This window comes from Diorhabda sublineata, chromosome 10 (genome assembly GCF_026230105.1).
Source record: "Diorhabda sublineata isolate icDioSubl1.1 chromosome 10, icDioSubl1.1, whole genome shotgun sequence".
Classification (NCBI taxonomy): Eukaryota; Metazoa; Arthropoda; class Insecta; order Coleoptera; family Chrysomelidae; genus Diorhabda; species Diorhabda sublineata.
In genome coordinates, this window is record NC_079483.1 from 6,189,864 (window position 1) to 6,255,461 (window position 65,598).

The 65,598-nt window shown below is 31.9% G+C and overlaps 2 protein-coding genes across 2 annotated transcripts; both read right to left on the reverse strand.

The window, feature by feature from the left end:
• Positions 1-390: 390 nt before the first annotated feature.
• Positions 391-9,053, reverse strand: LOC130449305 (germ cell nuclear acidic protein-like). Its single transcript, XM_056787037.1, has 9 exons — positions 8,639-9,053; positions 8,441-8,584; positions 8,028-8,374; positions 7,752-7,971; positions 7,451-7,595; positions 6,787-7,394; positions 4,708-5,074; positions 4,301-4,408; positions 391-1,920 (listed from the first exon to the last, which is right to left on the reverse strand). The coding sequence occupies exons 1-9, from the start codon at positions 8,721-8,723 to the stop codon at positions 1,665-1,667; spliced, it is 2,280 nt and encodes a 759-aa protein (XP_056643015.1). The 5' UTR covers positions 8,724-9,053; the 3' UTR covers positions 391-1,664.
• A 1,240-nt stretch (positions 9,054-10,293) lies between these two features.
• LOC130449229 (plexin domain-containing protein 2) lies at positions 10,294-32,523 on the reverse strand. Its single transcript, XM_056786913.1, has 8 exons — positions 31,886-32,523; positions 23,031-23,218; positions 21,220-21,561; positions 18,987-19,118; positions 14,404-14,806; positions 14,197-14,348; positions 13,793-14,137; positions 10,294-11,696 (listed from the first exon to the last, which is right to left on the reverse strand). The coding sequence occupies exons 1-8, from the start codon at positions 31,965-31,967 to the stop codon at positions 11,628-11,630; spliced, it is 1,713 nt and encodes a 570-aa protein (XP_056642891.1). The 5' UTR covers positions 31,968-32,523; the 3' UTR covers positions 10,294-11,627.
• Between the last annotated feature and the right edge of the window lie 33,075 nt (positions 32,524-65,598).

Here is a 65,598-nt window from a genome sequence, read left to right on the forward strand (position 1 = left end):
CGAATTTTAGAGTGAATTATGGTTTTTTAAAATTTTAATAATCATCCCTTAAGCTGTAGCCACCGAAATTTTGTAAATACCAGTAACAGAAAAATTTACAGTAACCATATGTATCTTAAATGAAAAGATCTTCAATTTTGATTATTTTTTTTCTAACTTTCCACCCGTTTTCCCAAAATTAAAAAAAAATACTTTTCATTAGCATTTTTCACATCGACCTTTGGTAAAATTCCAAAAAATTCCTAATTAATCTAAATTTTCTGTTTAGTATATGTTTTTATAGTGTTTTGATTTTTATTTTAGGGTGCCAAAAAAAAACTTTGTCAACTTACATATATTTTTTATTAAAATTTTTATACATAAATATAAAAAATAAATAAATTTTTGTTGTAAAATGTTTACAATAATTGTCAATGAAAAAAATTAAGAGCTATAATATATATATATATATATACAGTTCTGGATCGCCCTGTACATTTTTTCCATGTCAATAATGAAATTTTGGAAACTATGCGAAACAACATTTAACTTAAGAAAAAAATTCGTATTTAGCGGATTTTTTTTATTTTCAATTTTTAACTGAATATTAACCATTTTTTTTTACATTTACATACAGGATTTTTCATATATTATGATTATCAGACGATGAAAATTTTTCTGAATTCAGGGAAAGCTATTTTTTGCTACAAACTGATATTTTTTTAAATAAATATGAAAATAGTATACAGGAAAATCCCAAACTATGGTAAATTTGAAAATGTAAATGTTTATGAAGCTGAATTTTGAAATTATATGGGGCGTTATTTATAAGATATTCAAATAATTAACTTCATGGCTAGTGCTTATAGAAATATAAATAGAAATAAAAATTTGAAGCTTTTAGTAATTTATTCGTTCCGATTAGATGTATTTCCAATAAAGTATATTAAGAAATGCGAAATTATGTAATATGCAGTAATATTTAGCAAATAAAAGAGTTGTATACAGGGAAATCCGGAACTATGGACGATTATAAGATGTCATTAAACTTAAAACTTAATTTTCTAATTATTAAGGGCGTCATTTGAACTACAAATGAATATTTAACTTTTTTCCTTCACCTGTAATATTTATTGAACGTACCAAATAGAAATTACATACAGGGTAATTCGTAAATTGTTATTGCGAAACAAATAAAGTTTCATGATGAAAAATCTTTTGGTTTTCTTCAAATTTACGAAGATTTTTATTCACTATATTTTGCTACTAATAGATATTTTGAGTTTTTAGTAAATATGAGAATTGTATACAGGGAAATCCGGAACTACGGACGATTATAAAACGTTAATAAACGTAAAACTGAATTATCTAATTATTAAGGGCGTCATTTGAACTATAAATGAATATTTAATTTTTTTGCTTTACCTGTAATAATTATTGAGTGTAACAAATAGAATTTACATACAGGGTAATTCGTAAATTATAACAAAAAATATGATGATAAATAAATAACCAAATTTTGGACGCTTTTTATTTGTCATTTTGTCGCGAATCTCGGATGATATGTGCTGTTATCAAAAACTAAAATGACATACAAGAAAACCTGAAAATATCTACGATGCACTCTTATTTATACGAAATAATCGCATTTTTTAATTCAATGTTTTTTTTAGATATTTTTCTATTTATTTAACTTTCATAGTTTGAAATTTTTGACCGAGCATCTTCATGACGTCGGCGTGTTTTCGTTCGGGCGTTTTATAAGAACTGTAATTCTCTTTAACGAAAAGAGCAAAACCTGTTGGTTCTTTTTTAGGAGTCGCCGCTACCGCCTTAATTTCTCCCTTTTTATTAGTTTTGTTTATCAAAACTTCGAATTTTCCGAGGCAGTAACCGCAACGTTTCCTTTCAATATCCAACGATTTCGAATGGCGTCCGATACTAAACAAAAAATAAGAATATAACAGAGAAAATATACAAAAATCAAGTTGTTACTAAAGTTTTGAGATAGACAAATAAATATAGGTTAAGGTACATCCAAAACATGTGATTTTAACGCATCAACAGCTTCTTCAGATGTAGAAAAACCTTAATTTTTAATTTGGGAAAAGAAGAAGAAATAATCGGGTGCCAAATAACGGCGGATGACGGCTGGACACTGAAAGTTAACACCACGAACAGATTTGAGGCATTTGAGATGCGGATCTATCGAAGAATAGACTAAAAACCAACTAAAAAATCCATCCAGCATACGCTGGTGGTAGTTTAAGTGTTTAAAAGATTGTTGGATTTTTTTCTATAATTACATCGGACCTTTCCGTCTCCTGGGACTTACAAGCAGCTACAACTTCCATGTCAGAATCTATTTTGATAGTTTTAATCTAATTAAATAAGTTTCCTCGTGGATTATTACTTCATATTATCCATTCCGAAATGTCCACTGGAAGACGCAGTACTTCGATCTCGCGGCTCTAAGTTTGATTGTTTTAAAGGCGAGTTGGGAATGTCTATTTTGGTACCAGGAAGGCACATCATCATCACCATCAAATCTTTCAATCCTTTGGATTATGGCTATCAGTTTTAGCGCTCCTTGATTGAGGTAGATTACTCATCGTTTTCTATTTTTGTTTTCTTTATAGTTTATCGTTTGTCTTGGCTGCTTTTGTTATTATTTTCCATTCCTTTAGTTTCCGGTATTTTACCCTCAAGTTCTCTATATTAACTGCCCTTATGTCTTCCTCAATTTCGTTTCTCCAAGTCTTTCTCGACCTGCCTCTTCTCCTTGGCCACAATGGGGTTTATTTTACCTTTTTCTTTTGATCATTTCCGTTTGGTTTTGGACTTAACTTGTCCTTCTGCTAAATCCATTGCTAAAACTTCTGATTCTGGTTTTCTGGATCCATTGATAACAACTTTGTTTTTATTGGTTGCTATCTTAGACCACACAATGATTTACCCATCCAAGATTTATTCAAAAATTGGCCAAAATCAAAAGTGGCAGATTTTCAATTTTTTCCATGAAGCCTTTGATGTCTTTCCCTGGTTCTTGGACATCCGGCTAGAATTTTGACTATACTGTGATTTGTAAACGCTCAGAGATGTAATGTTGATTTAACTCATGTTTCGGATCATCATTAAGTTTTTACTGAAAACAAATAAAATGTTGAAATGTCCTTTAGAGTATTGCATGCTTATTCTGTTAAAGACCACGTTACATACGAAGAGCTGTTCTAATCTCTCCATATTGGTACCATTTTTCGGATTGAATTGTTCAATGTTTCAACTTTGACTAAGGACTAATAGAATTCCATTGATTTTTTTATCAAACTTTGAAATTGACGATTTCTGACAAGCCCAATTTTTACGATTGGCTTGATTATGACTAAATATGGACAAGTTGGCATTAAGAGAGTCCAAAAGTACAAAAAAGATTAAGACTTTGCAAGTAGAATAGACACTGGAGAAAGGATAAAATGGTGATTGATGGCAAACATCCATCAATGGATACCAAAAGAGATAGGTTAGGTCTTTATTTAAGATTTTGCAAGTAGAATAGTTATAATACAGAAAAATTTGGTTCAAACCACCGGAGACAGGATAAAATGGTGAAAAGTGATGGCAAACATCCATCAATGGATACCAAAAAAGATAGGTTAGGTTAAGTTAGGTTAGGTTAGGTCTTTATTTAAGATTTCGCAAGTAGAATAGTTATAATACAAAAAAATTTGGTTCAAACCACCGGAGTCAGGATAAAATGGTGAAAAGTGATGGCAAACATCCATCAATGGATACGAAAAGAGGAAAAAACTCATACAGTCGATTGTTGTTTCATATCACGATGTTATAGACATCCTTTGAAGCGCCGCGAATGAATTTTTTCAGCTTTTCTTTGCACCAATGGACACGAGCATTTCTTTGAACCGTATCCAATGCGAATAATCCTTTTTGACAGCCAAATGTCATACAATCTTGAATGTATACGAGGGGAACAGACAATTTCGGACGACTTTCACAAAATTAAACCTGAAGCGAAGTGCGACGACGATTGAATTCGGAACAATGGTGGATCGAGGTGGTGCTTAATCACCAGAAGTCGAAGCGAGTTAATCGACACGCTTCTGTTGATCATAACACGAAAATGTTCGAGATTAAATTCCGTTTTATAACCAAAATGAAGGTTTCAAGTATCAAACAGCACACGTTCTGATTACGTTCACAATTAAAAATGTCGAACTTTATGATGGCGTAGTCAGTGTTGCCATATCTCAAAACTTGTGTAGCTACCCTCGTAAACAGTGAAAAATTTGTAGGGTATAAATACCTGTAACCACATGATGTACACCGATATGTATATTTAGTTGAAATAACGTAATTATGACACCTCTTGATAATAGGTAATTCTGGAAATGTTTCCATCGCTTTAAAAGCCCTAAAAAAAGATCACATTTAATAATAGTATACGAGGTAAAACGAAATAATGAACGATTATCAAATAAAATCGTGTATGAAGTAATTTTAATATTATACAGGGTGTTATTTAGAGGATATATTTTTTGTTTCATCCTTAATGTTCAATGAACGTACCGAATATATTATATACAGGGTGTAATATGCGAATTTTGATTATGTAACGAAATATTTCAAGATTTTTTTTTAATTTGATAATAGTATACGGGGTAACGCGAAGCTATTGACGAAAATAAAAAAAGTAATAAAACAGTAAATTACCATGATTTCCAATGATCACCATGGCCATCTGAAATACAATTCGATATCCACGTAACGGCGTGACACATCTCGTGAATCAACGTATCCCTCAATCTGTCGGCTCTATCTAATACCTTCGAAGACAAAACGATTCTCGCAGACCTTTCGATTTTTCCGTTACGTCTAGTGACCTTTTTGCAATAACAAAAACCCGCCGAACTTCTCATCCTATCGTTCCATTCTATCGGCATATCTTCCGGTAATATATTATCGAATACTTTATCGTTATAAAGTTTAAACAATTTTTTCGATAATTCGTTTTTGAATTTTTTAAAATTATTTCTGAAAATTCGAGCCGACATGTCACATTTCGAAATCGGCACATTTTCTGAAATAAAAAACGCAACCTTAATACCAAAAATAAACATATGTAGTATACAGGATGTCCTATCTACGTAATAATTACTATAGAATTCAATAAGTTTGAAACTTGGCGCATAGATGGCGGTAGAAAATTTTTTTTCGTTAGTATCGAGATCAAAAAAGTGGATTAATACCCTTCTGAGTGAAAAACAGACAAAACTGGTAACAAAACTCAAATTTTAGGTAATGGTACGACATATGTGGGATGTACTTGGTATTTAATATAAAATTAGTCATGGGGGATTATTATTTAGTGTTATTAGATAGATTGGGTGAAGAAATAGAGAAAAAACAACTCAAATTTGGCAAAAATGAAAACCGTGGCCACGTATTTTCCAAATCTGACCACCAGTGATTACTGAATAAATGTTTCTGGGAAATAAATTCGGAAATATACAACAGAAAAGTTGGAGGAATTTTGAATAATATTCATATCATTCTGTTTACACGAATAAAAAGAGATTGTTGAAAAAAAAATGTATGTTATTCAGTTAAATCTGACTTTTATCTACTTGAGAGCTTTTACAATTTTCAACACACTGTACCTCATCGAAGATTATGAAACATCCTTTATTTTGCATCAAATTTGAATTTATTTCCATAAAAACGCGTTATTGTAATATATTATACAGGGTATTTGAAAAATCGTTAACAATTATCAATGAAAATAATACTTTATGTGGAACCCTGTATAATTGAAAAGTTGTACAAGTTAAACGATCAATTGTCGCGTTAATTCCTCTCTTTTTACAACAATGTGTAATTGTAATATGTTATACAGGGTATTCGAAAAATCGTCAACAATGATTAATGAAGAAAGTAGTATTTTATGTACATCCCTGTATAATTAGAAACTTATATTAAATAAATGATCGTTTGTGGCGTTAATGACTTTCATGATTGTCTAAATTTATGTAAAAAAATTGTTCGTTAATATTCTTCAAATCTAATACAGAGTGTTGCTAAATAAAACAAGAAGAGTAGATTGAAAAGTTGCTGAAGAAAAGAAGAGTAGATCGAAATGTTACTAAAAAAGAAGAAAAGTAGTAGTTTGATATTAACTAAAAACGAAGAAAACTAGTACATTGAAAAGTAGTTAAAAAAGGAAGAATAGATTTGAAAGTTGGTAAAAAAGAAAAACAGTAGTGGTTTTAAATGTTGCTGAAAAAGAAATAAAATTAGATTGAAATGTTGCTAAAAAATAAGAAAACTAATATATTGAAAAGTAACTAAAAAGAAGAAAAGTAGTAAATTGAAAAGTGGCTAAAGAAACGAAGAAGAGTAGATTCAAATGTTGCTATGAAAGAAGAGGAGTATATTGGAATGTTGCTAAATAAGAAGAGTAGATTGAAATGTTATTACAAAAAATTCATTTGCAGATTGCTAAAATAAAAAAAAAGTAATAGATTGAAATGTTGCTAAGAAAGAAGGAGAGTAGATGAAATGTAGCTGAAACGAAGAAAAGTAGTAAATAGAAAAGTTGCTGAAAAAGGAGAGTGATTGAAACGTTGCTACAAAAAGAAGTAGAGTGAAATGAAAAGTTGCTGAAAAAGGAAAAAGAGTAGATTGAAAAGTCAGTAAAAACGAAGAAAAGTAGTGTATTGCAAAGTTGCTGAAAAAGAAATAGTTATTGAGAGTTAAATATTAGTTTTGGTCGAGATAATTAATAAAACTTACCTGATAAAGAAGCTAAAAAGCTAAAATAACCATCTTTTACATCGAGTTTCCTTTCAATTTTACTAACTTCCGCGTCCCATTCATTATCACTGGAACTAACATCAATAATTTTCTTCGTAGATGATGTAATCTTCTTTGTTATCTTTGTATTATCAGGTTTTGTTGAATGACATATATCGCTGTTACTAGTAGAAGATCTGTTTCTTTTACTATCAGCCGACTTGCCACTATTTGATTCAATGGAAATGTCACTTTTAATCCGATGTTGTTTTTTCTTCTCAGGTTTCCTTTTAGTGACATTTTCATCATTTTTCTCGTTTTCTTTATTTTCATTACTTCTAGTTTTGTTTTGGAAGTATTTCGATGTTGTTTTTGTAGTTTCGTCCTCGCTAGATTCGTCGTCGAATTTTAATTTCGTATGCGTGATTTTCCTCGGTGAATTTTCTGAATCTGTATCGGGATCACATAGATTTTTCAATTTTTCCAACCATGGTGATCGAACGTTTTGTTCTAATCTAGATTTTTGAGTTGTTTTGCTTATCAACTGAGTTTTCGATTTCTCTCTATCCAAATAAGGATTTTTGTATAAAAGAGATCGTTTCGATTTCCTGAAAATAAAAAAATTTAATCAAATTTTGGGCAAAAGGAAAATTAATATCTCTACCTGTCCGAAGTAATATTTTTGATACTAATGAGTTTAGTTTTCTTTCGGGGTTCAGTTTTTGATAAAATTAGATCTTTATTTACCCTCCAAGAGTTGCCGTAAAGTTCGTCTAAAACCCCCAATGCTCCAGTTATACCCACGTTATCTAAAAAGACAAGATTAAATAATAATTTTGTCCTATCTCAGCCCCCTCTTTTTTTTGACCTGGCAAAAAATTTATCTTCCGGCATGACAACAATCCCAAGCATTCCTAAAAAACCCAAAAACCAAAAAACGAGGGTACACGATATTATTAAATTACCTGTTTCTTTTTCATTTTCATCTTGATTATCTATTGAAACCAAATCTCTTTCAGGTTCGTCATTCAATGTAGTCCCTGCATTTCTATTTACAACATCCTTAACTGCTTCTAAGCGACTTTTTAAACTTCGATTTTGAATTTCGAATGAGTCTTCTATAATCAAATCTTTTAATGAATTTTCTATTATATCATCTACATCTGTACTATCAGTTTCATCTATCTAAATGAATAACAACTAAAAAATCGTCAATTTCTTATTACAAAATATCAACTTACCTTCGGTTTGTTATTCTTAACGAATAACTCGTTAAATTTCTTATCACAACCTTGATGAAAAGTAGAATTAACAGCAGTACCTTTATTACTAGCAAGAAAGTTATTTTCATTAACACTATTGTAAATAGTTGATAATTCTGTATATTCTGAACAACTTGTTTCATTTTCTTGATTAACTTTTGCTACCCAATTTGATATGGCGTTAAACTTATCTTTAGTTAATGAAGCTGTTGGTTTAGTGTTTGCATCTTCAATATCAACTGAACTAGAATCAGTTGAGCTATCAGAAATTTCAATAATCGATTTATTTTTATCTTCTTCGTGAACAACTTTTACAGATTGAAATCCTGGTTAAAAAAGAATTTTTTTTAAAATTACGAAATTATAACAATTCAATAAAAAAATTTGTTTACCATTGTTACTAGAAGATTCATAAGATTTGGTGCTATAATTTTCGACTATATTAATATCCTGATTACTTTCTGTAGCTATATATTTATCGTAAATAGAATTTCTTCTAATATTTTTCTTTAATGCTAATATTGACGCACCTCGAACTACAAGTTTTTATAACACTTAAACAAATAATTTTTGAAAAAAGTAAAAATTACCTTTTCTAAATTTGTTTTCCCCTGCTTTTAATTTAACTTTTATTTTCGGTGACATCGTACTTAGAAGATTAAATGAATCATCCATTATTTATATTTACTAATAAGTATTTTAAAATTTAAAACACCATTAGATTAACTGTCAAAGACCATAACCTCACTAGCTTTTAAATTTAAAAAGTGATATTTAAAACACAGACTTATAATTCGTAGATTGTGCAAATATTTAAGAAAAAAGAGAGGATTGCTCAACCAATAAAATTCTAATATTATTCCTCCTGATAACGTATTAAAATCAATAGAATTTTATTATAATAATATCAAATAAATTCATTTATGAAGTTATTATTAATTATTAACCATTTTATACATATTCGTTTTAACAACACGTATTCTGTCTCTGTGTGCCGTCAATGTCAAAAACTTGGTTAGACAGATCACCTATCAGCTGATAGCAGTTGTTCGCGAAATGTCTGCTAGTTGTTGGAATATTATCTGAGTTCAAATTAGATTTGACAAGGACAAAATAAAACACTATTTGTTTATAATTTATATAATTGTCAATCATAATATACGTCAAAAGTGCTGTGTAAAACCATCTTAGATTTGACCAATCAGGAATCTACAGAAATACAAAATTAAATTCAAATTAATCCTCCTAGTTTAAAAACGATTTCTATAATGTAACGAAAGAAAATCGAATGCGTCGTCTAATGCTGTTGTGTCTATGGTTACAAATTAATATTGACGTATGTCAATGCTGACATTGACATAATTATTTATAATTATTTTGGATAATTAAAGTTATTAAATAAAATTTTGAATTAGAATTGTAGAATATTATGGTTACTAAATTCGATTTATTTTTAACTATTGCAACTGCTGGTAAAATTTTCAATTTTGTTATCGCTGTTACCACTGTAATAACTCTTGATTTCTGTGATGATAAATCTATGTAATACATTGTGGTTCGCCACTACTGAGATAATTCTGTGAACTACTGTATTAAACAAGTCAATTGCTTCTTTATATAGAAATGCAGCTGCTGTCACCAGTACAGAAAATGTATAAAAGTCAGATAGTTTCTGCTAATGAAGAAGAGTGGGCGATCTCTATTTTCCAAATTGAGATTCTCCGTCGGAGGTGTACCTAGGGTTAAAGGGGAATTCGGCAGGGTTCATAATAGCATTGTGGGCGACCAAGGGGCCTTCAGATAGGCCCACTTGACTTTACCAAAGACTGATGTTTATCTTTTATAGGTTCATGTTTATCACAATATTTATTTCTATTGCTTAATTTGATTCACATCTTGTATTACAATTAACATCTTGTATTACAATAATTAGTTTATGGTTTAGTCACTTTTTTCTGAATAATACTGAGATCTCATTCAACCTCACATTGTTAAAAGACTTCGTCATATCTACAATTCACAAGTATGCAGGTAGATTTTTTTTTGATAATGAGTATTGTGTCGATGATGGATCTGCTCTTTTGGAAGCCTTGTTCTTGTAAACTTATGGTTTAGGTGATTTTTTCTATTATAGTTGTCGTGAATGCTTTGGGAGTGTCAAAATTTTATGGAAAATTATCAACTTACCTTGTTTATAAGCTCCTACAATAATAAATTTTCTAATAGGAATGGTAGGAATAATTAAAATCGAAATTTTCCTTACAACTTTATTAAATCACAAACTTTTCATGCGATTTTACATAGAAGACGCACAAAATGTAAATTTTCAACATTCAGTTTTGGATGATAAAAATTTAAAAAATCATAAAACGAACCAAAAATCAATTTATCTAAAAAATATAAATTCTAAATTTAAACAAAAATAATTGAAATTCACGAAATTTGTAAATTACAATAGATTTTTGGGTAGCTAAAACCGATTAAAGTATAAATGACATTGAAACGAGAAAAGAATCAAAGGGAATTAAAGAAATGGGATGATAAAATACAAATACTCAATAACAATGAAAAAAAGATTAACAAACATTGGAAAATAACCCACAAAATCGAGTACGGCTGATAAGGGGTCCTGTAGGGACGAAATAGTAGTGAATGTGGGAGTATTGGTAGATATATAGCTGGAACTATGGAAAAAAAATTAATAAAAACGTAGAGGAAGCAGAGAAAATTGATACAAATAAAAGACAAAGGATAATCAGTCAAGGTTTAAATGGAAAAGGAGCTAATAATATACAATATAAAACAGTCGAACATTTATATATATACAATTTATTTTAAATGTATACAAAAATATTAAGACACTACAAAAGGCAAAGACAGGATTTGAAAAATCGAAATTTAATTGATTGCAGTACAAATTTTGAACACACTTTGTATAGTTAGCAAATATACGCATATACAGGAGAAATCTAGAGCTAGATAGTGATAAATCAAATCGAATAAACCTGAAAATTAATATTAAACTTTTCTCTCAGCAGAAAGTTAATTAATCCTACTGTAACGTGAGTTTACAACCCTTTATCCCTTCAAGAACTCGATTAAATAACACATTACACTCTTTAGAGGACAGATGGAAGGGAAATATTGATCTAAATGGATATATTGAGATGATTTAATAAAAAATACTACCAATGGTACCACATTATCTGTTTTAGTAGTCGCAGCCTTTTGTTAGCACCATTCAGGATACATACTACTGACGAAATCAGTAACGGACATATAAAAAGGTTAAAAGTCATCCTTTCATGATTGAAGAAACGATTTAAACGAAAAAATCCAGGATCTATAAAGAAAATGATTTCTGTTGACTCCGTAATCAATTATATCCCGAAACCCTGTAACGCTAAAATCTTTTTTTTTCTTAATTATCACAGAAAATCATGTTACACAACACTAGAAGAAAAAAAAATATGTCGTTCTCTAAAATTTGGTTAGGAATAACATCGTTAATTTATTTATTCATATGATTAGAGAACAAACTGATCGCCTTTCCTTTTAATAACCTAATTATTAATTTAATCACATATGAATTGTAGCTGCCGTGTATCTGGCTTCTCCTCTTCTCCATCCCCATTGGCTGGGTCGATACTACAACAAAAAACACAGATTCACCTTCCGTCTTAAGTCAATATTCACTAATATTAATGAAACACCTTATATACTATTACAAATCTATCTATATACTATATCAAAAAAATATTTAGTGGAGACCATGGAACATAACCATAAATTTTATTTCTGGGAAAGAAGAATATTATTGCAATGAAGTTAGGTTATATGTTATTCTTCTTAGAGGTTAGGTTATAAGTTCTACGGGTTGTTATTCTTAATTTGAGGTTAGGTTATATATTCAAGAGGTTAAGTCACTCTTCTTTAGGTTAGGTATATGTTTATAAGGTTATGTTATTTTTCTTTGAGGTTAGGTTGTACATTCCAAAGGTTATGTTGTTTTTCTTTGAGGTTAGCTTATATGAAATTCTTGTTCTGTTAATAAACACAGTTCAAAAGTAGAAAATTGATGAATTTCTGAAGTTGTCGAATATTCTGGCGTGTTCTCTGAATGTTCTAGACCGTATCTGAAGAAACTAGAGAGACATTGAAGAGAAATTCGATTCAGGTAAAGAATCAGTGCACGGTATGAGAGAAAGAAGGGATTGACATATGGGAATGAAGGAAAATGTCAAAATTTCTATAAATCATTATTTTTTTAGATGTATTCCAGACTGTAAGTGGAGAATATAGAAAAAGATTCGAGAGATAATCGAATTGGATATAAATCGAAGAACGATGGGGAAAAAAGAAGAAAATGACATATAGGGATTGAGAAAAACGTCAAAATTTGTGTCCAATCCTTAGTCTCTGTTGATAAAAAAATTAAATTACAAAAAAGAAAAAAATTACATGGGATTTGTGTGTAAACGTCAAAATTTCTTTGAAATCCCTTTCTTCTGCCCATAAAAATGTTTCAAACTACAAAATTGTTCAATTTGTGAAGTTATTCTTCTGTCTCTTTTGTAATTTGGCCTTTACCTATATAATAACAAAGTTGCCGAGTATTCTGGAGGGTTCCATAAGTTTTCTAGACTATTATATAAGAATCTCGAAGAAAATTCACAAGAAAATGAGATTGGGTACAAATGCAAAGCGCAAAGGAAGATAAAGAAGTAATAAAAATGTTAAAAATTTGTCCAATTTGGTGTTTTTCTTCTGTCTCTTTTGTAATTTGACCTTTAACTATGTAATAACGAAATTATCGAATCTTCTAGAATGATCTAGAAGTTTTCCAGACTATTTTTGAGGAATCTAGAAGAAGATTCGAAAGAAAACGGGATTGGGTACAAAAGCGAACAAGAGTTAAAGAAGAAATTGACAGGTAGAAATATGGAAAAAAGTCGAAAATTTTTTAAAATCCTTTTTCTTCCCCAATAAAGATGTTAAAAACTACAAAATTGTCAAATTTTAAATGTTATTCTTCTGTCTCTTCTGTAATTTGGCCTTTACCTATATAATAACAAAGTTACCGAATATTCTAGAAGTTTTCCAGAGCATATTTGATAAATATAGTAGAAAATTCGTCAAAATTTTTTTAAAATGTACCGTTTTGTCAATAAAAAAATTCAAAACCAGCAAAATGTTAGATTATTCTGAAAATTCCCAGGAGTATTTCAAACTTTACTTGTATAATCTAGAAGAATGTCGAAAGTTAATCGAATTATATAGAAAAGAAGAATTTGATATATAGGAACTTGGAAAAACGTCAAAATTTATGTAAAATCCTCGATCTATTATCAAAATTGTTAAATTGGTTGAGATATATTCTTCTTTTTTCAATAATTTAGCATTAAACAGGTAAGGAATATTCTGAGGTTGTTCTAGAAATGTTCCAGACTCTTCTTGAATAATCTAGATGTATATTGGAAACAAGAACGATTTTTAGTATAAGAGCAACGTTTTAATGAAAAGAAAATAAAAATTAACGATAGAGATTTCAAAAATTATCAAATTTGGTTGAGTTATTCTTCTTTTTCCCTTCAAATTTGGCCTTTTCCCTAGTAAGTTATCGAATATTCCGCCGAGTTCTAGTCGTTTTTCAAAAGAGTATTAGAGATAAAATCAAATTAGGTAACCAAGACACACAAAACCGGAAAAATTGAGAATTTTTCACGAAGAAAAAACCAACTTACTCTAATTAAAATTTGTCCGCTGGTAGTATGCGGATTCCTGTAAGCGTAAAACACCCAGAAGGTCAATCCTGATACCATCCCGATCAAAAACAATATGGCCAATATACCGGACATCCCGACGTCGTTTTGCGCACCGGATCCGACGACTTTTCCCGCCAAAGCCATTTTATCCGGATCGTCTTTAACCGATTCTTGAGTATCGTGATTGAAAATATAAGAATTGTCGACGTTCGGACACAAAGAGACGCTTTTGAATGCGGTTTTATCGCACTGGTGCGACAGCCAATTCTGACGGTGCCTGTCGTAACCCTGCGAACACTTATCCAAAGCCGAACACCAGAAACACTAAAAAATAAAAAAATTAATCAATCACGTGACACTTTGAATGATGCAATGGTACCAACTTCGAAATTCAATTTCCTCGATAGACACGAATTGCAATCTTGGGCATCCAAACACGTCGGAAGTGCTTTTAACACGATCGAGGTCCAATCTTTTATGTAGGTCTTGTTGAAATTCACCCTGTCGTATTCGTATATAGTTTTTCTACGTACAACTGGAAATTAAAATGATTTTTAACAATTTTAACGACGGTGGAATTAGCAACTTACGGAATACAGTTTGGTCCATTATGTAGGCGTCGGATAAACCGACTTTGACCGGATGATGTAGCTCTTGGATTTGATCTACGAGTAGAGGTACCTTCTTGTAAACGAAGATGATATCGCCGTTATCGAATAAGGTAACTTGGAAGGTGAATTCGCCGTCTTCGGGTTTATCTTGTAGGACGACTTTTTCCCATTCGACGGTGAAGGCAGTACCGTTGTCGTGGTACTTGATGAAACTGGTGTTCGATATGCTGGTATCGAAATTGGCCATCAGCGGCGCTATGTATTGCGTCGCGGCTAACCAAGTGTGCACGTAGTCGCCGGTGTAAAGGAAACCTCCGGTGGCTATGGTCACGTTCTTTATCAAATGTCCGTAAAACGGGAAATTGAATGATAATTTCACGGTCTGGAAAAGGTGATTGGGAAATTAAAGCAAATGCCAGAATAATGGATATTGTGTAACGGTACACTTTGATCGTGTTATTGTAAACTCCATAAATGGTTAGAAATAATCAATTTGTGATGACAGAAATTAGGTAACGATGTCACTGTATCATCAATTATGTATATCAATAATTAGGGGGTTGAATGAGATTGAAGAATCGTGAATCTACTACGTAAAACTGTTACTGAGAACCCAAAATATGAAAATTTCACCAAATTATAGAGCTCTTTATCTGATAATTAGAAAACTAGAGCAAGAAATTGTTAATTCAATGATTAGAAAGATAAAAAGGAAATTGAGAGACCTTGGTTCATCTAAAATCAATGATTATAGCACACCTTGTATATTGAGAACTAGAGTTTACAAAATCATGAAATTTACAACAAATTATAGAGTTCTTCTTCTGATAATGATGGAAATAGAGCAAAAAACTTTTAATTCAAAGATTGGAGAGATAAAAGAGAAATTGAAAGACATTGGTTCATATGAAATCAATATTAATAGCACACCTTGTATATTGAGAACTAGAGACTACAAAATCATGAAATTTACAACAAATTATGGAGCTTTTCTTCTGATATTGAAGGAAATAGAGCAAAAAACTGTTAATTCAATGGTTAGAAAGATAAAAAGGAAATTGAGAAATATCGGTTCATCTAAAATCAATAATTATAGCACACCTTGTATATTGAGAACTAGAGACTACAAAATCATGAAATTTACAACAAATTATAGAGCTCTTCTTCTGATATTGATGGGAATAGAGCAAGAAATTGTTAATTCAATGATTAGAAAGATAAAAAGGAAATTGAGAAATATCGGTTCATCTAAAATCAATAATTATAGCACACCTTGTATATTGAGAACTAGAGACTACAAAATCATGAAATTTACAACAATTTATGGAGCTTTTCTTCTGATATTGAAGGAAATAGAGCAAAAAACTGTTAATTCAATGATTAGAAAGATAAAAAGAAAATTGAGATATATCGGTTCATCTAAACTCAATAATTATAGCACACCTTGTATATTGAGAACTAGAGACTACAAAATCATGAAATTTACAACAAATTATAGAGCTCTTCTTCTGATATTGAAGGAAATAGAGCAAAAAACTGTTAAATCAAAGATTAAAAAGATAAAAAGGAAATTGAGAGATATCAGTTCATCTAAAATTAATAATTATAGCACACCTTGTATATTGAGAACTAGAGACTACAAAATCATGAAATTTACAACAATTTATGGAGCTTTTCTTCTGATATTGAAGGAAATAGAGCAAAAAACTGTTAATTCAATGATTAGAAAGATAAAAAGAAAATTGAGATATATCGGTTCATCTAAACTCAATAATTATAGCACACCTTGTATATTGAGAACTAGAGACTACAAAATCATGAAATTTACAACAAATTATAGAGCTCTTCTTCTGATATTGAAGGAAATAGAGCAAAAAACTGTTAAATCAAAGATTAAAAAGATAAAAAGGAAATTGAGAGATATCAGTTCATCTAAAATTAATAATTATAGCACACCTTGTATATTGAGAACTAGAGACTACAAAATCATGAAATTTACAACAATTTATGGAGCTTTTCTTCTGATATTGAAGGAAATAGAGCAAAAAACTGTTAATTCAATGATTAGAAAGATAAAAAGAAAATTGAGATATATCGGTTCATCTAAACTCAATAATTATAGCACACCTTGTATATTGAGAACTAGAGACTACAAAATCATGAAATTTACAACAAATTATAGAGCTCTTCTTCTGATATTGAAGGAAATAGAGCAAAAAACTGTTAAATCAAAGATTAAAAAGATAAAAAGGAAATTGAGAGATATCAGTTCATCTAAAATTAATAATTATAGCACACCTTGTATATTGAGAACTAGAGACTACAAAATCATGAAATTTACAACAATTTATGGAGCTCTTCTTCTGATATTGAAGGAAATAGAGCAAAAAACTGTTAAATCAAAGATTAAAAAGATAAAAAGGAAATTGAGAGATATCAGTTCATCTAAAATTAATAATTATAGCACACCTTGTATATTGAGAACTAGAGACTACAAAATCATGAAATTTACAACAAATTATGGAGCTTTTCTTCTGATATTGAAGGAAATAGAGCAAAAAACTGTTAATTCAATGGTTAGAAAGATAAAAAGGAAATTGAGAAATATCGGTTCATCTAAAATCAATAATTATAGCACACCTTGTATATTGAGAACTAGAGACTACAAAATCATGAAATTTACAACAAATTATAGAGCTCTTCTTCTGATATTGATGGGAATAGAGCAAGAAATTGTTAATTCAATGATTAGAAAGATAAAAAGGAAATTGAGAAATATCGGTTCATCTAAAATCAATAATTATAGCACACCTTGTATATTGAGAACTAGAGACTACAAAATCATGAAATTTACAACAATTTATGGAGCTTTTCTTCTGATATTGAAGGAAATAGAGCAAAAAACTGTTAATTCAATGATTAGAAAGATAAAAAGAAAATTGAGAAATATCGGTTCATCTAAAATCAATAATTATAGCACACCTTGTATATTGAGAACTAGAGACTACAAAATCATGAAATTTACAACAATTTATGGAGCTTTTCTTCTGATATTGAAGGAAATAGAGCAAAAAACTGTTAATTCAATGATTAGAAAGATAAAAAGAAAATTGAGATATATCGGTTCATCTAAACTCAATAATTATAGCACACCTTGTATATTGAGAACTAGAGACTACAAAATCATGAAATTTACAACAAATTATAGAGCTCTTCTTCTGATATTGAAGGAAATAGAGCAAAAAACTGTTAAATCAAAGATTAAAAAGATAAAAAGGAAATTGAGAGATATCAGTTCATCTAAAATTAATAATTATAGCACACCTTGTATATTGAGAACTAGAGACTACAAAATCATGAAATTTACAACAATTTATGGAGCTTTTCTTCTGATATTGAAGGAAATAGAGCAAAAAACTGTTAATTCAATGATTAGAAAGATAAAAAGAAAATTGAGATATATCGGTTCATCTAAACTCAATAATTATAGCACACCTTGTATATTGAGAACTAGAGACTACAAAATCATGAAATTTACAACAAATTATAGAGCTCTTCTTCTGATATTGAAGGAAATAGAGCAAAAAACTGTTAAATCAAAGATTAAAAAGATAAAAAGGAAATTGAGAGATATCAGTTCATCTAAAATTAATAATTATAGCACACCTTGTATATTGAGAACTAGAGACTACAAAATCATGAAATTTACAACAATTTATGGAGCTCTTCTTCTGATATTGAAGGAAATAGAGCAAAAAACTGTTAAATCAAAGATTAAAAAGATAAAAAGGAAATCGAGAGATATCAGTTCATCTAAAATTAATAATTATAGCACACCTTGTATATTGAGAACTAGAGACTACAAAATAATGGAATTTATACCAAATTATAGAGCTCTTCTTCTAATATTGATGGAAATAGAGCAAAAAACTTTTAATTTAAAGATTAGAGAGATAGAAGAGAAATTGAAAGACCTTGGTTCATATGAAATCAATAATTATAGCACACATTGAGTATTGAGAACTAGAGACTACAAAATCATGAAATTTACAACAGACACAATAAAAATTATACCAAATTATGGAACTCTTCTTCTGATATTAATAAAACTATAACATCAAGTTGTCATTTGATGGATTGGAAAGATATAACAAAAATTAAAAGACCTAAATATGATAATAATTGCACACCTTGTATATCAAACACCTATGGCAACAAAAATACGAAAATTGCGGCAAATTATGAAACTTCTCTTCTCAAATTAATAAAAGTGGAACGAGATGCTGTCAATTCAAAAATTAGAAAAAAATAATTTAAATTGAAAGACCCCGTTTCATCTAAATTTAATAATAATTGCACACCTTGTATATTAAGAACCTACAGCAAAAAAAATTATAGAACTTGCAAAGCTATTCAAGATAAATTGATGACAAATGACAAAAAAAATATTAAAGAAATCTCACAACGTAACTTTAACGTCTTGTATTTCATAAACCATTCAAAATATAATACTAATAATAATAAATTTTAAACAAATGTAAATAACGAAAAACAAAACTTACTGCTGCTCTTCGATGAGAATTCGATAAAATATCATTGACTTTAACTTCAGGTATATCTGACATGTTCACCCAGTAAGATCGCCCAATATTGGGATCATCAAATATGGATGTATTATAAAATAAGTTTGGATCCTATAAAATCAAATTGATATCATGCTATAACCAAAACGTCGGATATAAAATAATTGGAAAAATATCTGCAGCAGTCACGCGAGCCACGAATGCCTCGCAGCCATGTTGTTTTGCATAGAACGTCGCGAAGAGCTGATCGGGGATTGAGGCGACTCTGTACTTTCATCCTCGCCTGCTCAGTGTGCGTTCGCACAACACCGAGTCCAGTTTGGTCTACAAGAACATGCTTCTGACGTAGACTTAGCTGATCCTTTTGAGGACCTTGATGTTTTTGGCGAAAATGATACCTGCCTTTAGGTTATTTGTACTTATAGAGTGGAATTTGGAACAATTCTCGTGGTAAATGTCATTGAGATTTGTTATTAATCAAACTATTTGATCTAGACATAAACAACTTCCGGAGACGTCCCTTCCAAATGTAGATACAGAGCAAATTTACCACGGCAAGCAGCCGGGGGAACCTTTCAAAGTTTCTTCATAAGATGTGACCATAGATAATTGGTTCACGTCAATTTTTCCGCGGAAAGAAATTGACATTGGTTGGAACATTTGTGGTATCATATTGTACGAAGAAAAATTTGTAATTTTGGTTAGTACCATGCATCCCGATCTGAAAATTGATCCTGATGATGGTGATTCATGTGAAACAGAGATTTTATCGTTCTAGAATAAAATTAAAGTAGGTGTGGAATCAGTGGATCAAATATGACTGTTCAAGAAACAATAAGACCTGATCTATGGTAATATTACCTTCTTTAACCGCGAATAAGGAAACTTCTGGATACACAATGTCTTCCTAATGATCTGAAAGCTAAGGCTCTTGGGTATTGAAGATCCTCTATGGTTGCAGCAAGTTCCAAGAGATAACGGGGTGGGTTGCTGCTACATGTGCGACCTAGTGCGAGATCGTTGTTCTCGGAAGTGCGGCTCGGATGTCCAGAACATTATGCCGTTGTGTGTCGTGTTTTTGTTTTATTTTAACAAAAAACTGTCGTAACAAAAAATGTAGTGTACAAAAAAATTTTCTACAAAAAAGGTCTTCGACATTTTTTCGTTGGAGCCACTATTTCTGTGTAAATCTCCCTCAAAGCCGAAAGCCGGAGAATCAGCTCGCAATTTACGATCCAGGCGCACATGGAAACTGCTCTAGCTCTTGGAAAACTATTTCGTTTTTGAAAAGTCGAAACGCATCATGGAATATTGACCACATAAGAACTCGAAGTTTCAATTCTACGTAGTTTTCGAGTTATTCGCGATTCAAAATATTTTTGAGCGTTCAAACCCATTTTATAGTGAAAATTTTGAGGTTAGGAAAAAATTGATACCTATTTTTGTACAGAATGTTGTGCTCGACATTTTTTAACTCGGCATTTTGTGTCGAAATCCTCGTAGTTTTCGAGTTATCCGCAACTCAAAATGTTTTTGAGTACATGAACCCATTTTACGGTGAACATTTTGAGGTTAGGAAAAATGCTTGAAGACCAATCTGTAGAGAATTTTATGCAGTACATTTTTTGCTGCAGTACTTTTTTTGTAAGGAATTTGAATCCGGCACTTTTTTTCAAATTTTACGTAATTTTCGAGTTAATCGTGATTCAAAATATTTTTTTGTGTATAAATCCATTTTAATGTGAAAATTTTGAGGTTAGGAACAAATAGCAAGAATACTTTTTTGTAGTTTAGGTCCCTGCACTTTTTTTCGAATTTTGCGTAGTTTTCGAGTTTTCGCGATTGAACATAGTTTTGAGCGTTTAAACCCATTTCGTAATGGAAATTTTGAGGTTAGGAAGAAATACCACAAATACTTTTTTATAGAGAATTTTGCGCTCTACAGTTTTGGTTCCGACACTTTTTTTCGAATTTTACGTAGTTTTGGAGTTATTAACGATTCAGAATATTTTTGAGTTTCAAGTTCCAAAATTTCGAAAATCCGTGCCGTTGCTAAACTAATTTAAGGTTTTAGCTCAAAATCGCGTAATTTGCAGTACTAGTAACCCGCTCGACTGCCGCAGGTTTAAATACCTAACAATCCGTGTCAGTTAAAAAATTCTAGGTTATATCAAAATAGAAAAATCAAAACAGATACAAATAAAACACTTACAGTTTTCGAAGCTGTAACATTATGTTTGGATAAAGATTCGTTGAATTTTTTACTTCCTTCTTCGGTATCCAAATCGCTCGGTATGTTGAAATCGTTGTAAATATCATCGTTGATTTCAATAACGTTTGTCTTTGTTGTACTTTTGTTAACTGTTTTGTTAACAACGTTTGTTGTATTGGTGTTATTCGTTTTTAGAAAAATTGTTACATTCGACGATGGTGTTGAAGTAACTGCTGTTATATTACGTCTGATTCCCGTACCGTTTTCCCCCAGATTCCTAGTCAGGGGATGTTCTAAGAGAGATATGTTGGTGTAGGTTTTTTCTATAGGTACAGTCACAATCTAAATATAAAGAAAATTTAATAAAATCATACAATAATTGTCGAAATAAAAAAAAATATTCGTTTAAAAAAATTTTTTAGGTTTATTGGAGCTGGTCCTGATATAGGAACTGCTCCTCTGCAAGGCTGGGATTGTGGTGGTTGCGTGGGGTTGTGCTGTCCTAGCTGAAAGAAGTAAAGTTACGACCATTGGCCAAAAGAGGACGAAAAAAGAACTCTAGCAAGTGAAAAAGGATTTTTCCTTAACGTCGGTTATTTGGCTGGTAAACCGCTTCACCAGGTTACAGAAAATTTGCAACGTCGACGATGTTGTCGAAATAATCCCAAAATATTGTGAAACAAGATAAATTATAGGCCTATTTATATAGCTGCCAGAGTTATCAAAAAAGCTCTTTGTATTTAAGAACCAGATGCGATTGAAGGTAATCAAAGTTTGAACATTCAAACAATTCTGCAAATTTCGAAATCAATGGCAATCAAATAGTGCCAGATCAGGGCTGTATGGTGGATGTGGCATCACTTCCCAGTCAAGCTCCAACAGTTTCCCACGAGTTGTGTCAGACATGTGTGAGGTCTTGCATCATCATGGTGATAATTCTGGCCGTTTTTCTTCGGTTGCTTCATCCAGTTTCATTAATTGTTGACAGTAAACATCAGAATTGATCGTTTGGTTCCTTGGAAGCAGCTCAAAAAACACACCAAACTGACAGTATGAGCTATTAAAGGTGTGCCATTTTAAAAAATGAGAGTTTGTTATTTACAAAATTCGAAACTCACACCGTAAGAAAAAGACATCAAATATTTCCTAAATCGTGCGGAAATCAAATAGGTCGATATCGTGAAAGTTGCCACTAAATCAAAAAACGCAATAAAATATAGAGTGTTTCATTTGAAATTTCAAAGTTAATGTCGATACTAGAGAATTGGGACACCCTGTATAATCCAAAGGTCAACAATCTAAAAACTCCTTAAATACAAAGAGCTCTTTTGATAACTCTTACAGGTTTTGAGAGGTCACCTCATGTTTGAGGCCCTGTTATTTAGACGAAGCCATTCATTCACGAATTTTTCGGGTGTGCACAAGTTTGTGTGCACACAAGTCGAAAAAAATGAATTCGCCGCAAAGTCTGTCGAAAAAAAAAATGTTTAGAGAACATCTCTGCATTATTAAGAGAAGACGGGATTGCTCTCTATAAAGTTGTATGGATTTTCTCCCAATAGAAGGAAAAAAAAAAATTTTGAGTTTCAAATCAGTGTACAATTCGAGGATTTCGAGAAGTAGGAATTCTGAGCAGAAAATTAAATTAATTACTGCAAGAGGGCTAATTTAAGACCTAAAAAATTGTGGAAGATGAATTTAGAGGGGATATTGCACAAGATGGCGGTCCTCTAAGGTATGTAGGTCATAAGGGCTATAAAGACCATTTAACAAAAGGCAAAAGTGCATTCGAAAATACTGTTTTCTTTTACCTTTTTTGTATTTGTTTCGTTTGTTTCGTTGTCCGGAACATTTGATGTTGTAGTGGAGTTGGATTCGTATTTAGTAGAATTGGAAACGTCCCTTTTAAAAAGGTTGTGGGGCTTATTTTCTTCCAGTAAGTTAAAAGCGAGTTGATACGAATTGTCGTACGTGTCTTCCAAATCGTACCGATCCAATACTGTAATAACAAATTTTATACCGGTCAAAAACTTAAAAAAAAAATAAATTGAAAATCTATTTTTATGAAAAAGATGAATTAGAGGTACGTGCCGACTGTCAACACGTGTCTATTATCTGATAAATACATCGGGTCGTTAAAAATAATCCACAACACGTGTATATTATCCGGAAATTGTCGCTTCGGAATTAAATATGAATACATTTCCGTCTTAACTACATGAAGAATAGAATCAAATTTTTATAGGTTATAAAGTAGGATTAACGATTATAAATTCAATTTATTCGAAAAGAAAACAGTCTTTTACTAAACTGGAGTTGAATCTCACAATTATTGTATAGTGACTCATATTGTGAAGCGATTCGATACGCCAATCAAATTAGACGTTCACCCTGTATTAAAAAATTGTTTTTAATACTTAGATCGAACTCATGGCTATTAAAAAGAAGACTTTTAGGTCATGAGTCAATTAAAATCAGGAAGAATTCTATGGAAATGATTTTACGTAGTGTTTCACAAATTTTACAAACTCAAGGCTCCATTTAGGTTTGTTCAAATTTCCGCGTGGCGTGAGGAATTTTCTGTCGTTGAAAGTAATGAAAATGAAAAATTTCACTTTACTATGAACCAAAACAAATTTTAATGTCTTTAATAGTGACTTATTCCCTCATCTGACATTGATAACAGCTTGAAAACTACGAGGCATGCTTTGGATCAGATTTTGGATCAGGTTCTGAGGAAAGATGTCCCATTCCTACACAAGTATGTAGCGAATTTCTCTTGAATTTCTAGGAGCAGGCACGTGTCATTCCAATTGTATCTGGACTGTCGGCAGGTCAAACAAACTGCGTCATTTGAGCTTCGTCAGGACACTCGGTAACTCCGAGCAGTGTGGGGTCGTGCATAAAGGTTGCGTGTCGTCTCCAGGAATAATCCTAGCTCCGTCTGAGCGTCCCCATACCATAACCAGAGTGTCCCGTCTTTGTTCTGCGCCATAACTTGAGTAGTCATAGATTTTGAAACATCTACATATTTTGATCCAACCAAAATCTACTCTTTGGAATCTGGAATAGTCTGGAATAGTCTTTTATCTTATTGCATCTGTTTGCAGTCAACAAAATGTCAAATGCTTCAGATATCAGTTGCACTGATTATTCTGGATCGTTGGAAATCTCATTGGGATGAAGGAAACTCATTGTTTCAGTTAATCGGAACGCCAAGGGGCGTTTTGACAAAAATTTGGAAACCGTTTACTCCAACAGTTTCTACAATCATTGCGAAAGATCAACATGTTCTTATTCAGAATTGAAATCAGGTCTTCAGAAAGAAACAGAGTTAAGGCCAATCACATCGAAATTTTTTAACGAATGGCTCTAGTTCTTCGGATAAGGACTGAAACAAGCCTTTGAACAAATTGTAACATGCTTTCAAGTTAGGCAACCATAGATACGTGAGCCTTAAGAGTGCAGGTTCAACATGTTGTACGATGCGATTTTCGAGATCTGTGGAAGGTTTTTGATCTATACAAATACCAATTTGCTGGGCCTTATGACAGAATACGCCATTCCAATGTTGTCCAAGCGAGCTCGTACAAAATTCAATTCGTTGTTCATGGAAAAGCGACGATCCAGTAGCTCTAGTTCGAAAAGATGATCCAGCAGCAAAGGAAAACTGCAGTGACCGTTCGGTTTCTTTGGAAACGAGAAAGCGGGCATCTCTAGCCGCTGTAGTATGAATGAAACTAGGTACTACACATCATAACATATCTGAAGTAGTAACAAAGAAAGTAAATAAAGTAGGTAGTGGCAATTATTTTTAGACGTTACACCAAAACTCTTCAAAGGAGTTCGATTTGAATTCAATCTTTAAAGAAATATCCTTGTAAATTGATCCAATACCCACATTCCATTTTTGATATTATGGATAGGAATATATTCATCAGAATCGTCATTATTAGTTTTGAAAGATACTACAAAAACTCGTCTTTTAAAGATAATTCATTTTCTTCATTAAACTGTTTCAATGAAAACTTTGGATCTGGAAATTATGTATGTGTATTGGTAGCTGATTCCACAGGCTTGCACTGCTTCAAAGAAATGGTAAAACCTAAGCTATCAAAGTTTTTAATCAACCCTGGATCGCCTATCACCGATCTGTTACTGTCTACGGACCTTAGTTAGCCAGGACGACTAATTTGATCGGTTTTGCACCAGCGTTGACCTCAAACCTTTCCGAGATGTTTCCATCGATAGCGACCTGGATGGTTCCGTCTTTGAGCAAGCTACTGAGCCAATATATAAGTGACGTAAGCACATATATCGTGTCCGTAGCTCAAGCACTCCAGAAGAAGAGTTTTCAAGTGACAACCATCGATAACTGCTGTAGAATGAAACAAGTGAATGGTCGGATCCCCTGTCCAGGTTATTAAGAAATTTGATCACATCGATCACAATCTTAAATCATGAATTTCCTTACTGAGATGTTAAGTTTTTTGCCCTAATGTGAACTTGAAGTCTGTCTGCCATCAGTACATGTTATTTTTGCCAGTCAGTATCTCCCCTTTACGTATTCCTTGTCCATAAGTTAGATTAAGCAGTAATTTTAAAGTCCTGTTAACAAAATTATGGTGATGATTCACCCCCAACGATTAAAATTCTTGTTATAATCATAGATAAAATATTTGCAAACTTCGTCTACGAAATATTTATATATAGATGATTTCGTAGTGGGTTTGTGGCAAAACAAATTAAATACCAAAGTGTACTAATTATAATATATTTCCGAGGTTTCTAATACCTACGTATACATCGTCTGGGATTGAAATTATGGTAAAGTACAATATAAAAATGATAAAAATTACGAAAACGCTTATAATCTAGCAGGCGTTCTAATTCATATACATAAATTATCAAAGTATATTTGCACCGATTATCGGCTTAGGTAAAAGCATGAAATACCTACATAAACACGTACAATTACGTCTATGACCTTGTAAATACAATTAATAAATAAAGATGACATTAAATTGATCTCAACAAACTTTTTTATTTGCCTTATTCTGGCTTTGACCTTTTCCCTTGATTCTCAATAGAAAATAACAATTTTAAATTATAGATTAACCCACTAGAACCGATTGTAAATAAAAAAAGAAGATACTCCGTCTGGCCTAGTTTGAGACCCACGGTTTTAAATATAAATCGGGTCATGTGCGAATCCTTAATGAAAATTAAAACTTGTTTTTTTTTGCGATGAATGACGCTACGTATTTAATTCAATATATTAAACAAATTTGATGTGTGAAAAATTTATTGCTACTAGTACATATCAAGGTTATCGATAAACGATGGTCATAAAAGTATACGAGGTGGCTCGAATAAATTAAATTTCAAAATAATACAAAAATTTCTCTTTCATATTATCAAGCGAAGGTTTCTTACAAACCGAAAATAACAAATGTACGTTATCTTATAACAGTAATTCCCAAAGTGAGCGCTGCAGGCCTAAAGTAAGAGACCCAGGATAAAATGGAGGCGTTGTACGAGGATGGTTCCAAAAGAACCTGGCTTAACCTAGAGATGACGGTAGTTGCTTGAAAATTACCACTAGAAAGTATAAAATCTATACAGCATATGTTTCGAGGCGAGTATTCGTTTAGCAGTCATTAATTGTGAGCCTTTGCAGAGAATTTGTAAGCATTGAAACTCTAGGAGAGACTGTTCTTTCAGTATCAACAGTGAAATATTGGGTAGCAGCGTTTAGACGAGACCGTTCGACCTACGAAGACCAACAGAGCAATGGTCGATCAAATGACGACTCCAGAAATGTTGAAGAAAATCAACAAAACGGTTCTGGATGATTGTCATCGTATATTAACTGAAACTTTGGGCATGCGAAAACTGTGCGCAAGATGGGTGCCGCGTTTGCCCACAATGGAACAAAAACAACGTCGTTAAGATGTTATTATCAAGTTTTTGGCAATGTTCCACAGACATAAAGCCGTTTCATAACCATGGATGAAACGTAGAACCATCACTTCACACCCGAAACAAAAGAACAATCAAAACAATGGATTGAATAGGGAGAACCGGCTCCAAAGAAGACAAAAGCCGTTCAATCTGCAGGTAAGGTCTTGGCGTCGGGTTTTAGGTATGCGCGTGGGTTAATTTTCATTGCATATCTTGAAAAAGGAAAAACTATCAACGTCGACTATTATGCGAATTTATTGCAACGTTTTAACGAAGAAATTAAGCAAAAACGGCCGCATTTGTCCAAGAAGAAAGTGTTATTGTATTAAAACAATGCACCAGCTCAAACATCCGTTATTGCAATGGCCAAAATTGATTAATTAAAGTTTGAATTGCTACCTCATGCACCCTATAAGCCAGATTCAGCCCCCTCGGATTATTTTCTGTTCCCAGACTTGAAAAAATGGTTGAGTGGTCAAAGAAGAAGCATGTATAAAGTTAAAAGGAAATTACGTTAAAAAATATATTTTTTTTCCAAAATTTCCGTGTTTTCTTTGTTGGGCCGGGTACTTTTGGGATCATCCTCGTAGACCATTAGTTTTTGTCGAAGCGTCCAATAACAAATTATAATATTAGTACCAACAGTATGATTCACTCATACAAAAGGACAATGAACTTTAAATACCGGATATTATATTCCGTCAACGTTGTTGGTGGTTTTATCGATTTTTATATTTACACGGATATGTGAGCTTGATGAAATAACACTTTCTTCTTAACCAAATGCGGCCGTTTTGCTTGATTTCTTCGCTCAAACGTTGAAATAAATTAGCATAATAGTCGACGTTGATAGTTTTTCCTTTTTTAATATAATCAACGAAAATTAACCCAAGCGCATCCCTAAAACCCGACGCCAAGACCTTACCTGCAGATTGAACGATCTTTGTCTTCTTTGGAGCCGGTTCTCCCTATTCAATCCATTGTTTTGATTGTTTTTTTGTTTCGTGTGTGAATTGATTGACTCAAGTTTCATCCATGGTTATGAAACGACGCTGTTTTGTCAATTTTGAATGGTGCACCAGCTAGTGTTCGAAAAAAATCGTTTTTGTACAGTCAAATCATTGAATTGATGGGTGACCGTTCGTTAGGCTTGCTAAAACTCGAAAACGGCTGGACCGATTTGGTTAATTTTGGTCTTGAATTATTTGTGGAAGCCCAGAGAAGGTTTAAAAGGTGGAAAAATATGAGAAAAATCGTTTATCGTTGATGTTTTGTCACAAATTGAATTTCTGAACGCAACCACAATATTTGACATTTGACAACCAATTAATATGTCAATCCATCCTCTATGTCGATCGATACTTCAGACAAAAAGTGCATCCTTCTAACTTTGTAAGTGACGATTACGGCTACGTGCGCAAGAACTTTCTTTAATTCGGTGACATTTCAAGTTATGTGCTCTGTTTTTGTTGATATTTTGTAACAGCTATGCTGCTAAGCGCGCGAAAACTTTTTTCACTTTGATTAATTAAAATTTACGATGCCGAGAAGAAGACATGACCTAAGTCGTGGCAGTCAATCAAATGTGCGAAGAGCTACTTCACGTGCTAACAGAATTGATTACCAATGGGATACAGATCAAGAAAATAGTTCTATTGTTATGTCAGAATTGCGAACAATCATAAAGGAAAAATACAAAGGAGAAGATGTCTTCATACTGCGTATTTCAACGAATTTAGTATTCGATTTTAAACGTTTACATTTTCCGATATGTCTGGTCATTGCGATAACCGTAAATAAACCGCAAGGCTAGTCGTTGGAAGTTCTCAATATCAACTGGGAGTTTCCCTGATTCGCCCGTCGGAAAACAAAATATAATTTATCAGAAAGCTTTAAATTGGTTAACAGACTGTATCATAACTATACGTGTCTGTTAATATCAAATTGAAACCTCATAACTATCGAGTATTTCAGAAAAATTCTATTTTGTAAATAAACAACATCACGTGTAATTAATAGAAAATAATAATTAAACTTTTCCTTTTGTTTGAGACAGTTCGAAATCTGTCGGTCCAATTATGAATATTTGTTTTTATTTCTAGATATCTGAAAATTTAAGTAGCTGCCCTCGTATGACTAATACACGATAACGGTTCTAATAATTCTTATCTAAAAATTCATAATACGAAGACAAAAGAAATTAAGATAATTTTTTTGTAAACATTGTATTCAATTAATAATAAAATCGAGTATATAAAAAAGAATAAGTTGCATTGTGTACTAATCATTATATTGACCTCATCGATTAAAAATTATAACATAAATGTGAGGTCAAACACTTGATATCTGTACTTTATAAATTTGAACGATTCAAGGTTTTACTATCAGCCAACAAAAATTAATTTTATCAATTTAACATTGACCGCTAAACTAATTATAATCCTCTCAAATAATAAATCCGTTCGTAGACGCAAAATTTCAAGGTTAACTTTCCCAGTAAATAGTGATGAGGCCAAAAGATAAAGTTATAGTTCTTCCAATATCAATTGGAAAAGACAGTTATGCCAGAAACAATCAATAAAAATAATAGTTACTCCCCGTATAAAATTCGGTAAACATCTAACAAACCGTCAGTCCACGTATATTCATCATCTCCACTGTTTACCAATGAAAACATCGAATCGGAAACAGAAATGCATTTCCATTGGCCGAAGCTGTCGGAAGGCGTATGTACACAATTTCTTCGAAGTATTCCTGCCAGACAGTCTGCGATAAGCAGTGGCGTGTACCAGCACTACAGTTTAATTGTATTAGATAACGCCTCGTATCATTTTATTCTTCCAAATGAGCTTCCACTTGAATAGGACTCATATTTCGAAGAGTTTTATACGAAAAAGTAACTCATAGAGGTTTTAGAAACAAAAATAATTGTCAAAGAATATATTGTAGACGAAAAGGTAAAAACAAATGGTCACACAGTTTCATGTTTTAAATCTAATCGAATTTATATGGTTCCAACTGAAAAGACAGACAAGAACTAATAACGATTGACCCAAAAATTTTTCCTTCGTTGTGATAATGGAAGAAAGTTCAAACATTAGAACCGAAAATTGGATAAATTCCATAAATCACGTAAAAAGAGTTAAAAACTAATATGTAACAGTTTTAAATAGACTTGAAATTGAACACAAGATAAAACAAACAACTTTTTCTGCCAATAATTTAATCAAAAAATGCTATGTAACTTTTACTCTAATTTTTAAGGTACAAATTAAACTTTCAAACAACAAATTCATTTTTGTATTTAATTTTACTAACATTATCTTCGCTTGTTATACAAAGGTTTTCATTTGTCTATCTCAAAACTTGAGTTGCAAAAATCGCATGCTTAAAGTTTGTTGTAATAAAAACTATTTAATCCATTGTTAACCTGGTAAATTTCTCCACCAAAACCTAAAATTTTATTCAAACTTCTCCAATTATCAATTAACACTGGTATTGCTTTCTTCTATTGTTTCTTGTCCTTATGCTTCACTGCCTACTTCATCATGACGTTTATACCGTCACATAGATTAACTTAATTCCATATTTGATTTTGATCGAATCCACTATTTATACAACTTCTTTGTTGTATAAAAAGATGGATCTTGAAGGATATGTCCTTTCCTGTCATTCGATTAATCTCAAACTTGTAGTAGCATCCTTAGATAGGCTAACAACACCATCAATCCTTCTAACTCTTCCGAACATTTCCATAGTAACATTGTGGGCAGTCAAGGGGCACATAGGCTTTAAACGGGCCCATCGTACATGAAAAAATAAACTTAACAAAGAAAACTTATACTAAAGCCGTTTTCCGACCTTCTGTGTACCTATTTTTATTACTGTTGCAGTGAAAAATAATTTTGTTTTATTAAAAATTAAAAGACACGAAAATAAGTTTTTTAATAACGAAAATCAGAGAATATTACCAGGTATAATAGTAAATTTAACAAAAAATAATAGTTTTATCCAAACAAAATGTAATTTCATATCCAAAATTATGAGGTTTTTGAAATAATTTTAAAAATTTCAATTTCGTAACAAACATCGTTATCTATCCAAATATAATATTGACATAAAGCCAACAATACAAAAATCTTTCAACTATATTTCGATCAATAAAAAATAATTCAACATGCTGACATATTTAGAAGCACTTTTATTTGCCTTCTTAGTAGTTTAAACAAACATATAAAATGATATAACCACAATTAAACATCACGCGTTCACATTGATGTATCCAATTTTATTAATCATTGGTATTTTAATTTAAGTACACATACACAGATGGATATCTAAATGACTTTTAAATTATATCTGTATTAAACAAAATCTTCCAAATAATAATTTAATGTATAAATCTAAACACTTAGCTAATTGCAACTTGATGTTAAAAGAAATAATTTGTAAGATTAACAAAGTATCAACTACTTCTTCTTTTTCTTCTACTACTACAATTTCATTACAGTTATATTTCGACACCCACGTTATCTCAAAAATACATAGACTGGTCGATCTTTCGCGAAAAGTTTTTAAATCCAAAATAAATAAAGCAACAGGTATTCACAAATGTGGAATTTGCACAACACAATTACTCGTAACATAATTATTATAATATAAATAATGAAAAAACTTCAAAAATATATGATAAAATACGTACCACTTTGTCCTAGGATCGTTGGTATTCCGATATAAAGAAATAAACACACAATTAAAGTTTGGCACCTATACCACTTCGCCATATTTAATGTTTAACACAATTTTAATTATTTCGAATAACTCGCAATAACACAATACGAAATTTAAAAATAACAATGAAGTGAAAATTTTTAAAATGTTTTGTCACTTTGCTGGTAACTTAAATAATTGAACAAACTTACTAACTACAGTTTATGGTACCCATACAAAACAGGAAGACGACTGCGTCAAATATCAACTACGCTTGTAAAAAATGGCAAGGCTACGAGGCATGTCAAGCTTAGTCAAGGGTGGGGAGAAAAAAATATTATTATGACTTTAGCAACTAGAGCAGAAATCATTCTAAGCGTCATTACCGAAAATAATTTCACGCGTTTGACATTAGAATGGTTTCTCAATTAGTTAAATCAGTTTTATTTCTTGGTTTTGTTAAGTACATCCACTTAAGTAAGAACGGTTACGTGTTGTTTGACTCGTTGGTCTAAGCTGTACAACCATGTAAGAAAATCAACTATTATTCTATAAAGGATTAACCAATATTTAAAAATTATATTACTTATAATATTTCAATACGAACACAAATTAATTATCTTTATTCTCATAGAGTTAATATTGAAGATAGAGAGAGTATGGATATTTATTCAGAGATCTCAGAGATTCAGATCTCTATCTCTTTCTATTCGATTCTGATTGGATTACCATAATGTTCGTTTTCTCTGTAACAGTACAACTAAATGTTCGGAGCTAACCCGCATCACGTTCATTCTTGTTCGGAAACTGATCGAGTAAATGTATTCATATGTTATGATCTTTTCTACTATGGTAGAACGGTGACTAAATGCGATCAGAGGAAGGGTTGTTTCATTTGTCTATGGTTTTTGTACTTTGAAGGTTATTCATCTCCATTAAATGGCTGTATACTATTAATTATCATGATTTGCTTATTGATACTTCAATGATAAATTACTGAGATTTGCGGTTTTTATACGTTTCGTCATTTATCCTTGTGAGGGGTTAAATCGATGATAACTACTCAATAACAATTAGTAAATATCTAGAGTCCATTATACAATTAAATATCACGAAAAAATTAACGCACAAAAAAGCAAAAATCGAAAGTTGTGAATAATGTTTTTAATGTGAAATTCGAAAATTGAAAGGGACGCTCGGAAATTTGTGATATGAATCTCGTTCTGTGCTAGGATCCATAATCAGCTGATAAGTGATCTACCTGAACCCGGGTTATAGTTTCCTTATAGTCCTTCTATCTTTAATATTAACTCTATGTTCATTCTACGTTAAAAATTGACAGTTGACAGCTAACAACTTCAAATAAACAAAAATCAGCTGTTATATTTTTTCTTCGATTAAATAAGTTGAATTTAAATAATTTTAAAGAAATATATCATCAGATTTAATTAATTGATGATATTTTTACTATGCAAATGAACAACAGAATACTCACTTTCGTGTAATGGACATATTTACATATATAATGCTTAGCGAAGCTGAAGAATTTATATATTTTTTTAACGATATAATACTAGGAGAATCAGTAAGTGTATTTATGTTATTTTAATTATCAACTATTAATCTTCAAATAGCCTTAAGCTGACGACAGAAATAGTGGAAACATAATTACAAATTATGTTGTTGAAAACGTTTTAAAAACAGTAAAATTATCAAATGTTCCTCACTGTTTCATTCATATTTTATATAATCTTTTAGTCTTTAGAGGATTTTCTTTTGGTGGTGGGTACTTTAGTAGCATTCATTGCTTTTATACTCTGGTGCTGCTTTCCGGTAACCCCAAAAGAAGCTATTACGTCTGATTTACAGGATTTGGACAAGAATGTAATTAAAGAAATGGCTTATAATCAGTTAGATACTGAGTGAGTTTTTATAAAGAAAAAATTAATTCGATGTGCAGTTCCATTTCGCATACCAATAGATTTGGTACCATGATATAATAATATGTAAAATAATGTGAATATGCAAGTATTAGTTCTAAAGAAAAGAAATAATTTTTGTGAAGGTGGTTAATAAATTAAATCGGAAAAATTCAATCATTCCTATTTATTTCCCACAAAACTGATAAAATTACTAAACTAATTTTAAGTTTTATCGCTTTTGAAATTTCAGCTAGAGGCGCTGGTTTAGAGTGAAGTAACAGAAATATGTAAATTGGGTAAATTCCTTTGAATTTGACATTATGTAGAATTGATGGTGTTAAGTGACATGCCTGAAATATCATTGTTTGTGACATAAATTTGTTTGCATTTGCTTCTAGAGGCATTGGTATAGACTTAAGTTTCTGAAAAATCATCTCAAACGTCACTATTTCTGGACTAAATTAGTTGGAATATGTCAGTAGAAGTGCTGGTGTAGAGTGAAATCTCCCAAATAACATGGCAAACGTCACCGTTTGTGGGGTCAATTCGTTTGAATATGTCACTAAAAGTGCTGATGTAAAGCAAATCTCCGAAATATATCAAATGTCACTATTTGTGGGTGAATTCGTGTGAATATATCACTAGAAATCAGCATTTCTAGTCATATACCAGCGTATAGAATCCATCTCAGCAATATCATATCAAATGTCACTATTTGTGGGGTGAATTCGTTTGAATATGCCACAAGAAATGCTGTTGTATAGTCAATCTCCGAACTATCATCTCAAATGTCACTATTTGTGGGGTGAATTCATTTGAATATGCCCTAAAAGTGCTGGTGTAGAGTCAAGTCTCCGAAATATGGCAAACGTCACTATTTTGTTTGTGTGGTAAGTTTGTTTGAATTTGCTACTGGAGGCTTAGTTGTAGAGTGAAGTTTCCAAGTATTATGTCAAATGTCATTGTTTGTGGTTAAATTCGTTTGAATATGTCATTAGAAGTGCTCGTAGTGTAGTCCTCAAAATGTCATTGTTTATATACTTAATAGATCTATATAAAATTTATCACAGAGTAATTCATTTATAGTGATACAGGGTGATTAAAATAAATTTATTGTGATAGTTTTATCAACTTTTTTGTGGCATTATTCGAATTGATTAAAAAATAGTCTCAATCATTTCGATGAATATAATTTTAAAAAAATACAATCAAACTGTAAAAAATAATATATGGGTTGACGACTGGTTCCTCATACGGATTAAAGTAAATCTATGAAAGCAGCAGTGGATTTGGATTCATTGGATAAAATAAGCGAGACGTCATCTTCCTCTGGTTTTTCTTCAACAACACACATGTTTTGTTTAAAAATCGGCTGAAAACAATCATTGATAATAAACAAAATTATTTTTTATCAATTTCTTCACATTACGAATCACTAATTCATGCAAATCTATGCAAAAGCTGTAGAATACGTGTATTAATTACATTTATTTTACGAGGGGTAAGTAATGTAAGTTCAGTTGATACAAACGAAATGTGATTTAATACACTTTTACCAATTTATATTATACAGGGGGGCATTAAAAAGATAACACGTATAAAATTTTGTATAGATATTTGTTATTAGAACTTATAACTATAAATTTTACGAGGGGTGATACAAAAATAATGTAAATTTGACATAATACAATTTTACCAACTTCAAATTGTGTTAACTTTGTCTTATATTATACAGGGGGGCATTAAATATGAAACTTTTCAATATAATACGATCTCTAATAAAAAATATTGTAAAACATTCTGATAAAAACAAGAAAATTCAATTTGAATTGATTTTTCTCAAAGTTAATTGAGTAAATTACGTATTATAGTATACAGGGGACATTGAAAAAAAACACGAATTAAATTTTTTATAGATCTTTGTTATTAGAACTCATAACTATAAATTTTACGAGGGGTGATACAAAAATAATGCAAACTTAGCTGAAAAAAAAGGAAATTTCATATAATACACTTTTAGCAACTTCAAATTGAGTTAACAATGTTTTATATTGTACAGGGGTGCACTAAAAAGAGAACACAAATAAAATTTCGTAAAAATCTCTGTTATTAGGATTCGTAACTATGAATTTTACGAGGGGTAGTAGAAATATAATGTAAATTCAGTTGAAACGAACGAAATTTGAATTAAAACACTTTTACCACCTTTAAATTGACTGAATTATGTCTTATACTATACAGGGATGTATTAAAAATGGAACTTGAACACTTCTCAATATAATACGATGTATTATACGAATTCTAATAGAAAAATACCGTAAATTATTCTAATAAAAACAAATAAAATTCGTTTTGAATTAATTTTTCTCAAATTACTGCCCTTTGAATAGTAATACTGTTATACAATCTTAAAATACATCATCGGAAAGGTGTGTTTCAAAATATTTTCGGTCGTAAGTCGTTAAATGTCAGAAATAAATTCCCTTTTAGCACATTCTTGATTCAGAGGAAAAACCAAAAGTCGCGTAGTGCTAAATCTGGCGAATAATATGGATAAGGACATACCAGGAGGACTTTTAGCGATCAAACAACGATTTCTTTAACAGTAGCGTGTCCTGATGCAAATAAAAACCTTTTCCAAACGTTTGTATCTTTGTTTTCGTTTAGTTTGAATTTAAAGAACATCTCGATCCTTCCTCATTCTTAAATGACTAATTTCTTGTTTTAAATCGCTTATATAACTTATAAACAGCATTCAATTAACACCACAGACAAATTTTAACGTTTCTCAAACTTGTTTGATTGAATTATATCGAAAAAATATACTTACAGTGACGCGGGATCTGGTAGAGAACGTTTGATGAAACTCAGGTGAAGCATTAATATGGTCCATTGATTTTTCGACTTGCGCAACTTGTTTGTAAGCTTGAGCTATGCGAAACATTCTCTCTGTACATCTAGCCAAATATTTGGCTTCGTTTATACTTTCTAAAGCTTGAGTTATACGGGCGTCGTTCAAATTTCTGTACGTTTCTTGTTCGTCCATTAGATTCTAGAATAAAAAAAAATTATCGATGCAAATTCAGGAAGTTTCAAGATCTATCCTGTACTCAATCGTTACTGAACAGTTTGCGCTCGCTAGAGTCCCAACTGACAACCACAAACCTGCAGAATTGACGCAGGTGATGAGAAATGGATTATGTATGACAAATCCCAAATTACAACGTTAACCCCAACAATGGATGCACACAAATTCTCCAACGAGATCCACAAAATTCAAACAAGGTAAAACATGTCGAAGGAAAAAACGATGCACCGATTCACAAGTCGATGATTAAATTGAACGAATTACACTTTGAATTGCTTCCTCATCCACCGTATAATCCAGATCTGACCCCAAGTGATTAGTAGGCCAGGTATTCAAGAATTTTCCCTGCAAATTCTTCAATGTAGAATCGCTTTATTTGGAATTTTGACAGATGATAGGCGTGTATCCAAAAAGCAAGATCTACATGGTGCCGGGGGGGGGATGCCACCCCTTTTAGGGAGTGGAACATTTTTCGCCCAAAATAACCCGAGAAATCGAAAGATCAGAACATTTGTAGTGAAAAATGTCATATAAAGTTTTTTCGTCAGATCAATAGTTATTGAGTTATTCGCAATTGAAAAGTACGATTTTTCGTCAAAAAATACATTTTTCAATAGTTTTTTACGTATAACTCTGTAATGATGCATTTTATCGAAAAAAGTGTGAAGAACAAAAATGAAGCTTATAAAAAAACAAAGAAATTAAGCTATTTTACAAGATCTTAATGTTCTACCTAAAGCAAGTTATAGATACTTGAAAAGCTTTTGTTTTACGTAATTAAGCACTTAACCTCAAATACCAGGAAAAGGGTACATTTTTCAACAAAAGTCAAAAAATAGTTTTTAAAGAGCTTGGAAAGACCTTTCAAATGACCTTTGATAAAATTCGTTTCGACTGAAATTTCAGTGAGATATGATGTAAAATAGTTGAAGTTGAAAAAAATAATTGCACTAAAACTAATGCCTTTTCATTGAAAATCAAAATTGAACTTATTTCTTGTACCAAATACTTTATTTGGATGTTGTTTACGACATCTCAAATTTTGGCTGATTAGAAATGTATAATTTTGAAAAAAATGAGCATTAAATATTACTTTTTTTTTATTTTAAAAAAAATTTTTTTTGCTTATTTTTTTTTCTCCATAACTATAAGGGATACAAAAAAATAAACAGTCAAATTAAAGTATTTCTTATGACGATTATTTTGTTTTTTTTTTATTTTTTTTGTAGCATAAAAATTGACGGAGTTATAACCAAATTAATCTACTACACTACAGTGCGAGGATTGCTTATCCACGGCCATTTGACCCTTTATTAATAAAATTTGGAGAGACTCAAGCCCTTTTAACATGCATAGCCTTGTAGCCCTTAAAATTACCTTAAAAATGGTTTTTTGTAGGATGTGATATCTTCAAAATTATTGAAGTTACATAAAAAATAATAATTTGAATTTTTTTTTGTGAATTATAGGATATGAAAAAGTTTGAAATTTTGGCGCACGGATTTTTTCTGTTGATGCTAAGTTGCCGGTAGGTACCTTTGAGTGTACCAAGAGATGATATACTAATAATCTTGGTAAAGGGGCGGTTATTAAGGGGTGTCAGAGAGTAGAGAATGAAAAATCACTTCGTGTTCGGAAAATACACTTGAATACCGAAAGAATTCAAAATCAAAACATTAACAGTCATAAAAAAATTTTTTTCATCAAAGGGGTAGTTCTTAAGGGTTGACAGAGTGTAGACAGTTAAAAATTACTTCAAGTAGAGACTTTAATACCAAAAAGAATACAAAATCTAAAAGTTGGCAATCATTAGATTTATTTTTATTCCGTTCTGTGCAAAGGGGTTGTTTTTAAGGGTTGAATAATAAAAATTAATAACCAATTGAATTTTATTAAAATTCTATGAATATTTTAGAGTATAAATGAAATTGCAATGTTTTAAATAGTTAAAAGATTTTTTTCCTAATATTATTTTCATCAGAAGGGTAGTTTTTAAAGATGTTTAAGGGTTGATACTTCGAAATATATAAATTTTCTATTCTACAATATGTTAAGATATTTATGTTGCATAAACGAAAAACATTCGGATTGTAAAAAAGTAAGAAAAACTGTAATATTGGTATTTTTCGATAAGGGGCGGTTTTCACCCCTTAAAAACAATTTGCACACCTTGCGACCATAAAGATCTTGATATTGAGGGTAAGATGAGCTCGATTCTAAATTTTCATGAAAATCGGTTCCGCATTAAAGAATTCGGACACCATTTTGAGCTTGAATGCCTGATGTCCATTATACTTACATCAACCAATCCATCTTTTAACAAATCCTCTTGGACTTCTTTCAAATGAGCCCCCCATCTGTGCGTCCTTTCAACTAAAGCGTCTATCACCATACGATCGATTGGCAGAGGTTCAAATTCCATCATTTCGAACTCAACTTTCAATTCTTCCCATATTTCACCAAATTTCAAACCGAGAAAATTTTCCGCCAACAACAAAGTCATCTAAAATACATCGCACAATCATAATAGATTAATTACCTCATAAATATCATGAGAAAACCCGCTACGACAATCGAATGCAATACAACAATGAGTGATCATCGATTTTTGTTAAAAATTACGAAGATCGATTGTGAAAACATAGAATGTGGATGAAAATAGACTGGACGGAAGCAGTCAACAGAAATGACTGATTCATTAGCGCTTGAAGGTCATATTGGTGTCAATGATGGACAAATGTGATCAATTGATAAGCAAAGAGACTTAGTAGGGTTAATTTTAAGTGTTAGCTATTTAATCAATAATATACTGATCGTAAAGTTTCAAACACCGATACTTGTTTCATTAAATTCGATGTTATTTTCCTTTCCGGTGCATTATCTAAAACTATGACTTTTTTCAACTTCTCAAGGAACTTTCTAAGAGTTGTGTTGAAACCAATATCAAAACACGTACTTTCCACTACCCCAATACCTTATTTCAAGTACGATAACCCTTAAAAATGAACGTTACGTCCATGGTTTGCTATGGAACTAAGAAAACATCAAAGCTAGTCGATGAAGAAGATAAAAAATAACGATAATGTAATAGAAGATGTTAAAGACGTTAATTTACACACCCGATCTTCTGTGGATAAATTTTCGTTGCAGGTTTTGTAAGAATCGTTCGCTATTTCGAAAACATCTCCGTATCTATCGTATATCAAACATAGAAGCGCGTAAATTTTCGGTCTACAGCTGGCGTACATATCGGCCATCGATGGATTTTCTCCGATATTTTTATTTTCAAAAGTTGATTTATATTGATCTTTACCCATCAACGGGTATCTACCATCTACAATAACGTGAATCGCAATCAAAATTTTATTTAAGTATAAACATGTTGTCCAATAAGGAAAACATAAACAAGTCAATATTATTTATTTCCAAAAAAAAAGAACGTTAAGAAAAATTCGAAACATTCTAAAAAGTAAAACGTATAAAAATCGATTTACGTAAACAACTGTCAGCATTTTACTAGTATAAATATAAATAATGAATTTAGTTCATTCAATGAATTTTGTTAATTCAATCGTGAAATTAATTAAGTTCATTCGATTGAAAAATTGTTAATTGTGTTTTTTGTAACAATAAAGTTTTTTAAAAATAGATTTTCAGAAGTAAAATCTTTAACTCGTCGAGTCAAAAAGAGAAAGAATGACTAATCATGAAACTGTAGTTAAATATTAAAAGTAGAGAGGGCATGTTATAAGATTTTGTTCGATTGGATTCGAACTGCCAATAAAAAGAGAAACAACATCGGTATACCAATCTCCCTACTCAATACTATTCAGATTAAAACAAAAGGAAATCAATGAAGATAACTTTTTTGTGAGTAGTGTAATAAAAAAACTAAAATTAAAAAGATATTTGAAAAAATTACCAGCGAATATAAAGAATAATATCTTGAAGGCTTAAATACATTCGGAGGTTTTTCGAATTGAGTGAGAGGTGTAATAGTCCGGGGAACTAAGATCAAAAATCTATCAATGAGAAAAGGTTGTATGAAGTCGTACTTCCACCTGAAAATCCTAGATGTCGCCCAGTTTTTCACCCTTGAGTAAAGTATTTGAAGGTAAAAATTCGGCAGTGTTTTCTCTACGCTTTTATTGATTTCACTTATCTTATTTCTTCTATAATTACTGAATACACTATCACTACACTCACAATTACACTGCCTAACAAAATTATCGTCTTCAGAGACTGAAAATAGTTTACCTCTGAATATCACCAACCAAAAATTTCGACTCTAGTTTCTTGTTTTAACTTTTCTCAATGTTTTTCTATGTAACGTGCCAATCGACTTGTTACGTTTTTTTTTCAAACATTTTGAATATTCTTTTGTTCACGTATTGTGGTACAGTAGTCACTTCTGATTTATTTATAGTCCGGGGAAGTAAAATCAAAAAATCTACCAATGAGAAAATTAAAAAAGTTAGGGGTGACAATTTTTTTTACGTAAGTGCACCGACCTCTCATCTCCTTCCTAGATTTCTGGTCATATCACGTGAAAGCTCGAAACGCAGCTTGCAAGCACACTTGAAAGCACTAAAAATCGATGGTATTTTTGCTTATAACTTTTTCTGACGTACTCGCACAAAAAAATCGTAGAGATCAAATTTATAGAAAATTTTATGCCCTACACGATGACCGTAGTTGATTTGTGAAATGAAAATTTTTTCCACTTGAAATTTTCCATACAATGAAAATTTTTTTGAAAGGTAACTGGCAACCATACTAAAAATAGCCGTATCGAGATCAAAATAGAGGGAAACATAGACTGTTTGCTATAGAAAATTTACGTTTTTTCAGATTCGGAAAATTCAAAATGGCGGCCGCAAAAATCGCATATAAATGTTTTTTTTAATCACGTGTCCTTTTGGAACCATTAACGATATCAAAACGCGGTTGGTTGCAATCGATAGAGAAAAAGTTATAGTTTTAGATATAAAATGAAAGAAAATATATATGAACTTTTTCACATAACTTTTTTTAAGCATTAAAAAAAATTTTTTTCTGTTATGTTTTTCCTCATTTTCGTATTGAAAAATAAAGTTAAACATTTCACTTGAAATGAGTTTGGCGTTAAAAAACGCGTATTTCAAAAAAAATCTTCTAAATACGATAACTAGAAGCCGAGATATAGAAGCTGAAAGTTTGCTTCATACTTTGACCGTACTATTAAAAGTTTTTAAATTGTGATTATTGCACTAGATTGTTACACCTGTGTATTGATTAAATACAGATTTGAAAGTACGTTATATCACTGGCTTCATTAAAAAAAAGTCAGTAATCTTACCGCGCTCGACTTAATCTTAATGTGATTTCTGCTACCGCCATTTTGAATTTTCCGAATCTGAAAAAACGTAAATTTTCTATAGCAAACAGTCTATGTTTTCCTATGTTTTGATCTCGATACGGCTATTTTCAGTATGGTAGCCGGTTAAAAAACGACCTTTCAAAAAAATTTTCATTTTTTTGAAAAATTTCAAGTCGAAAAAATTTTCATTTCACAAATCGATTACCCTCATCATTTAGGACGTGAAATTTCCTACGAATTTAATCTCCATGATTTTTTTGTGCGAGTACGTCAGATAAAGTTATAAGCAAAAATACCATCGAATTTTAGTGCTTTCAAATGTGCTGCGTTTCGAGCTTTCACGTGATATGATCAGAAATCTAAGAAGGCGATGAAGGGTCGGTGCACTTACTTAAAAAAAATTGTCACCCCTAATTTTTTTAATTTTCTCATTGGTAGATTTTTTGATTTTACTTCCCCGGACTATAAATAAATCAGAAGTGACTACTGTACCACAATACGTGAACAAAAGAATATTCAAAATGTTAAAAAAAACGTAACAAGCCGAATGGCGCGTTACACAGAAAAAAATTGAGAAAAGTTAAAACAAGAAACTAGAGTCGAAATTTTTGGTTGGTGATATTCAGAGGTAAACTGTTTTCAGTGTTTGAAGACGATAACTTTGTTAGGCAGTGTAATTGTGAGTGCTAGTGTAGTGATAGTGTATTCAGTAGTTGAAAGAGAAATAAGATATAGTGAAATCGATAAAGGCGTAGAGAAAACACTGAGTAATTTTTATCTTCAAATACTCTACTCAAGGGTGAATAACTGGGCGACATCTAGGATTTTCAGATGGAAGTACGACTTCATACAACCTTGAAGAAAGTTTATGAACGCTCATGGCAAATTTAAGATTGCAGGTTGTACCGCTAGACGGCATTGCCAAAGTGATCCATTAGAAAATCTTTATTATTGGTTTGACTTTGGCCATGACATGTTTACGTTCGAATTGTTTTTTATTTGTTTTTTCGTGAAATTTCGAAATGTAATGGAAATGTTTCTGATTTGGATCACTTTGGATGTTATTTTTGTTCGATTTCACCGTTTGGAAGTAGGAATTATTGCAATTCCACCCCAGTATAATTAGAAGAAGACTGCACGCCTAGAGGGCGCACTAGGCGCGTTGGGTATCTAGGTATCTTGTGTACGCACGTCCAAAAATACGTTTCCCTCACTATTATAGTATTTGTGCTGTCTGCGGTTTGATACGAACCTGTCGAAAACTAAGCAGTATCGTTATATAAAAGCCAGACCTCGTATTGTCAGTTGAAGAAGAAAGAAAAACTTGTGAAGAATTATCTAGATCGGAAAGGCTTAAATATAAGGAGATTTAGAGATAATCATCCCGGTATTGAATAGGTAAGACTGTTTTCGAAAAGATATCCAGCACCGACACTACGATTTACCGCCAATATAAAATCCATTCGGGCTGCTATTTCAAATGTCATTAATACGTCCTTTGACAATTTAGAACAGGAATTAGAGGGAGTTCCATCAGAAAATTTTTGGAATTACCACGAATCCATCCTATCCGACGACGCAGGCAATGAAAAAGTCATTGGAACTAATACCATCAAATTCAAAGTGTCAGGACCTAGGTCATAGACCTATTCGAAGAAAGAAGATTCGCCGGTTCATGGGAAAACACTACTCAGGAAAAAAAAGTCAATGTAATAGTTGAAAGAAGCATTTCAATCGGCGACATTCAAAAACAACCAGTTGCAGGTCCCAGTGGTATCGCTTCATGCCCTACTTAAAAAAATTAGGACGATATCCACCGATTCCGATAGCTCCCTTCAATCGGAGGGAGACCAAGACTTCAGAGAACTTGAAAGTGAAAACGAAAACACACTAGAAAATACAAGAACTGCATGTAACGAAGAACTCAAAATCTTAAAGTTTGTTCTGGTTTTATTTGAGATAAAGATTTACAAATCGCCAGATGGCCCAGGCCGGACGACGTTATCTGGTACGCAGAATAAGAGATTTTGCAGGTCATTACAGTTTGGAATGTCTCGATTTTTCACCAAAGAATGTTATTTAATTTCATTTTCTTCACCTATATCCCTGCGTGTCTTTACATTTTTTAAATAAAACGATCTGTGGCCAAAGTAACTTAACTTGTCTATCCGACTTTGGCCACTCAATTTAAAAAACAAATAAATTTAGAAATCCTTCAGTTTTTTGCCACTTTCAAAGCCGAAAGTTCTAGAATAGACCTACAAAATAAAACTAAGAACAAACAGTAATAACATTTGGTTTAAAAGTAAATATGGACCAAAGTGACCCAAATTTATGGTAGGGAAAGAAACTAAATCGCATGGTAAGGTACTGCCAGTGATAAGATACGAAAAAAGTGGTACCAACAAAGTAAAAATCGTTTTTTCTGCCAAGAAGGTCGTTGCTTGACAAGGAAAGTATTATACTACCAATAGAACCAATCTTTTAGGTCTCTAAGCATACGTACGCACCTGCAATAACACCATTTGGTCCAATCTTAACACCCAATTCTTTATTTTCGTTTCTAAATATGTCCATCAGTAAAGGTATTAACGTTTTTCCATTCTTACCTGTCCACGTTATCATATAAGGGATGCTTTTACCCTTACTGAAATCGCATAAATCTACCAATGCGCCTAGAGTTATGATTTTAACAGCTAGGGGATAAACCTACAAATACAAGACGAATAGCTGAATCGAAGTTTAACCAAGGTTGTACTTTAGTCCAAAATCTCTTTTAAATCAATTTTTTTTTGATATTATGTATATTTATTTATTAACATTCTCAATTTACACCCTCCTCTAGTTCCTTTAGGACGCAAGCATATTTTTTTGCACAACTTCGACAGACTCAAATTCAGTAATCGCACGAATACTTAATCGATATTAAAATTGAACAAAATTACCGATTTTTCTTTATTTTTTCATTCAATTTTGACGTGGAATGACGACCCGAAAGTAAATCATCTTCAACACCATCTCGGCCATCTTAAAAACGCTTGAATCAATCAAAAACACGTGTGCGCGACAAATAAGTGTCAGTTGAAGTTTCAAGTGGAATTTCTCAAAAATCTGTTGCTCTATTTTTGAGGTAAAATAAAAAAAAAACAGCCCCTATACAAATGAAGGACACGGCTATACTGGTTTGTGTACAGGAACGGTATACATCGCATTCGAAAGAGTGAGCTTCAGGTTAAACAGCTGACAGTCGTTAATATTTTTTTGTAGTAGCGCGCTGTTTAACACTTTCACTGCCATGACTACAAAAGGGAGTAGTTTACTAAAAACTGAGGACTTTCAAGGTCTAAAGTACACTACATCCTGATGTCGTCTAGCCGCCATTTACACAAAAAAATTAAGAGAATAGAGTACTTGTTGTTCTTAATATGAAATAATGTCAGAAAGTAAAATATTTAACTATATAAGAAAAACGATTCTTATTGATTTTCAGTTGTGACGTCGTAGATTTGATAAAAATTTCCAGCAATTATTTGCCTGATGATCACGACGTTATCGTTGCCGGCAACGTAGCGTGTGCTGTTATAATGCAGTTTTTATTTATCAGTTACTTGCATGAATGAAATGTTACCTGTAGAAAGTCGAGCATTAAAAACACGCCGTGGTTTTTCAAAAAGTGTTGTGTCAGTTCATCATTGTCGACTATCACTTCCCAAATGAAATCCATTATGGCTATGATGATTCTGTTATCATAAACCGGTTCTTTATGTTTCTGTTTCAACAGACGTTTCAAATATTCGATTGATAAATCTACCGAATCGGTGCTGTTACTAACTTTACAATGTCCGTAGATAATAGATAAGATGTGAAACGCTTCTTGTATACATATTTGCGCTTTCTCGCTAAATATTTCGTAGGTTAATAATTTTCGAGAAACTTCTACGGATAATAAATAATATATTGGGTGTCCCACAACGAGTTAAAACTATCTGTATATAGCAAAATACTCATAGTAAAATCGTGAAAATTTCTACGTTTAGGTTTTCGGATCTTTTTAACTAAAATATTTTCAAAGATGGCCGACTTCCGGTTCTACCGGAAGTCGACTGTAACTTTGTTATTTTAAATGGAACACCCTGTATATTAATACATTTTTGAAATCTACGTAAAATTTTAATATACTTTTGACTAAGAACTTTTTTCGAAAAATGCATACTGTTTGAGTTATTAATTTTTTTGTTAAAAATTTGACCGTTGCAGACATTTTTAAATTATTTTTTTACGAGAATACCCTTAAAGATATTAGAATGGTTTCTATTCGGTTGCTTTTAGCAAAATCAAACGTATTTGAATGTATATTAAAAATTTTTTCATTTTATACAGGGTGTGTATAAAAAGTATTCAAAGTTTAACTTTTTAAATATCAAATTTCTTTATTTTTTTTTAATAGAACCACCCGGTTTTTTCTATTTTAATGCATTCTGGGGTGAAAAGTAAGACAAATTCATGTATACTTTTCTATATTTAAACCTTACCGTTATCCAGATATTAAATGTTTTACGTAAATTGTTAGAGATGCAGGTGTGGTCTAAATTTTATGTTGACTCGTTGATTTTAGTTTTAATTTTTTTTTGTATACTTTTAGTAAGCTTTGAAATAAATGACACTTATTTAACTGTCATTAATCAATTGTTGATACTTTCGAAAATCGTTAAAATTGGCTCGTTGTTAATTTAATAAATAAAATTTAGACCACACTTGCATCTATAAAAATTTACAGAAAAAATTTAATATCTGGATAACGGTAAGGTTTAGATATAGAAAAGTATACATAAATTTGCCTTATTTTTCATCCCTGAATGCATTAAAATGGAAAAAACCGGGTAGTTCTATTTAAAAAAATGAAGAAATTTGATATTTATGAAGTTGAACTTTGAACACTTTTTATACATATCCTGTATAAAATTAAAAATTTTTCAATAAAGTTTCAAATACGTATAACCTTACAAAAAGCAACCAAATAGAAACCATTTTCATATCTTTAAGGGTATCTTCGTAAAAAAATAATTTATAAGGGACTGCAACGGTCAAATTTTTTATAAAAAAATTAATAACTCGAAAAGTATGCATATTTCGAAAAAAGTTTTCAGACAAAAGTATACTAAAATTTTACGTAGATTTCAAAAATGTATTAATATACAAGTTGTTGTATTCAAAAAAAAAAACAAAGTAACAGTCGACTTCCGGTAGAAGCTTTTTTTGAGCGATCACCGTTACAAATGTCAAACTTTAAGATGTCAATGTCAGATTTGACATATTCACAACAGTGTTGCCATATATCAAAACTTAAGTAGCAACCCTAATTGAAATTAATAAATATTCATTTCCGGAAAAGCGTAGACGTTATATATTATAATAGGAAGTCTCACCTATAATTACGTCACATCCGTTATTGAATAAAACTGAATTTAGTACCACTTTTCTTGGATCTTCTTGTAAAGTTTTTCTAAGGGTATCCAAACATTTTGATAACAAAATTAAACCGCTTTCAGAAGATACTTTCTGTTTCAAGTTCTTTATTAAACTGCGAACGTGGAATATGACATTAAATACGAGGTATGGTTGAAAAATAATCGAAAATGGAAAGACAACTTAATGATTATCAGTAGAAGTACTGTCATTAGATAGAAATGCAATTATTTCAACGTGGAATCCATGTCGTATATCAATCAATCGGTCATATTCCATAACCTCACTTATTACATGTTTGAGAATGATTTAATTGTGTTAATCAGAGGAATAATCATATCCGCATGACATTTCAAATTGCCTGCTTCTATAATCTATCAATAGCTCGTTCTTCAAATGGAGGTTTGTTAAAGGTTGCGTTCCTTTGATCGAACTATGTTTCATCGTCTCTAATTTTGCCAAAACGTGGTTCTCCTTTGGTCGATTTGGTCAAAAATTGGGATTCAAACCATTATTTTATCAAATCTATTTCGCTTAGACGACTCGGGCTGCATTCGACCAGCTGAGACATGTATTCAAGTCAGATATATCGACATATCTCAAACGGAAAATGTTTCGTCGATGGATTATGGATTTGCGGCTCGAAAATACTAACATTGACACAAAAAAACTGTGAAAAAAAGAAAGGGATGCAATATAAAGAGCCTCACATTTAAAATGGAACTGGGCTGGCCATATCGCAAATTTGCCAGATAATATATCGACGGAGATAATACTGGAATGGCATCCCAGGAATGAAGAAGATATAGAAATAGAAGACGACCTCTGGACGTGATGGATGGACGAATTGAAATGAATATCTTCCAACTTCCAACTAGATCCAAGATGTCCAAGACCGAGCGAAATGGTTAACTGCTAAATGGTGTGGTCAACACATGGCTTTTTATCTTCGATTTAATATAGTTTTTGTGAATGTGATATGTCAATTGCTTTCCTCAGTTCTTCACTTTGATATAAAACGGCTTTTTGATTGCAATTGTTGAAAAAAGTTCATTTTTATTTGTTTAGTTTGTTCGAAAATTGCTTTGTTATCTTCAGTAATGTCAAAACTTGACTTTTCTTTGGCCAATTTCAGGTTTTCAAGTTGAATTTTGTCAAAAAATGTCTGTTCGTGAATTTGATCAAAAATATCGTTTCGAATTTGTGTAAAAATAGATTTCATTTGGTTAGTTTGCATTTTGAATTCAGTTTTGTCATAAAATGGCTTTAAATTAGGTCGAAAAATAACTTTTCCAAGTTTAAATTTGCTTAAAAATGGTTTTTCCGTAATCAATATCATCAAATATTGTTTTTTCACTTCTAATTTGGTCAGAAAATAGTTTTCCATTTCAAATTTTTCCAAATGATCGGTTTCCTACATTCAGTTTTTCTTTGGTAAGTTGAGTCAAAAAATGAATTTTCCAAGTTTGATTTCGCAAAAAAATAGTTTTTCCAGGTCATTTTAATCTAATATTGGTTTTTCATTTCTAGTTTGGTCAGAAAATAGTTTTCCTATTGCAATTTTTTCAAATAATCAGTTTTCCGCATTCAGTTTGGCCAAAAAAGGTCTTTTTCAAACTTAATTGTTTTACTTTGGCCAATCTGATCGAAAATTAGGATTTGAATTCAGTTTTATCAAAAAATGGCTTTTCTTTGGTAGGTTTGGTCAAAAAATAGTTTTTGCATGGTCGATTTGTTCCAATATTGTTTTTCCATTTCTAATTTGGTCAGAAAATGATTTTCCACTTCTTAATTTATTCCATTTGGCCAATATAGTCACTAATTGGACTTTTAATTTAGTTTTGTCAAAAGATGGCTTTTCTTTGGTCTGTTCCAATTTTAATTTTGTTAAAACAGTCTTTTCTTGGGACAATTGGTTTAAATATTGTTTCTTATCTTTAATTTAGACATAAAATTGTTCTACCTCTTGATTTTTTCAAGAAATGTATATTTTCTGGAAAAAGGAAAAGGTTTTCTCTAGCTTAATTATATTTTGGCCAATATTGTCGAAAACTAAGTTTTCAAATTTAATATTTAAAAAAATGTTTTTTTTCTGGTAATTTTGATCGAGAAAAGGCTTTTCTTCGATTTGGTCGAAAAATAAATTTTCCAAAATTAATGCTTATAAAAAATGGCTTTCCTCTGGTAATTTTGTTTTTCATTTGGCTCAATTTGTCCATAATTGGATTTTATGTTCTAATTTTGACAAAAAATGGCTTTTTCAAGTTCAATTTTCCCAAAAAATATCTTTCGAAAAAAGGGTCTTCTTTGGTATGTTTGGTTGAAAGCCAATTTTCTTAAAAAATAGTTTTCCCTTGTTTTAAACTTGTTTTTCTTCATTCAATTTGATACATTATTGGTTTTTCATCACTTCTTCTAGCTCAATTGTGTTCTTTTGGTCAATTTTTCCGAAAATTGGGTTATAAACTTGTTTTTCTTCATTCAATTTGATACATTATTGGTTTTTCATCACTTCTTCTAGCTTAATTGTGTTCTTTTGGTCAATTTTTCCGAAAATTGGGTTATAAACTTGTTTTTCTTCATTCAATTTGATACATTATTGGTTTTTCATCACTTCTTCCAGCTTAATTGTGTTCTTTTGGTCAATTTTTCCGAAAATTGGGTTATAAACTTGTTTTTCTTCATTCAATTTGATACATTATTGGTTTTTCATCACTTCTTCTAGCTCAATTGTGTTCTTTTGGTCAATTTTTCCGAAAATTGGGTTATAAACTTGTTTTTCTTCATTCAATTTGATACATTATTGGTTTTTCATCACTTCTTCTAGCTTAATTGTGTTCTTTTGGTCAATTTTTCCGAAAATTGGGTTATAAACTTGTTTTTCTTCATTCAATTTGATACATTATTGGTTTTTCATCACTTCTTCTAGCTTAATTGTGTTCTTTTGGTCAATTTTTCCGAAAATTGGGTTATAAACTTGTTTTTCTTCATTCAATTTGATACATTATTGGTTTTTCATCACTTCTTCTAGCTCAATTGTGTTCTTTTGGTCAATTTTTCCGAAAATTGGGTTATAAACTTGTTTTTCTTCATTCAATTTGATACATTATTGGTTTTTCATCACTTCTTCCAGCTTAAATGTGTTCTTTTGGTCAATTTTTCCGAAAATTGGGTTATAAACTTGTTTTTCTTCATTCAATTTGATACATTATTGGTTTTTCATCACTTCTTCTAGCTCAATTGTGTTCTTTTGGTCAATTTTTCCGAAAATTGGGTTATAAACTTGTTTTTCTTCATTCAATTTGATACATTATTGGTTTTTCATCACTTCTTCTAGCTTAATTGTGTTCTTTTGGTCAATTTTTCCGAAAATTGGGTTTTAAACTTGTTTTTCTTTAGTCAATTTGATACATTATTTCGATTCTGCCAAAAAACTGATTTTCTTCGTACGGATTAGTCAAAAAATGGCTTTTACAAGTTTCCAATTTTTTCGAACAAGAGTTTCCAAAGACTGTGTGCGAGACAGAAAGAGAGTTAGTGGGAAAGAGAAAAAAGAAGGGTAGTTTTACCCATAATCTTACTCACATCGTAGGTCCGGAATTTTCTATAAAATCATCTTCTAGATGCGGAACTAATATATTCAACATCTTATAACTCAATATTTTTATAACACAAGCATGTTCTTTGGGATTGCTGTTTTCTTGAGATGGATGACTAATAATTTTCAATATTCTGTACATAATTCTATTCTGTTCCAAAATCTGCAACAAATAATAATAACCTGCAACATACGAGGTTTTGAAAATTTTCCTAAGATTAATTTAACTGCTTTTTCAATTAAGTTAGTTTAAATTCTCATTTTGACAACAAATGGATATTTTTTTATGCACTCTTATTCAAAAACTGTTTTTTCTATCTCAATTTCGTCTATAAATTACTTCTATGCGATTAACGTAGCCGGAAACAACTTTTCCAAGCTTAATTTTTTCTATGAACTACATCTCGAAGTTTACTGTTAGCAAAAATAGTTTTATTTGGTTCAAAACGCTCAAAAAATAGTCTTTTATTTTGAATTTGGCCAAAAAATTGTTTCTCACTTTCTTATTTGTCAAAAAATGGCTTTCCTTCATTCAATTTGGTCAGAAAACTACTTTTCCAAGTTTAATTTTGTCTATGAGTTGCATCTCTGAGTTTACTGTTGCCAAAAATGGTTTTATTTGGTCCAAAATGCTCAAAAAAATAGTCTTTCATCTTGAATTTGGCCAAAAAATTGTTTCTCAGCTCTACATTTGTCAAAAATGGCTTTCCTTCATTCAATTTGGTGAGAAATCGACTTTTCCAAGTTTAATTTTGTCTATGAATTGCCACTCGGAGTTTACTGTTGCCAAAAATGGTTTTATTTGGTTCAAAATGCTCAAAAAAATAGTCTTTCATCTTGAATTTGGCCAAAAAATTGTTTCTCAGCTCTACATTTGTCAAAAATGGCTTTCTTTCATTCAATTTGGTGAGAAATCGACTTTTCCAAGTTTAATTTTGTCTATGAATTGCATCTCTGAGTTTACTGTTGCCAAAAATGGCTTTAGTTGGTTCAAAATACTCAAAAAATAGTCTTTCATTTTGAATTTGACCAAAAAATTGTTTCCCATTTTGTCATTTGTCAAAAAATGGCTCTCCTTCATTCAATTTGGTCAGAAAATGACTTTTCCAAGTTTAATTTTGTCTATGAATTGCCACTCGGAGTTTACTGTTGTCAAAAAAAGGTTTTATTTGGTTCAAAATGCTCAAAAAAAATAGTCTTTCATCTTGAATTTGGCCAAAAAATAATTTTTTAACTCTAATTTTTTTGGCAGATGGTTCTCCTTAATTCAGTTTTACCGGAAAATAGATTTTTCTAGTTGAATTTTGTCTATGAATGGTTTAGATGAGTTTAATTTTGTTGAAAATGGATTGGTAAACTTTAATTTTGTCAAAAAATGAATATCAATTGTTCAACGTATTCAAAAATTAGTCTTTCAACTGGAATTTGGTAGGAAAACCGTTTGGCAACTCTAATTTTTACGAAAAATTGCTCTCTTCCAATCAATTTAATAGAAAAATGGTATCCATACAATATTTTGTCGAAAACTGCCTTTTCTTTTTGTTCATTTTTGCCGAATAACTGTTTTTTCAATTTCCTTTGATCATTTTGTAGAGAAAAGTTTGGTTTTATGAAAAATTTTATGAAAAAACTCCTAAAAGTGGTTCCTTCAACCATTATTTTCAAGTTTATGTAGTCCAAACTTAGTTTTTCCTCATAGACATCTCCATTCCATTATCCACCACACTATATCATTCCACCTTCATAATATCGAATCGTTTCGCATCCACAATTCGTTAATCACCCCAAAATTGCATCCCTACTTCCGTATTATTCCTAAAACTTACCCCTTTACCTCCGGAATATTTCAAATATACCGGAATAAAGCAAATAAACAGTTTCAGGAAGATAAAATCGTCCAGTGGTATCAACGGCTTGATCCTCAATAGGATCGTATCTCGAATGAAATCTTCGCTAGCTTCACAACTCGAACTCAAAAAATCTGAAAAAACTCATCGACATTACGACCCGGCACCAAATTTGTTTGTAATAATCTCACCCCGTGCTAAACCGCTCGGAACGAATTCCGAATCGGGAAATAAATCGACTATCCAGATAATACAAGTCATTACAAGATTTCTCGCGGGCGTATTACGAACTTTGGTTACATAAATATATACGTATCTCAAATGCCTGAAAAAATTCATGAAATTAGATGAAAATACGAACTTGGGGTTATCAATCTTCGAATTCATCGACTAGCCAACGTATTCACCAGATCCGTTCCCCAGTGATAAAGTTTTACTTGCAAGATATTCTTATTAGATGAGGAGGTGATCGCAAACACGGTAAAAACGCATATATATAGAGGGTGTTTCAAAAAAATGTTGTGCCGTCTCTATGTTAGATAGAAAACTGAAAAATATTTTGGGTTTTCTCTGTAAGAAATTTTCTTACTAAAGACGCTTTGGAACAAGGAAAAGTGACCAGATTCGTACTAATAGTTAATAATTGTCGATCTAAGTTTTTCATGTAGTTGAATCTGAAGATGAATTTTTTTTTTCAATAAAATTAAGGATAAACCTTTTCAAAATCAATTTAAAAAAAAAAATTAGGATAAACATTTAGTCTCGGTGTTTCCTGTTGCCAAAAATGGCTACATTTGGTTTAAAATGCTCAAAAAATATTCTTTCACTTTGAATTTGGCCAAAACATTGTTTTTCATTTGTCAAAAAATGGTTTTTCTTCATTCAATTTGGTCAGAACACTACTTTTCCAAGCTTAATTTTGTCTATGAACTGCATCTCGGAGTTTACTGTTGTCAAAAATGGCTACATTTGGTTTAAAATGCTCAAAAAATATTCTTTCATTTTGAATTTGGCCAAAAAATTGTTTCTCATTTTCTCATTTGTCAAAAAATGGCTTTCCTCCATTTAATTTGGTCAGAAAACTACTTTTCCAAGCTTACTTTTGTCTATGAACTGCATCTCGGAGTTTACATGGTCGAAAATGCTCAGAAAATAGACTTCCATCTTGAATTTGGCCAAAACATTGTTTCTTAGCTCTACATTTGTTAAAAATAGCTTTCCTTCATTCCATTTGGTGAGAAAACGACTTTTCCAGGCTTAATTTTGTCTATGAATTGCATCTCGGAGTTTACTGTTGCCAAAAATGGTTTTATTTGGTCCAAAATGCTCAAAAAATAGTCTTCATCTTGAATTTGGCCAATAAATTTTTTCTCAACTCTACATTTGTAAATTTGGGGAAACCTTATCAACATCGACTATAAAAAACTTTTCAAATAAACATAGAGTCATCATTTTTTGAGTTCAACTCGCGACAATTCAATATTTTTTTATGAAAATCCAAAAGCATAATCTTTCAACTATTTTGTAAAGTATCATAAGCTGTCCTAAATTTCCAAAGCATTTTCCAATCAAGCGGAAAATTTTGGAAAATTTTTTGATATCATGACTTCATAGTTTTTTCATAGTTTTTTCTTTGTTCCATTTTGTGGAAAAACGGCTTTTTGCAAGTTTAATTTGATCGAAAGATGGACGTCGCATAATTCAGATTTATTTGATTGGTTAATTTTGTATCTAAACTACTTCTTGTATTCTGAAATTGGTTATCTATTTTAATTTTGTCAACAGATGGCTTAACTTTATTCAGTTTATTCACAAAAAGGTTTTTGTCATTTTGTCTATGAATTGCTTATCAAAGTATATTGTTCTCAAAAAATGGCTTTCCTTTGGTTAAATTGTTCAAAAATTCGTTTTTCATCTTGAATTTTGAAAAAATGTAGTTTTGTCAAAATATGGTTTCCCTTTGTCCTATTTGGTTGAAAATTCACTTTTCCATGATGATTTTCTTCTATAAATCGCCTCTCTGAACATAATTTAATCGAAAATTGGTTTTTGGACTCTAATTTTGTCAAACAACATCTTTTCTTTGACACATTTTTTCAAAAAACCGCTTTATTATGTTTAATTTTGTATATAATTACTTTTTTGGTTTAATTTAAATAATTTTCAAACTCTAGTTTTGTCAAGAAACATCTTTTCTTTGACACATTTTTTCGAAAAACTGCTTTACTACGTTGAATTTTGTACATAAATCGCTTTTTTGGTTTAATGGGGTTAATTTAATTTGAAGTTTGTCAAAAAATCATTTTCAAACTCTAAGTTTGTCAAAAAATGGATTTTGTTCATTTAGCTTTTTCGAAAAATAGCTTGTTTAGCTTAATTTTGTCTATAAATTATTTATCTGCGGTAAACGTACACAAGAATTGATTTTCAATTTCAATCTTGTCAAAAAATATTTCTCTCTCAATCAATTTTTTCGAAGAATATCATTTCTTTGTTCTGGTTTTCTTCTGTTCCCTTTAGTCAAAAACCGCTTTATTAAAATTAACGTTGTCTATGATTTTTTTCTAAATTCAAAAAATGTCTACCCTTCTTCTTTTAGATGGAAAACCCACTTTTCCAAATTGAACTCGAAATTAAACAGAGAACGAGATTATGTAGAATGACAGAAGGTAAAACAAGTAATAAAAGAAGAAGAAGCTGGAAAAACAGCAGAACAAGACCAAGAAAAAAGAAGTCAAAGGAGGTTAGAAGAGATTTGACAGATAGCGGGGAGAAGGAATCGACGAAATGGGGCAACAAACATAAAATAAGAGAAAGATCTCGAAGTGGAGTATCTAATTAGTCTGTAGGACTAATATACATGTACAATTAAAAAAAAAATACAATCGTAATTTACCATAAAGAAAATCTCGTCACCATAGGTACATTTGTTAACAGTTCCGTATGGTCACTAAGGTAGAGAGCAATCAAATTGATAATCGATGTGATCATCCTCAGATTAGTTAAAGATGGCGTTATATCCGGCGGATCACACATTGGAACATCTGGGTATATATTTCGCCAATTGTCTTCTAAACGAATCAGAAGAGTGTTTAGAATATCTTCTTTGGTCATTTTTCCACCTACAATTCAGAAATTAACTTTAGATTTAATGGAACTGAATATTGAATAAAGGAAAATCGACTCAATTGATTGCTACCTCAAGCAAGATTTATCAATAATGTAATTTTGAACATTGGAAGATGATAGTTGACATAATTGCAATGAATCGGACACCATTTTGCCTCGATCTTAATCCAATTGAGGATGTTTGGTACAATTTTGATCGAAGGCTATTGAACAAAGGAAAATCGACGCAATCGACTGCTACCTCAAACGAGATTTAAGAGGATCTGCCTCTAAGTTAAACAATAATGTAATTTTGAGCATTGGAAGATGATAGTTGACATAATTACAATGAATCGGACACCATTTTGCCTCGATCTTAATCCAATTGAGGATGTTTGGTACAATTTTGATCGAAGGCTATTGAACAAAGGAAAATCGACGCAATCGACTGCTACCTCAAACGAGATTTAAGAGGATCTGCCTCTAAGTTAAACAATAATGTAATTTTGAGCATTGGAAGATGATAGTTGACATAATTACAATGAATCGGACACCATTTTGCCTCGATCTTAATCCAATTGAGGATGTTTGGTACAATTTTGATCGAAGGCTATTGAACAAAGGAAAATCGACGCAATCGACTGCTACCTCAAACGAGATTTAAGAGGATCTGCCTCTAAGTTAAACAATAATGTAATTTTGAGCATTGGAAGATGATAGTTGACATAATTACAATGAATCGGACACCATTTTGTCTAGATCTTAATCCAATTGAGGATGTTTGGTACAATTTTGATCGAAGGCTATTGAACAAAGGAAAATCGACGCAATCGACTGCTACCTCAAACGAGATTTAAGAGGATCTGCCTCTAAGTTAAACAATAATGTAATTTTGAGCATTGGAAGATGATAGTTGACATAATTACAATGAATCGGACACCATTTTGCCTCGATCTTAATCCAATTGAGGATGTTTGGTACAATTTTGATCGAAGGCTATTGAACAAAGGAAAATCGACGCAATCGACTGCTACCTCAAACGAGATTTAAGAGGATCTGCCTCTAAGTTAAACAATAATGTAATTTTGAGCATTGGAAGATGATAGTTGACATAATTACAATGAATCGGACACCATTTTGTCTAGATCTTAATCCAATTGAGGATGTTTGGTACAACTTTGATCGAAGGCTATTGAACAAAGGAAAATCGACGCAATCGACTGCTACCTCAAACGAGATTTAAGAGGATCTGCCTCTAAGTTAAACAATAATGTAATTTTGAGCATTGGAAGATGATAGTTGACATAATTACAATGAATCGGACACCATTTTGCCTCGATCTTAATCCAATTGAGGATGTTTGGTACAATTTTGATCGAAGGCTATTGAACAAAGGAAAATCGACGCAATCGACTGCTACCTCAAACGAGATTTAAGAGGATCTGCCTCTAAGTTAAACAATAATGTAATTTTGAGCATTGGAAGATGATAGTTGACATAATTACAATGAATCGGACACCATTTTGCCTCGATCTTAATCCAATTGAGGATGTTTGGTACAATTTTGATCGAAGGCTATTGAACAAAGGAAAATCGACGCAATCGACTGCTACCTCAAACGAGATTTAAGAGGATCTGCCTCTAAGTTAAACAATAATGTAATTTTGAGCATTGGAAGATGATAGTTGACATAATTACAATGAATCGGACACCATTTTGCCTCGATCTTAATCCAATTGAGGATGTTTGGTACAATTTTGATCGAAGGCTATTGAACAAAGGAAAATCGACGCAATCGACTGCTACCTCAAACGAGATTTAAGAGGATCTGCCTCTAAGTTAAACAATAATGTAATTTTGAGCATTGGAAGATGATAGTTGACATAATTACAATGAATCGGACACCATTTTGCCTCGATCTTAATCCAATTGAGGATGTTTGGTACAATTTTGATCGAAGGCTATTGAACAAAGGAAAATCGACGCAATCGACTGCTACCTCAAACGAGATTTAAGAGGATCTGCCTCTAAGTTAAACAATAATGTAATTTTGAGCATTGGAAGATGATAGTTGACATAATTACAATGAATCGGACACCATTTTGCCTCGATCTTAATCCAATTGAGGATGTTTGGTACAATTTTGATCGAAGGCTATTGAACAAAGGAAAATCGACGCAATCGACTGCTACCTCAAACGAGATTTAAGAGGATCTGCCTCTAAGTTAAACAATAATGTAATTTTGAGCATTGGAAGATGATAGTTGACATAATTACAATGAATCGGACACCATTTTGCCTCGATCTTAATCCAATTGAGGATGTTTGGTACAATTTTGATCGAAGGCTATTGAACAAAGGAAAATCGACGCAATCGACTGCTACCTCAAACGAGATTTAAGAGGATCTGCCTCTAAGTTAAACAATAATGTAATTTTGAGCATTGGAAGATGATAGTTGACATAATTACAATGAATCGGACACCATTTTGTCTAGATCTTAATCCAATTGAGGATGTTTGGTACAACTTTGATCGAAGGCTATTGAACAAAGGAAAATCGACGCAATCGACTGCTACCTCAAACGAGATTTAAGAGGATCTGCCTCTAAGTTAAACAATAATGTAATTTTGAGCATTGGAAGATGATAGTTGACATAATTACAATGAATCGGACACCATTTTGCCTCGATCTTAATCCAATTGAGGATGTTTGGTACAATTTTGATCGAAGGCTATTGAACAAAGGAAAATCGACGCAATCGACTGCTACCTCAAACGAGATTTAAGAGGATCTGCCTCTAAGTTAAACAATAATGTAATTTTGAGCATTGGAAGATGATAGTTGACATAATTACAATGAATCGGACACCATTTTGCCTCGATCTTAATCCAATTGAGGATGTTTGGTACAATTTTGATCGAAGGCTATTGAACAAAGGAAAATCGACGCAATCGACTGCTACCTCAAACGAGATTTAAGAGGATCTGCCTCTAAGTTAAACAATAATGTAATTTTGAGCATTGGAAGATGATAGTTGACATAATTACAATGAATCGGACACCATTTTGCCTCGATCTTAATCCAATTGAGGATGTTTGGTACAATTTTGATCGAAGGCTATTGAACAAAGGAAAATCGACGCAATCGACTGCTACCTCAAACGAGATTTAAGAGGATCTGCCTCTAAGTTAAACAATAATGTAATTTTGAGCATTGGAAGATGATAGTTGACATAATTACAATGAATCGGACACCATTTTGCCTCGATCTTAATCCAATTGAGGATGTTTGGTACAATTTTGATCGAAGGCTATTGAACAAAGGAAAATCGACGCAATCGACTGCTACCTCAAACGAGATTTAAGAGGATCTGCCTCTAAGTTAAACAATAATGTAATTTTGAGCATTGGAAGATGATAGTTGACATAATTACAATGAATCGGACACCATTTTGCCTCGATCTTAATCCAATTGAGGATGTTTGGTACAATTTTGATCGAAGGCTATTGAACAAAGGAAAATCGACGCAATCGACTGCTACCTCAAACGAGATTTAAGAGGATCTGCCTCTAAGTTAAACAATAATGTAATTTTGAGCATTGGAAGATGATAGTTGACATAATTACAATGAATCGGACACCATTTTGCCTCGATCTTAATCCAATTGAGGATGTTTGGTACAATTTTGATCGAAGGCTATTGAACAAAGGAAAATCGACGCAATCGACTGCTACCTCAAACGAGATTTAAGAGGATCTGCCTCTAAGTTAAACAATAATGTAATTTTGAGCATTGGAAGATGATAGTTGACATAATTACAATGAATCGGACACCATTTTGCCTCGATCTTAATCCAATTGAGGATGTTTGGTACAATTTTGATCGAAGGCTATTGAACAAAGGAAAATCGACGCAATCGACTGCTACCTCAAACGAGATTTAAGAGGATCTGCCTCTAAGTTAAACAATAATGTAATTTTGAGCATTGGAAGATGATAGTTGACATAATTACAATGAATCGGACACCATTTTGCCTCGATCTTAATCCAATTGAGGATGTTTGGTACAATTTTGATCGAAGGCTATTGAACAAAGGAAAATCGACGCAATCGACTGCTACCTCAAACGAGATTTAAGAGGATCTGCCTCTAAGTTAAACAATAATGTAATTTTGAGCATTGGAAGATGATAGTTGACATAATTACAATGAATCGGACACCATTTTGCCTCGATCTTAATCCAATTGAGGATGTTTGGTACAATTTTGATCGAAGGCTATTGAACAAAGGAAAATCGACGCAATCGACTGCTACCTCAAACGAGATTTAAGAGGATCTGCCTCTAAGTTAAACAATAATGTAATTTTGAGCATTGGAAGATGATAGTTGACATAATTACAATGAATCGGACACCATTTTGCCTCGATCTTAATCCAATTGAGGATGTTTGGTACAATTTTGATCGAAGGCTATTGAACAAAGGAAAATCGACGCAATCGACTGCTACCTCAAACGAGATTTAAGAGGATCTGCCTCTAAGTTAAACAATAATGTAATTTTGAGCATTGGAAGATGATAGTTGACATAATTACAATGAATCGGACACCATTTTGCCTCGATCTTAATCCAATTGAGGATGTTTGGTACAATTTTGATCGAAGGCTATTGAACAAAGGAAAATCGACGCAATCGACTGCTACCTCAAACGAGATTTAAGAGGATCTGCCTCTAAGTTAAACAATAATGTAATTTTGAGCATTGGAAGATGATAGTTGACATAATTACAATGAATCGGACACCATTTTGCCTCGATCTTAATCCAATTGAGGATGTTTGGTACAATTTTGATCGAAGGCTATTGAACAAAGGAAAATCGACGCAATCGACTGCTACCTCAAACGAGATTTAAGAGGATCTGCCTCTAAGTTAAACAATAATGTAATTTTGAGCATTGGAAGATGATAGTTGACATAATTACAATGAATCGGACACCATTTTGTCTAGATCTTAATCCAATTGAGGATGTTTGGTACAACTTTGATCGAAGGCTATTGAACAAAGGAAAATCGACGCAATCGACTGCTACCTCAAACGAGATTTAAGAGGATCTGCCTCTAAGTTAAACAATAATGTAATTTTGAGCATTGGAAGATGATAGTTGACATAATTACAATGAATCGGACACCATTTTGCCTCGATCTTAATCCAATTGAGGATGTTTGGTACAATTTTGATCGAAGGCTATTGAACAAAGGAAAATCGACGCAATCGACTGCTACCTCAAACGAGATTTAAGAGGATCTGCCTCTAAGTTAAACAATAATGTAATTTTGAGCATTGGAAGATGATAGTTGACATAATTACAATGAATCGGACACCATTTTGCCTCGATCTTAATCCAATTGAGGATGTTTGGTACAATTTTGATCGAAGGCTATTGAACAAAGGAAAATCGACGCAATCGACTGCTACCTCAAACGAGATTTAAGAGGATCTGCCTCTAAGTTAAACAATAATGTAATTTTGAGCATTGGAAGATGATAGTTGACATAATTACAATGAATCGGACACCATTTTGTCTAGATCTTAATCCAATTGAGGATGTTTGGTACAACTTTGATCGAAGGCTATTGAACAAAGGAAAATCGACGCAATCGACTGCTACCTCAAACGAGATTTAAGAGGATCTGCCTCTAAGTTAAACAATAATGTAATTTTGAGCATTGGAAGATGATAGTTGACATAATTACAATGAATCGGACACCATTTTGTCTAGATCTTAATCCAATTGAGGATGTTTGGTACAACTTTGATCGAAGGCTATTGAACAAAGGAAAATCGACGCAATCGACTGCTACCTCAAACGAGATTTAAGAGGATCTGCCTCTAAGTTAAACAATAATGTAATTTTGAGCATTGGAAGATGATAGTTGACATAATTGCAATGAATCGGACACCATTTTGTCTAGATCTTAATCCAATTGAGGATGTTTGGTACAACTTTGATCGAAGGCTATTGAACAAAGGAAAATCGACGCAATCGACTGCTACCTCAAACGAGATTTAAGAGGATCTGCCTCTAAGTTAAACAATAATGTAATTTTGAGCATTGGAAGATGATAGTTGACATAATTGCAATGAATCGGACACCATTTTGTCTAGATCTTAATCCAATTGAGGATGTTTGGTACAACTTTGATCGAAGGCTATTGAACAAAGGAAAATCGACGCAATCGACTGCTACCTCAAACGAGATTTAAGAGGATCTGCCTCTAAGTTAAACAATAATGTAATTTTGAGCATTGGAAGATGATAGTTGACATAATTGCAATGAATCGGACACCATTTTGTCTAGATCTTAATCCAATTGAGGATGTTTGGTATAACTTTGATCGAAGGCTATTGAACAAAGGAAAATCGACGCAATCGACTGCTACCTCAAACGAGATTTAAGAGGATCTGCCTCTAAGTTAAACAATAATGTAATTTTGAGCATTGGAAGATGATAGTTGACATAATTGCAATGAATCGGACACCATTTTGTCTAGATCTTAATCCAATTGAGGATGTTTGGTATAACTTTGATCGAAGGCTATTGAACAAAGGAAAATCGACGCAATCGACTGCTACCTCAAACGAGATTTAAGAGGATCTGCCTCTAAGTTAAACAATAATGTAATTTTGAGCATTGGAAGATGATAGTTGACATAATTGCAATGAATCGGACACCATTTTGTCTAGATCTTAATCCAATTGAGGATGTTTGGTACAACTTTGATCGAAGGCTATTGAACAAAGGAAAATCGACGCAATCGACTGCTACCTCAAACGAGATTTAAGAGGATCTGCCTCTAAGTTAAACAATAATGTAATTTTGAGCATTGGAAGATGATAGTTGACATAATTACAATGAATCGGACACCATTTTGTCTAGATCTTAATCCAATTGAGGATGTTTGGTACAACTTTGATCGAAGGCTATTGAACAAAGGAAAATCGACGCAATCGACTGCTACCTCAAACGAGATTTAAGAGGATCTGCCTCTAAGTTAAACAATAATGTAATTTTGAGCATTGGAAGATGATAGTTGACATAATTACAATGAATCGGACACCATTTTGTCTAGATCTTAATCCAATTGAGGATGTTTGGTACAACTTTGATCGAAGGCTATTGAACAAAGGAAAATCGACGCAATCGACTGCTACCTCAAACGAGATTTAAGAGGATCTGCCTCTAAGTTAAACAATAATGTAATTTTGAGCATTGGAAGATGATAGTTGACATAATTGCAATGAATCGGACACCATTTTGTCTAGATCTTAATCCAATTGAGGATGTTTGGTATAACTTTGATCGAAGGCTATTGAACAAAGGAAAATCGACGCAATCGACTGCTACCTCAAACGAGATTTAAGAGGATCTGCCTCTAAGTTAAACAATAATGTAATTTTGAGCATTGGAAGATGATAGTTGACATAATTGCAATGAATCGGACACCATTTTGTCTAGATCTTAATCCAATTGAGGATGTTTGGTATAACTTTGATCGAAGGCTATTGAACAAAGGAAAATCGACGCAATCGACTGCTACCTCAAACGAGATTTAAGAGGATCTGCCTCTAAGTTAAACAATAATGTAATTTTGAGCATTGGAAGATGATAGTTGACATAATTGCAATGAATCGGACACCATTTTGTCTAGATCTTAATCCAATTGAGGATGTTTGGTACAACTTTGATCGAAGGCTATTGAACAAAGGAAAATCGACGCAATCGACTGCTACCTCAAACGAGATTTAAGAGGATCTGCCTCTAAGTTAAACAATAATGTAATTTTGAGCATTGGAAGATGATAGTTGACATAATTACAATGAATCGGACACCATTTTGTCTAGATCTTAATCCAATTGAGGATGTTTGGTACAACTTTGATCGAAGGCTATTGAACAAAGGAAAATCGACGCAATCGACTGCTACCTCAAACGAGATTTAAGAGGATCTGCCTCTAAGTTAAACAATAATGTAATTTTGAGCATTGGAAGATGATAGTTGACATAATTACAATGAATCGGACACCATTTTGTCTAGATCTTAATCCAATTGAGGATGTTTGGTACAACTTTGATCGAAGGCTATTGAACAAAGGAAAATCGACGCAATCGACTGCTACCTCAAACGAGATTTAAGAGGATCTGCCTCTAAGTTAAACAATAATGTAATTTTGAGCATTGGAAGATGATAGTTGACATAATTACAATGAATCGGACACCATTTTGTCTAGATTTAGGAAGATCCGCTCCACCATAAGAACATGTGATAAATTATTGATTAATTAGAAATCAATGATTTTAATTGTAAACACTGAAATAGTCTATATGATGTAAGCTGTTATTTTTGTCAGTATTAAGTATTCGCAGTGAATAAAAAACAAAATGTTTAGAATGTGTGTGTGTGTGTGTATTCAACATTTTCGTCTGTAAACGATACAATCCACAGAGTGTTCTGAATAAAATCTTACTTTACATTTTTTTATTTATTCAGTATATGAAACAAACAAGCTATGATGCAAAAAGAAAAATCAAAATTCAAAGAAATTCAAGAGAAAATGAAGTAAAAACTTACTCTAAACTTGTCGTTCACTGAAAATAATTTGGAAAAAGTTAATGGGTACTTACATATTTCGGGAAATTCTGATATTAAACTAAAAGTTAGATCCAAAGCTTTAGGAAACAACTCATCGTCGATGATGAATAAAATTTGAGCTAAAATTCCCGGGAATCTACCGGAAACTGATGCACGTCTACGTTTTTCCAAAATTACCTGATTTTTATCTTTCTCGTTACGTAATTCCAAAATGGTTACGATCGTATCCAATACGATTTTTCGAAAATTCACCTCTTCCACTCGCAACAGCACGTAACCTAAAATAATTATCAACGTTTTTCCTTATAACAACAAGGATTCGAAAATATTATTTCGAAAAATCACGTACTTAACACCAAATTTTCTAATAAATTCCATTACAGAAACCTGAGAGTGGAAACGGATCTTCCGTCTCTTTTGTTTTTGATTTTTTGTCTTCAAATTTTGGGGAATAAATTTTTTATACACGTAATTCGGTCCATAAGTCCTTAACCTAAAGGTCATAAGTAAAAAAAAATTATTTCCCACTCCTCAGAACGCCAACTTATACCGCTTTAAAAATATGATGCATCTAGGGTCAAAATATTTAGCTTTGCGAACAAAAAATAGTCAGACGGGACCAGACTCGAACTATACGGTGGATATTTAATCTATGTGAATCCAAATTCG

What these genes read in the sequence shown, in the direction of transcription:
- LOC130449229 (XM_056786913.1), bottom strand. Translation starts at nt 31,967, where the DNA reads ATGGCGAAGTGGTATAGGTGCCAAACTTTAATTGTGTGTTTATTTCTT. An exon ending in ATGTTACAGCTTCGAAAACT is followed by an intron (nt 19,119 to 21,219) that starts GTAAGTGTTTTA and finishes TTGATTTTATAG; the next exon opens with GATCCAAACTTATTTTATAA. An exon ending in ATTCTCATCGAAGAGCAGCA is followed by an intron (nt 14,807 to 18,986) that starts GTAAGTTTTGTT and finishes CACCTTTTCCAG; the next exon opens with ACCGTGAAATTATCATTCAA.
- LOC130449305 (XM_056787037.1), bottom strand. Translation starts at nt 8,723, where the DNA reads ATGGATGATTCATTTAATCTTCTAAGTACGATGTCACCGAAAATAAAA. An exon ending in TTAAGAATAACAAACCGAAG is followed by an intron (nt 7,972 to 8,027) that starts GTAAGTTGATAT and finishes TTATTCATTTAG; the next exon opens with ATAGATGAAACTGATAGTAC. An exon ending in CTTTTTAGCTTCTTTATCAG is followed by an intron (nt 5,075 to 6,786) that starts GTAAGTTTTATT and finishes TTTTTATTTCAG; the next exon opens with AAAATGTGCCGATTTCGAAA.